At 41.9% G+C, this 72,089-nt stretch overlaps 1 protein-coding gene across 1 annotated transcript; it reads right to left on the bottom strand.

The window, feature by feature from the left end:
• Window positions 1–1,284: 1,284 nt before the first annotated feature.
• LOC124623018 (ganglioside GM2 activator-like) lies at window positions 1,285–53,264 on the bottom strand. The gene is made up of 5 exons (XM_047148809.1): window positions 53,154–53,264; window positions 42,580–42,642; window positions 20,137–20,295; window positions 5,505–5,675; window positions 1,285–1,443 (listed from the first exon to the last, which is right to left on the bottom strand). The coding sequence occupies exons 1-5, from the start codon at window positions 53,214–53,216 to the stop codon at window positions 1,285–1,287; spliced, it is 615 nt and encodes a 204-aa protein (XP_047004765.1). The 5' UTR covers window positions 53,217–53,264.
• Window positions 53,265–72,089: the final 18,825 nt, after the last annotated feature.

Here is a 72,089-nt window from a genome sequence, read left to right on the forward strand (position 1 = left end):
AAATTCAATGACATTGTTTTTACCTCATAAAGATTAAAACTTCGAAAAAGCGAAATTGTTGTGCTGTGTGATTTAATTATGCACTGACTTGATTACATAAATTATAGAACGTTAAGTTTTCTTAGTCGTAGAGGTAAGTAAGGTGCTAAAATTTCAGGGTAGTCTGACGTTAAAAGAAAACACACAGCTAAACAAAGAAAAACATGAAATGTTTTAAAATAATAGTGATAATCATCATAAATAACCGACAGGGAGGAAACAACAAAACACATTTGTCATATAAATGTATTCCATGAAAACTCAAACTTGTCGATTGTAATCAGTGGACTGCTGTATAGAAAAGCTACAATAAAAACGTAGCACTTTTAATTTTGCTTCTGAATGAAACTGGAATATTCCACTCATAAACAGTGTATTTCATTTTACACATGAAATACCGACGTATGTGCTTTTATCTTGGCATTATCAAAATCAAGATAGTTTCTCTGCAACAAATATGAAAATCAAATGTTTGTTAGAAAATTTGATTTTGTACTTCGTCTAAAACGACTTTATGTTACAAATCCTTGTGGGTCTGCGCTTCATGGTATTATATAATGCTAAAACTTATCTTGTTCTTTATTGCAGGGATTGTGGGTAAAATCTGAACCATTTTATTTTTAGTCTTTTTAAACGATCTGTATTTTTGACACTCACGTAAGCCCACCGGAATTATTTCAAAAGTGACGTAAATGTGTCATATGTGTGCAGGTGTATTGTCACCTGCGAGTACCAGTGAGCATTCCCGTTAAATTATATTTATGAAAACAGAAGCTATATTCGAATGAAAGTACACATCCGGTTCTTGTCCGTTAATTAAAGCATAATTTGTCGGTTTCCCACTGTCTCAACACACGATTTCTTGTGATAAGTGTTAAACTGACCAGCAGTTCTTATTTGCGTATTATGGCGAAAGACAAATTGTTTCTCGTGACATTCGCAGACAACTTGTCTCGTTATTTGGAAAACATTGCATTGGTAAACTGAAAACAGGAGAAGAGCTATTCGCTTAGCGAAGATGTATCAGCGTTTAAATAGCACGAAAGCTTACTTACCAAATACGTTTGCGTTCCCCACGATGCGTAGTAGTTTTTGAAACACTCATTTTTTGTCTTCACACAACAGAAATAACTCTAATAATATCGGAAGTCTTTTATGTAAAAAGAGAACTTTAATTCATAGAGAACAGTAGACAAGGCCAATTCGAGATCAGGCGTAAAAAAAAAAAAAAAACGCATCCATGAGTTACTGGCTGAGAGCTTCCACAGTGGCACTGCCATTGTAGCAGGCGATCTGTGTGTTGTGGGTTCTGACGACAACCTGCGCTTTGTAATCACCAACTACTATCTTCGCTTGGGGAATTCGAGGAACTGGGATCTCAACTAGGCTGAATGCGTACGTCCCCTGCAAAAGTAACGAAAGTTGTTACTCTGGTAGTAGTTCTTCGTGACATTTATATATACAGGGGATAATAGGAATAAGGGCAGATATTTATATTGGTGTCTGAGGACGGTGTACTGAACAACATTGCATCAGAATTTACTTCATTTGTAGACTAATAATTACAGCTATTAGGAGCAGTATGTTTTTTGGTTGGTTAGTGTCTCCAAGTACATGTAGCAAGAGAAAGTCAGTAATACTCATTTTCCGCTGGGCAGCAGATCAGGTGTTTAGTATGGACACGTGGACGCAAAATTGTTAGTTTATATTCTACATCTACATCTACATTTATACTCCGCAAGCCACCCAACGGTGTGTGGCGGAGGGCACTTTACGTGCCACTGTCATTACCTCCCTTTCCTGTTCCAGTCGCGTATGGTTCGCGGGAAGAACGACTGTCTGAAAGCCTCCGTGCGCGCTCGAATCTCTCTAATTTTACATTCGTGATCTCCTCGGGAGGTATAAGTAGGGGGAAGCAATATATTCGATACCTCATCCAGAAACGCACCCTCTCGAAACCTGGCGAGCAAGCTACACCGCGATGCAGAGCGCCTCTCTTGCAGAGTCTGCCACTTGAGTTTATTAAACATCTCCGTAACGCTATCACGGTTACCAAATAACCCTGTGACGAAACGCGCCGCTCTTCTTTGGATCTTCTCTATCTCCTCCGTCAGACCGATCTGGTACGGATCCCACACTGATGAGCAATACTCAAGTATAGGTCGAACGAGTGTTTTGTAAGCCACCTCCTTTGTTGATGGACTACATTTTCTAAGCACTCTCCCAATGAATCTCAACCTGGTACCCGCCTTACCAACAATTAATTTTATATGATCATTCCACTTCAAATCGTTCCGTACGCATACTCCCAGATATTTTACAGAAGTAACTGCTACCAGTGTTTGTTCCGCTATCATATAATCATACAATAAAGGATCCTTCTTTCTATGTATTCGCAATACATTACATTTGTCTATGTTAAGGGTCAGTTGTCACTCCCTGCACCAAGTGCCTATCCGCTGCAGATCTTCCTGCATTTCGCTACAATTTTCTAATGCTGCAACTTCTCTGTATACTACAGCATCATCCGCGAAAAGCCGCATGGAACTTCCGACACTATCTACTAGGTCATTTATATATATTGTGAAAAGCAATGGTCCCATAACACTCCCCTGTGGCACGCCAGAGGTTACTTTAACGTCTGTAGACGTCTCTCCATTGATAACAACATGCTGTGTTCTGTTTGCTAAAAACTCTTCAATCCAGACACACAGCTGGTCTGATATTCCGTAGGCTCTTACTTTGTTTATCAGGCGACAGTGCGGAACTGTATCGAACGCCTTCCGGAAGTCAAGAAAAATGGCATCTACCTGGGAGCCTGTGTCTAATATTTTCTGGGTCTCATGAACAAATAAAGCGAGTTGGGTCTTACACGATCGCTGCTTCCGGAATCCATGTTGATTCCTACATAGTAGATTCTGGGTTTCCAAAAACGACATGATACTCGAGCAAAAAACATGTTCTAAAATTCTACAACAGATCGACGTCAGAGATATAGGTCTATAGTTTTGCGCATCTGCTCGACGACCCTTCTTGAAGACTGGGACTATCTGTGCTCTTTTCCAATCATTTGGAACCCTCCGTTCCTCTAGAGACTTGCGGTACACGGCTGTTAGAAGGGGGGCAAGTTCTTTCGCGTACTCTGTGTAGAATCGAATTGGTATCCCGTCAGGTCCAGTGGACTTTCCTCTATTGAGTGATTCCAGTTGCTTTTCTATTCCTTGGACACTTATTTCGATGTCAGCCATTTTTTCGTTTGTGCGAGGATTTAGAGAAGGAACTGCAGTGCGGTCTTCCTCTGTGAAACAGCTTTGGAAAAAGGTGTTTAGTATTTCAGCTTTACGCGTGTCATCCTCTGTTTCAATGCCATCATCATCCCGGAGTGTCTGGATATGCTGTTTCGAGCCACTTACTGATTTAACGTAAGACCAGAACTTCCTAGGATTTTCTGTCAAGTCGGTACATAGAATTTTTTTTCGAATTCACTGAACGCTTCACGCATAGCCCTCCTTACGCTAACTTTGACATCGTTTAGCTTCTGTTTGTCTGAGAGGTTTTGGCTGCGTTTAAACTTGGAGTGGAGCTCTCTTTGCTTTCGCAGTAGTTTCCTAACTTTGTTGTTGTACCACGGTGGGTTTTTCCCGTCCCTCACAGTTTTACTCGGCACGTACCTGTCTAAAACGCATTTTACGATTGCCTTGAACTTTTTCCATAAACACTCAACATTGTCAGTGTCGGAACAGAAATTTTCGTTTTGATCTGTTAGGTAGTCTGAAATCTGCCTTCTATTACTCTTGCTAAACAGATAAACCTTCCTCCCTTTTTTTACATTCCTATTAACTTCCATATTCAGGGATGCTGCAACGGCCTTATGATCACTGATTCCCTGTTCTGCACTTAAAGAGTCGAAAAGTTCGGGTCTGTTTGTTATCAGTAGGTCCAAGATGTTATCTCCACGAGTCGGTTCTCTGTTTAATTGCTCGAGGTAATTTTCGGATAGTGCACTCAGTATAATGTCACTCGATGCTCTGTCCCTACCACCCGTCCTAAACATCTGAGTGTCCCAGTCTATATCTGGTAAATTGAAATCTCCACCTAAGACTATAACATGCTGAGAAAATTTATGTGAAATGTATTCCAAATTTTCTCTCAGTTGTTCTGCCACTAATGCTGCTGCGTCGGGAGGTCGGTAAAAGGAGCCAATTATTAACCTAGTTCGGTTGTTGAGTGTAACCTCCACCCATAATAATTCACAGGAACTATCCACTTCTACTTCACTACAGGATAAACTACTACTAACAGCGACGAACACTCCACCACCGGTTGCATGCAATCTATCCTTTCTAAACACCGTCTGTACCTTTGTAAAAATTTCGGCAGAATTTATCTCTGGCTTAAGCCAGCTTTCTGTACCTATAACGATTTCAGCTTCGGTGCTTTCTATCAGCGCTTGAAGTTCTGGTACTTTACCAACGCAGCTTCGACAGTTGACAATTACAATACCGATTGCTGCTTGGTCTCCGCATGTCCTGACTTTGCCCCGCACCCGTTGAGGCTGTTGCCCTTTCTGTACTTGCCCAAGACCATCTAACCTAAAAAACCGCACAGTGCAGTTACAGTTATGCAGAAAAGTCAGGTCACAAAGTTTTTTCATGTTTGTGGGAAGGCTCTTCCACACAGACAAAAAATAACCAACCCATTGGCGTGTTTAATATTAAGGTACCACATATAAAAATATCTGCGCTTATGCCCTTATTTGAAGAGTGGAAACGGGAAACTTTCTAAATGCCATTTTTTCCACAAAACGTATTTTCAGTTTTCAGTCCATGGCTGTGTACGAAATACAAACTGGTTCTTGCAAAGAAGAAAACAGCAACACCTACTGTTAATAATGCCATTTATTTACAGAAAGCGAGCAGTTGCCGATTTCTTACAGATACTGTAGGTTCGCGTTCGGACAGCTGTTCTTATTTATATTACGTACATTGACATTTCCATAAGTTGCTGAAAAAAAAACAGCTAATGTAAACAGCAACAAACGTAATATAAACGTAAACAGCTGTCTGAAGATGAACATGATGGTTCGAAACCGGTATCAGCACTACTTGTGTAAAGAATTAGTATTATTAACGGTGGTTGTTTGTCGTTTTCTGCTTTGCAAGAATCAACTCGTAAAAATTTTCTTATTTGCACCTAGAATCAGTCAGTTTCCTAGTATGGCATTTAGAACATTCTTAATAAAGCATTTATTTTGTGATTTGTCTCATTATTTTCTGGGGTGATGTGGTGATCATTATAACTCTGTGTTATTGTAATAGCTTCTCAAGTTTTTCGATACAGATTAAATATGTACAAAGAGACATACATTATTTTTTCATTCTCCTGATGAATGTCAGATTTGGTACTTAGAACGTTTTCCATTACCGTTCTTCAGTTGTGTGTGATATCTCGGCGATGTCCCTCACCTTAGCAATTGGGCAGTGACACGGGACGCTATTCTTTCGCAGGCTCTCGAAGGGGCATTCTTCAAAGCCGTGTTGGCAGACGTCGTTGTGCACACAAGATCCTATAACGTTATTGAGGCAAGGAATCCTGACCCATGATCTAAAAAGGCGTTTATACACCTCGACAGTGACCTGTAAAAAGTAATTGTTATCAAACAGCCGCTGAAAGAAACTACAAAACTTCGTGCATCACATTAGCTCTGTGTTAGTCTGATGCAACAAAATTTGATTTTAAATGTGGAAAAGACAATATGAGTTTCAATAAAACGCTGTCTCAAACAGTAATAAGCAGTGTAGACTTTTTTCTATTGGTACACTAGTGGGTTGATGAAATACCGCAACAAAGATATCTATTGTTTTCAGATTTTTATTTTTAATTTACGGCTTTGGAATATTAACCTAGGCAAATGAAAAGATACAGTTACATGAACTAAAAAATACAAATTTTAACTCTTGACTGAAATGATAAGACGTAAATGTAATTTTGCTCATTATTAGACTTTTTGCAGCAACGGAGAAAGCATGAAAGTCGAATATCGTTTCACACAGTCAGATTTGTAAATTGAGAGCATCAGTTCTCTGGCTTCAATGTCACTGTAACCATGAACATTTGGTCAGAATGCTCAAGTCATCAAACAAGCAATGATTCATGGAACAATATAGTCACTAAACAAGGGCGATGGGAGAAGCGCCGTTGAGATGTGTGAGGCAACATTTGGCGAAGATGTGGTTCTGTAGCAAAGGACCAGTGAGAAGCTGTCACCAGCAGCATGCCACAGGACCTACATATATCCTGTCTTAGTAATCTAGAGCATATTCTGTGGTGTCGTCCAAAGATTGGGCAGCCAAAGCAAAGCTGGCACCTCACAACAAAACCACACCGCACTGACGAATGAGAAACGCCGCGCCTGCTAGAGCTTCCCTACGCCACCACAGTGGATGGTCTGCTTACGGCTGGGTAGAGGAACGTTCGCCCAATTTACGGTCAACGATCAAGATGACAGTATCGTCTTAAATAGACCACCAGTGTGTTAAGTGTCTTAGCTAGAAATTAATGTGAACATTCTGCCTGTTATTCTTCAAGTGCAGAGTCTTGTAAATTTGCCTGTATCAAGTGATGCTTCAGTACTGAAAGACAGTTGTAAATGCCAAGAAATTCCATTGGAAATGGATTATATAAAGTTATGTAAATCTTCATGTCTACATTTTAATATAGTGACATAATATTTTATATATTAAAGATACGCTCACTGTCTTCCCAGAGCAAACCGAAGAAACCACCGTTATGTCAGCGAGTGTGTTCTTGTGTGACACAGCTCATTCTTAGCAGAATAGATGGCTGTAAAATCGTAGCTTCATATGATGACATAAGTAGTAGAGCTACCTTCATTTTGGGCCATTTTGTTAGTGCAGGTTGCCTACATCGGGGGCAGGTATGTACTCAGGGGCAACCTATTGTTCTCCTTTGATTGACAGGTACTTAACCTGTTATTCTCCTTTGATTGACAGTCCCTTAGCCTATTGTTCCGTTAAGTGCTTTTCCATGTCGCTGCACTTAACCTATTGTCATCCCCACCCCCTCCCACTCCCCTCCCCCCTCAGGAAGGGGGTGCTGGGCATTTTGCTAGTGTGGGTTGCCTACATCAGGGACAGATATGCACTCAGGGGCGAACCTATTGTTCTCCTTTGATTGACAGGTACTTTACCTATTGTCCTGTTAAGTGCTTTTCCATGTCACCCCCATTTCTTTTTGATTGACAGGCACTTAACCTTTTGCTCCCCCCACCCCCTGCCCCTCCCCCATCACTATTACAGGTACATTTCAGGTCTGAGTTATTGGAATAGCCCCCCTCTCACTCTTATCAATTTGATTCACAACTTAATTCAATTGATCAAACAATTAACCTCTCTCATGGGAAAGTGCCATACCCCCATGCCATGACCCACTGGGGGGAAGTTCAAATTCCATCAGGACAATGCAACCTTTACTAACCTAAGAAAATGGCGGGAAAAAAGGAACTTCCACTAACCTAAGTCATCTGACCACCACCTCTTCCTAGGAATTGGCGGGAAAAAGGCTCAATTGATCGATCATTTGGAGGGTATTCGATTGTACTGTATGGAATATTGTTTAAACAATTTAGACATTCTGTGAAATATTGTTTATTTAAACAACTTAGAGGATTCAAGGCACTGTATGGAATATATGGAAATTGATGGAGAGGAAGGATCTCATAACAGTAAGTTCAAGGGTATATTGTTTATTCATAAAAAAATCTGTTTTTGGGGGTTGGATTCGTCAGGCTCATCATTCCCTGCTGTCTGGAAACATGTAGGTCTTGTAAAAAGTAATTACACGGAGCAAACATGAGGTATAACCTAATGTTTGGCACTGTACTCTGGGTGTCTTAACATAATGTTTGGGCCTTTGTCAGGACTTAACCTATTGTTCTGTTAAGTGGTTTTCCATGTCATTCCAATTTCCTTAAAATATTCTACCGCCATTGATAGCAAATCAAGTACTTAGTTACGTCCTCCCACCATTTTCTGGTAATCTTTTCGAATTTCACATGCTTTTCAACGCCATTTCTGATGCATTCTTCTTTGTCACCCACCCCCTTAAACTATTGTACTGCGTTTTACATAAAAAATATGCAAATTAATATAGTGTTCTGCACATAACCTGCTGTTGTGCTCCATGTCACCCACTCACACACTCCTTCCCATTACCTACTGTGCCACTAACACCGCACTGATATAAGAAATTTATGCAAATTAATTAAATCGGTATTTTTCAGATGTATGGGATAGTTTTTCTTAATTCGCAGCATCCTATTGGTTGGTGAAATCGATGGAATATAGTTTAAACAAGAGACTACTAATAAAAACACATCCCGCGACTCGACATCCGACACTGCCGCTGCCCCTGCCGCAGCCGCAGCTGCGAGCCACCACAGGGCGCAAGCCAGCACGAGCCATCGCTGTCACACTGCTGCAGGTGAAATTTGGGTCTATTTTCGTGTGTACAGTTAGAATTCCTCAGGTGTTATACTGACGTCACATAACGCTGGTTCCATACGCGATGGCACATGGCTGTGGTATGGTCCAGCACCGAAAGAGATGTTCCAATGCTTCTCAGAACAGCAGAGGGTGCATTGTTCCTAGGGATCCTTTTGCCATTGTTTTCTGCAGACGAGACTTTCAGCGATAAAATTATTTTGCACTGATCGTTAAATTGCACTGACAGTTAAACACCACAAACGTTATCTACAGATCATCAAATACGTGGAAGACTCACAAGAATAGTGAAAGCCAGGGACATATTTACCAGTGTAACTACAACTAAATGTTACTATTGCTACTACAGTCTGACACCGATCGATGTACAGGTAATGTCTCCTCTTGACGGCTCTAGTTCTGCAACGAATCTCAGGATCTATAGAGAACACTCACAAATTTCATATTGTTCCAGAAATACTTAACGTGCGCTTTTGTAGGAGTTTTCGTGATGTGTCGGCTTGTATGCAAGAAAATTATTGTCCTAACAGAACCGGTTTACGAAAATAGCGCAGAATAACGTGGCATTCCGTCCACCACGTTTTACCCTTCCAGCTTTCAACATACGCAAACATTCTCACCGATAAAAGCCTGTGCACTCTCACGAAAGCACCGTTAATCATAAAAGCATTCTTGTAGTTTGGAAAGGGAGCACACTCTAAGCACAGACGGGGGAATCAGAACAATTACGCGAACAGAATTCGAAGCACTGTCTTACGGAAGAGAAAAAAATGGCCGGAATTTTCGGTATCCTACAACTACAGGTCTGGAGATGTCCTAATGCCACAGTGGCGGATGAGTGAAGGCATCCCCACCAGAGATGGATGGTCTGCTTCAACTTGTCTTTGAACACTTGCTTTCTCAGAACTTTCCATAGATACCTTGTCTCCATCTTATTTGAATCAGTTTGTAGACACTCCTACGTCCCAGCACAATGGATGTCTTGTGAATAAATAGAGCATTGTTGTTGTTGTTGTGGTCTTCAGTCCTGAGACTGGTTTGATGCAGCTCTCCATGCTACTCCATCCTGTGCAAGCTTCTTCATCTCCCAGTACCTACTGCAGCCTACATCCTTCTGGATCTGTTTAATGTATTCATCTCTTGGTCTCCCTCTACGATTTTTACCCTCCACGCTGCCCTCCAATACTAAATTGGTGATCCCTTGATGCCTCAGAACATGTCCTACCAACCGATACCTTCTTCTAGTCAAGTTGTGCCACAAACTCCTCTTCTCCCCAATTCTATTCAATACCTCCTCATTAGTTATGTGATCTACCCATCTAATCTTCAGCATTCTTCTGTAGCACCACATGTCAAAAGCTTCTATTCTCTTCTTGTCCAAACTAGTTATCGTCCATGTTTCACTTCCATACATGGCTACACTCCATACAAATACTTTCAGAAACCACTACCTGACACTTAAATCTATACTTGATGTTAACAAATTTCTCTTCTTCAGAAACACTTTCCTTGCAATTGCCAGTCTACATTTGATATTCTCTCTACTTCGACCATCGTCAGTTATTTTGCTCCCCAAATAGCAAAACTCCTTTACTACTTTAAGCGTCTCATTTCCTAATCTAATTCCCTCAGCATCACCCGACTTAATTCGACTACATTCCATTATCCTCGATTTGCTTTTGTTGATGTTCATCTTATACCCTCCTTTCATGACACTTTCCATCATCGGCGAACCTTAAAGTTTTTATTTCTTCTCCATGGATTTTAATACCTACTCCGGATTTTTCTTTTGTTTCCTTCACTGCTTGCTCAATATACAGATTGAATAACATTGGGGAGAGGCTACAACCCTGTCTCACTCCCCTCCCAACCACTGCTTCCCTTTCGTGTCCCTCGACTCTTATAACTGCCATCTGGTTTCTGTACATATTGTAAATAGCCTTTCGTTCCCTGTATTTTACCCCTGCCACCTTCAGAATTTGAAAGAGAGTAAATAGGGCATTATGATTGTATTTTGTACAGATTACCATATTGCATCGACAATTAAACCCTCCAACATGCGCTGCTTATCGTAGAATACAGAAAGACTCTTGCTCACTTACACTGCTCTCCCACTGAGGACAGGAGCTTGAATATTAGAGTGCAAAACAGATCTCCAACCTGGCAATATATCACCACGCGCCATGTCGATGTAGTAAACAAACATTTCCTATCCTGCGCCATACAAAATCATCCCTTTTACAACATCCATACATATACCGTGAAGACAGACATCAGCATATATACTCCTCGCAGCACTGGATATTTCCATGCAAGGCTGGCTGTCATCAACCCCCGACGGGTGGCCAGAGTGCTCTCAGTGGACTGAAGTCACTCTCAGAACTGTTCTACAAATTCGGACTCGTTTCCCCTCTGCACAAACACGTTACTGTTTCTGGTCCAGACCTGCTTGCTTGCTCGCTTTTCTACACACGTCTCCAGACTCGGGGATTACAAGAACACACGTATTTTTGCATGGTTCGCCATAATATTATACTATTTTCGCGGTACTTCTCGATATCAAGCACACAGCCGTATCCTACCGATTGCTCGTGCAACATAATCCCAAAGATACAGACTGGAAATTATTTCTCTACAAAAACCTAAACTTTAGCTAGGTGGGGGCGTGCTGTAAACCACTGACTAACTAGAAACTTGCCTCATCTGCGAGAAACTCGAGAAAAATAGAGAAAACTGATATTTCCACTCGGAAATACCGATGCCAGTGATATAGCAGATTCCAAACCATCCCTATAATTTACAAAGTCAACTAAGGAGTTTCACAAGACTAGAGATCCAGTAAACATGTCTTCAAAAAAATGGCTCTGAGCACTATGGGACTTAATATCTGAGGTCATCAGTCCCCTAGAACTTAGAACTACTTAAACCTAACTAACCTAAGGACAACACACACATCTGTGCCCGAGGCAGGATTCGAACCTGTGACCGTAGCGGTCGTGCGGTTCCAGACTGAAGCGCCTAGAGCTCCTTGGCCACAGTGGCTGACAAACGTGTCTTTCACATGTTAGATGCACACACCACAATCGATTTCCCATCAACTAAATAAAGGCATGAAATGTGCAGAAGCAGTCAAACAATTTACATGGGAGGGAATAACAATCCAGTGCAAACGCACGTCCATATTCAATCTCAAATTTCCACACGGTCACGAAAGCTATGCAACACATACTAAGTATTAGTTTGCTATTCGGTAGTCTAGAGGACAACACGTTAATTCGTCTACATTCCTACACTCCAAAAAGCCTCTCCATTCTGACAGCTCCTACCGTTAAAGGGAAACGTGAATCATCCCCGCACAAGTCACCGGCGCTGCAGGCAGAGCACGCACAGGTAGAATCAATCATCCTAAGAAATCGTTCACATATATATTTTATCCCTGTACTTACAACTAAATGTTACGATCACGGTTTCAGTTGAACGACATTCGACAATGACCGAAGTATCAGAAATACACCCTGATGACGGCTATGGCTCTGGAAATATGAATATTAGTACCATTCTTATGTCTTGACATACTCTTCCCTTTGCTATCACAGTACTAGACGTCAAATCCATACCTTCCTTATGAATGGACATAGTCATTTCCTTTGCATATGTCGAAACACAAATACATACTTTATAAGCCTGATGCTCAAGACGAACTTATCACGCACCCCCTACTACTAAGTATAATACTTCATCAATAACTGATTACCTACGCTAGAGAATAATACTGAGAGAAAATCCGCAATGGGTGGACATGTATCAGAAGTTTTTCTTGTGAATAATACCACTGTTTCTTAGAAACAGAGCCGTAATCGTCTCATATGTTTAAATAAAACCGATCACAACAACTACTGTATGTTACCATCACAAGTAGTCATGGTTCTACAGGTGCACACAAGTATCCATGTCAAAGGCTATAGTTGCATTATAAATCCGCGCATGGCGTTACCTACGAATCACGTGGGTTTTCCAGACAAATACCGAGACGGTGATCGTCTTACAAACTGCCAGATGTTAAAAAACCCGACCCCGACAACTACTGTATGTTACTGTTACAAGCGGTCTTGATTCTACAGATGCACACAAGTATTCATGTTAAAAGCTATACCGGCTTTATAAATCCATGTATGGCATTAACTATGAATGACGTGGTTTTTCTGTCTGGACAAAAACCGGGACGGTGATCGCCGGAGTGTATATTACCACAATAGCAGCGCGCTTATAGCTAGCCTACGATGCAACCTCGTTATAAAATCGCTGAATTTTGAAAGTGATTTGGCTAAGGAGAATGGTATGAAACAGATATGTGCAACACCCTCACGCCACCGCCACTAGATATTTCTCCAGTATTTGTAACGCATTCTGTCTCGATGCCATATCATACTTCTGGCAGCCACCTTTCTCGAATCTATCTGTTGCGGTTTTAGGTAGCCCCTATGTATCTTGCAACTACCCCTCAGACTCAGCGCTACCACTCCTACAGCTTTGTGCATGTGAGTGTTCCAATGTAAGTCGGAACTGAGTAGATGTCAGAGAAAGCTACATCTACCACCTTCTGCAACCCTTGTAGAAACAGGCGAAGCTGAGTTACTGTGACGGATCTGTGTCTAGATCATTCGCCAGAAACGAAGCCTGATCCTGCAACACGAGGTAGTATAAAAGACAATACGGGAGCTGGAGGAAGGACGTGGCTTTTGCTACTGCATTGTGGTGCTTCTCCAAACTACAAGCAGGTACTACAGATCCACGTCCCTCAGGGTCCTGTCTCGTCTATCAAACCAACATTCTCTCTTTGTTATTCTATTCCATCAGCCAGAGAAAAATTATGAACCATAACAGCTCAACTAACTTCATCTGCCAGTGAACAAGATAAGATTTTTAACGTATCTCTCCCCTCCCATATATCGAAACCAAATACCGCATGCATGCAGGCTTCGAGCACATGTGACGATCCTATTAAATATACTGGTGTTGATCAACTGCACAGACCAGTTTAAGGTTTCATCACCCATACTGTAGGATGATGACCGTATCCCACACTCTATACTGTAAGTCACAAGAGACGCCCCCTGTGACACTGTGTCGTTGTTTGAAACATTGCTTTCTAACAAGCTTTGTACACTGCCATATATTTTCTTTTTCTGCCACAATTTCGAGCTCTGTGTCAGGTCCTAAACTGACATTAAGACGCTCTGATCCACGGCCTCTCGCAGAAAACTAGACACTGCAAGGTGTAAATCATTTTGTTACTGCGGCTACCATAACATGCGACACACGGTGGATGATTTTAAATAAAAGACAGTTACAACATAAGGAAACTAGAAGTGTTTGGCTGCGTTGTGGAGAGTTTCCAAGCTGAAGTCTGAAAGTGATTGACGACCTCTACATTAAAACTAATCTGCCACAGTGACGGAATAGATGATGGCACTGGGTTCCCTTTCGACTGATTTCTCATACTGCACTCAAGTGCACAATCACTGTTCCGGTGATAGCAACCCCCAGAAGGTGTCGCCCATCCACAAAACGCATTCCCCAATCAAACAAGCGCAGTCAGTCAATCCTTATTCCCAGTTTCTCTACGATAAACTACGTTATCGAACCGTAAAACGAAAAAACTACTTCCTTAAAACATTGGCTCTGTGTGATATGGGTACAATATAGCAGGGCTTCCCAACAAAACTTTCTCGAGGACCCCCTCATCGAGCATGATTGGCACCATGTCACACACAGTATCAAGTATCTAAAAAATCCAAATTAAGGGTCTTTTTATACGTTTTCTTTTTTTGATACTTAAAAAACATTGACATATTCATTATTGAAAAATATTGAGCTTAAAACTTTTTCAATTTAGCCATCATTGTTATTGTTAAATTTTTGATTATTGCTCAAAATCTTTGTCTTCAAATCTGGGCGTTTAGAATACCAAACTCCTTAAAAAAATAATGGCCGATTGTCGTCTGAAATGCGAGTTTCTGTGTAAAGTGATTGTCAGTTGTCAGCTGCAAAGAGGCAGCACGTGCGGTCTAACGGCATACAGCCGAACTATTTGCCTCTATCTAATTCTAGTTTTGCGCTAGAGTGTGCTAGTGTCAGTTGGCTCTAGGAAGACGCTAGACGCAGAAGTTAGCGTCTGCAAAAGCTCTGCTCATGCAGGAAGCGACCAACACAAAAAATCTCTTATCATACGAAATATATTTAATACATTTTTATTCTAATAGCATCTTGCGGACCCCTCTGGCATAGCTCGCGGACCCCTGGGGGTCCGCAGACCGCCTGTTGGGAACCACTGCAATATAGCTCTCCGGAGATGTATAGTGCCCACTGTTCACATCCGATCACGGTTCGGAAATTATACTATGCCTGCATCAGCCCTATATAAAATGATCGTTACTAACAGGGAATACCTCTTACAAGGAAACAGATAGACGCATAGCAGCAGCGTCCGACATGTGAAAATTACCAGTCATTCTGTCACTAACTATGTAAACAGCACACCCGTCAGACAAATGTGTACACGGGGAATGCAGTGCCTCGCAAGCACCTATCGCTGACTTAGTTATGACGCTGAAGTCTAGATTTTACACTAAAGATGCGACAGGGGGGATGGAGTACATCGCGTAAATAAACAAATAAACAATTAATTCGTTTTATTTGCCTGGCCTTCTTACTACGAAACTACTGCTCTTGTAAGGATTAAGTGTAGATTGAATCGTAAACGTAATTAGTTTCTGCATAACATTTACAAGAGTATTTTTTCTTTCATTATTCTCATGGGAAAGTTTAAATTAAGGATATTCACTAACTCCATGACGTAATAGCCGAGTCAATGAAGACCAAAAAGGATGGAATACGGACAATAACTAGTGTAGCTGCACATTTTTGTACAGGGGTAGGTGGGAGGACTATGAACTGCAGACTAGAAATCCTGACTAGTAGGAGATGAGTACAGGGTGTGTGTTTCAAGGTCACTTTTGTACGTTTTTCTTGAAGAACTCGAAAAACATGTCCTCTAGCGAAAACGTATCCCAGCGCAAAATTAAGCTTTGCCCCTTAGTTTAGACAGTTTCTAGCCAATTTGAGGTAGTGTCCTGACTTGATGGACCACAAGTGTACTACATCAGATTATTCACCTTGACTTCCTCTACACTACTATACAGTGAACAGTTATCTTTTACACCCTGTAATTCCATTCGTGATTTGAAAGGAAAATGGCAAATTTCAGATGATGTTCAGATGTGTATGAAATCTTATGGGACTTAACTGCTAAGGTCATCAGTCCCTAAGTTTACGCACTAGTTACCCTAAATTATCCTAAGGACAAACACACACAACCATGCCCGAGGGAGGACTCGAACCTCCGCTGGGATCAGCCGCACAGTCCACGACTGCAGCGCCCTAGACCGCTCGGCTAATCGCGCGCGGCCAAATTTCAGAGGACTAATGATTGTTTATATACCATTGAATGAGTTGTTACTTCTTACCCTTTGATGTAACACTGCAATCAGAATATGTTGTTGGCGATCATGTGCGCCACATGAGCAGCTGCCTTCAGCCACCAATCTCCAGCCAATCCCACGCACTGGGCGATCGCGACCGCCAGCCAATCCCACACTTGGGCCTATCCCGCACTCCAGCTGGTCCTGATCGCTCTCCGGCCTATCCCGCGCTCCAGCCGAATCAGAACGCCAGCCAATCCCGCACTCTGGCCTATCCTGTGCTCCAGCCGACCCCGCACTCTGGCCTATCCTGTGCTCCAACCGATCCCAATTGCCATCTGATGGCATGGAATGGATTACAAAGCATCACTGGAGTCACTCTGCTCTCTGCACTCTTAGCTCAACCGCTGATTTAACTTCCATCTCACTTCTTTAACTCAATGTCACTCCATCTGAGTTCAGCTTTACTGGATATAGTTGTTTATCATAATAACGGTATGTATTTACTTAGTTATTTGTACATACCTGGTCAGCTAGAACACTACGACCACCTACCTAATAGCCAGTATGTCTACCCCCAGATAACAGCTGTGACGTGTTGTTGCTTGGAAGCAGTGAGGCCTTGGTAGGTCGCTGGAGGGAGTTGTCACCACATCTGCTCATGCAAGTCACCTAATTCCCGTAAATTTCAGGGAGGAGGGCAATGAGCTCTGACGCCATGTTCAATCACATCCTAGATGTGTTCGATCGGGTTCATACCAGGCGAATTGGGGGGGGGGGGGGGGGCGGCACATCAATTGTAAATTGCTACTGTCTTCCTAGAACCACTGCATCACACTCCTGGCCTTGTGACATTACCTTGCTGAGACATGCCACTGCCATCAGGAAACACAATTGTCATGAAGGAGTGTATATGTCCTGCAGTCAGTATGAAATACTCCTTGGCCATCAAGGTACCTTGCACGAGCTCCACTAGACCCATGGACACCCATATGAGTGTTCCCCAGAGTATAATGGAGACAGCTTGTCTCTGCCCACAGTACAGGAGTCAAGGAGCTGTTGTCTTGAAAGACGATGGATGTATGGCCTCCCATAGGCATGATGAAGAAGATATCGGGTCTGATCAGATAATGCAACGCCCTGCCACTGCGCCACTGTCTATTGCCAATGGTCCTGTGCCCATTTCAGTCGTGGTTGCCGATGTTGTGGTGTTCACATTGGAACATGCATGGATCCTCATGTGCAGAGTCCCATTGTTAGGAGTGTTCGGTGCACTGTGTGTTCAGACACACTTGTACTCTGTCCAGCATTAAAGTGTGATGTTAGTTCTGCCACAGTTCACCGCCTATCCTGTTTTCCCAGCCTATGACATCTGACATTAATAATGAGGGGTGGCCGCCCAACCCCACAATGTCTGGATGATGTTTTACCTTAGTTACACCACGTGTTGAAGACATTCACCATAGCACTCCTTGAACACCGTGAACCTTGGCCATCACAATCTGCCCCCAGTCAAACTCAGATAGATTGCGCGCCTTTTTTATTTTACAAATGGACAGTGCACTCACTGATACTACATGCAACGTATGTGTGTCTGACTAGCAGTCATTTCTCGCCAGGTGACGCTATTATCGTCTGGACGGGCTTGTATTGACAATAAGCCGGTGGTCATAATGTTCTGGCTGATCAGTGTATATGACAGTGTATATAATTTATTTTACCTGATCAGATTAATGCTTTCAGGACACCTCTTACATCACACCAGGTTTTTAAATGTAATTTCAAAACTCATGGGATCACAGCGACTTAAAAACATCATATTTTTTTAATATGAGACATATCCTTCATTTATCTGCATGAATTGGGTATATTCTTGTTACAGCCTCTTGTTATTGATCTTTCCACCTTTTTCTCTGCCTTACTAAAGACCTCATGCCCACTGGATACTAATTTATCAATAATTCTGGTATTCTGTCATTTTCCATTCTTATGGTACGGTACATTTGGTTTTCCCTGTATTCCTTGATCTCTTCGTTTAAGCTTTACTCTCTCTGTCCTTCTCTGATGTCAGTATTCATCCTCCTGTAAGTGTGTACCCAGCTACTCTTCTTTAGACACACATCTCCAGTGCATGTATTCTTCATTGATTTCTTTTCGTTACACTCCATGATTCACTTCCAAATGTCATAAATGTTTCCAATATAGTTTAGTAGAACTTACAGAGAGTTTTCTTTCTTACTTTATTTCTGAACGTTCTATATATTTTTCTGGGAATGTAATTACATTTTTCTACTTTTTTTGTATATCCATTTCTGTCATGGATGAGATAGTATTTCCTAAGAGATTAAAAGAGTTTACTCTTTCTATTATCTGATCACTTATTATCATATTTCTAGGAATTGGCTTCTGGCCATGAAAGACCTAACTTATGTTTTGTTTGATGATACAAACAGATTATATCCCTTAGCTTTTGTGGATAAAATATTAACAGCTTTCTCGAGTGTATTCTCAGCTCCAAGGAAGTCATGTTCAGCGATGGTCGAACTAGACAAATATTTATCTGAGGCATATTTTCCTAGAAACAGCTATCTCTTGAACTTGTGGGAAACCAAAAAATTCCTGTACTCCATACTATATCAATCGGTTCTGAAAATATTATGCTTCCCAGCTATGACAGTGCCCTGTGAATGTAACTTTTCAAAAGCAGGATATATATGCACCAAGAAAAGAAACTGACTCACTCAACGAAAAACAGATCAAATTTTATTTATAAATTATAATACTGATTAATTTTCCCTTCTACGGTACATACATCATTATACTGATTGCAAGTGAATACTACAGATATTTAAATAAATTACAATTAGCTATATTTCTCATACGGTACTTTGTCTCCAATAAAAGTATGAAAACATAACAAGAATTAATCTTAAGTTTAAATTTTTCCCACTTGATGAAATGCAGATGATTTAAATTTCAAAACTACAGGGGACCTAACATAAACAGGATAAATCAGATAAAAATACAGGTGTAATGGCCTGAATTAAAAAGGCAAGGTGACTTCCTCTTATTTATTTTTGTAAGTGAATGATGACTGGTGAGTCATGAAAAGGAGCTAGTTCATTCCAGTGAGTGAGAAGTTACTATTTAATCTTTGAAATGACCGGATTTGCTCATCTCTGGCCACCATAAGTGATCACATCAAACAGACTAACCCATTCACAGCCCAGAACACCATCGACATGTCTTTACCCTTTGGAGGGGAGGTCGTGTGGTGGCGCTCCATGGATTGCTCATTATACAGTTGAATGATATCTGCGATACTCTGGTTTTCCGCCGAAAGAGACTCAGTGACAGCTCTCTGGAACGCACCTCCCGTTGGGCAGCATTCATCTCACGCTAGGTGAGGAGAACCCTACGTCAAAGTGACGTAACGCAACGTCATCGGACGCCATATTGAAGACTAAGTAAAGCGTTTTCATCTATCGGAACGTCATGAAACCCTATTGGCTGAAGCGGGAATAGTCTACGATGTCCTACAACAAATTCCGCATTTTTAATCGAAACTGGCCGAGAAAAAAAAAATGTTGCATTACTTGTCGAAATCCCCTCGTATGAACTCACACATGTCGAGGTTTAATGTTGGATGGACCATGGATATCAGTGGAACGAACTGTGAGTGACTTAATTCACGTCATAGATGCTAGTACCCTTAGTTCCACAGAAGACTAGTGGTATGTGATAAATGACGAAAATAATGAAAGCAGGGCAGGCCATCATAGATACAATGAAAGTAAAGGCGAAAAATTCATGAACAACTCTAGAAGTGCTACGATAATCAGAAACAGGAAGATCAGGAAACGTAAATCAGAATGACCTAGAGACAAACAGTTAAGTAGATACCCCTACAGTATGACAACATTTAAGACGATTATTTTCTTTTGCTATCCAGATCTTCCCATGCATATGTATGGAACACTTATTTAGTATTCGTCAGATGTTGCTTTTTTTACCAAGTAATCAATAAGAAGAAGTAGAAAACACTGGCAATATGCTTTTCTGCAGATGCAACCTCATTGCGGCCATTTACTCGCCTGTACCGGAGGCTCCAAGTCCACGTCAGTAGAGGCGGACAGCGTCACTAGAACGTCACCTGAGGGCGTCGACGTTATTTCCAGTTCATCCAGTCGACCTGGATCACTTTCTGGACCGCATCGATTGTATTTCAGGTTCACAACGCGTAGTTTTTGGCCCTGTGCAGAGGAAAAATTTGTTTGAGACACTTCACTAAAAATGATAATTCGAGGCAACTATAATTTGAGGCAAGCACCTTCTGATGTTTCCATAGAACTGGAAAACGTTCATCCCTCTGCCAGAAAATGATAGCGAGAGAGACTATGTTGCCACAAGACCAAAAATATTAATTTCAAAGAGTTTATCTGTATCTATGGGATTATAAATTACATAGAAAAAAATGTTATGCACAAGGTACTATTTATAAACGAAATCTACTATTGTTTTATCCCAGAATAATAAAAGAATATCACTTAAAAATTAGTTTGTAAGTGATTGCCCAAACGTGGTGTAACACTTATATTAAAGCACTGGAAGCAAATGAAAAGTATAGTGATCAAAACGCTAGACTTTCATAAGGGAGAACGGGGTTCAAATCACTGTTCAGCTTTCCTTCTTAACGTTTTCCATGGTTTCTATAAATTATATCTATCGAATCAAGCGAACTTTCCAAAACCGAGAACATATCATATGTTTTGCCTACTCTTTTCCAGTCGAGCCATTGCGCTACTCGTACATAACACTACGAAAGCATAAATAACCCATAACACGTTTATCACGAAATACTTTTTTGTTCGCAGTGACAAACTAATGTCTGAACAACGTCCGTGATGTCTGTATAGAACTGTGTTCAATGAAGTTTGAAAATACTAACTGAAACTGCTACCATAGCACACACTATGGTTTTAAAACTTCCTAGCAGATTCAGACTGTGTTCTGGACTGGAACTGGAACGTGGGACCTTTGCTTTTCGCGGGTAACTGCCCTGCGGTTGATCTACCGAAGCACGATTCAAAACACCCTTCCCCACACATCTCTACTTCCGCCAGTACTTTTATCCACATTTCAAACTTCATAGAAGTTCTCCTGCATATCTTGCAGCACTAGTACTTCTGGAATGAATGATATTGTGGAGAATGTGCTCTGAGTCGAGCTTGGATGCTCAACCGGCAAAGCATTTGCCTGCGAAATGCAAAGAGCTCAGGTGAGCGACTGGCACGGCACACAGTTTTAATCTGCCAGGCAGCTTCAGATCAGAACACACTCCGCAGCAGAGTGACAATTCGTTTTAGGAACATGGTTTTAGTTGTATCCATACTATATGGCAGTCAAAATTTAGCATTTGTATCTGAGAACAAAGAAATGAATAACATTCAACAGTATTGTTTGATGTGCTTAAGACTTACCTGTGGTGATCATGGTTGTGAGGTATGTAAAGACCTGTCATGGTTGAATAGCTAGCAAAAAATTGCTAGAAAGTAAAGAAACTTTCAACACAGATTTTAGGGAACTCAAAGATTTGTTGACAAACAAATGCTAAACGAAGCCACTATTAGCATAAGGAGTACAATACAAGAATCTTCTTATATTGTCCAGCATGCTCCTCATCTCAGGCATTGATCATCAACAACCGATGTCATCTGTTTTATTAAATGGCGGCTTCGGATGCAAAAAACATTTTTTCTTCACTACCGGTTTTGGGCCCTAGGCCATTAACAAGTAGTCGTTTATTAATGAGAACTTTTGTTGGCCACTTGATAATGGATGGCTTGGTAGGATCAGCCACGGCGTGCCAAACTGCACGCGTGCAGCGTGTGCTAGTCGCATGCGGACCAAGCCTGGCCCACTCAAACACTTTTGCTCGGTCCTTCTCGGAAATACCCGAAACGCCGCCACATTTCTTTTGGCTTTGAGGAGCGGCATTTTCCGGTCGGCACAACCCTGTAAATTCGGCAGAATCGTGGTGTCATCACTGTTTATTCTTCGCTATTTGTTCGTGGTGTGAAACACTCACAGGTCCAGCGATGTTTGCACAAGAAGAGACAGTCTATCTATCTATCATTACGATCGACAGATGAGGTTCATTTTTCGGTACATGGCTCTTTGTGCTAAATTTGCAGGCATGGAGCACGTGGAGAAAAGGCTATTTACAATATGTACAGAAACCAGATGGCAGTAAACAAACATTTCCTATCCTGCGCCATACAAAATCATCCCTTTTACAACATCCATACATATACCGTGAAGACAGACATCAGCATATATACTCCTCGCAGCACTGGATATTTCCATGCAAGGCTGGCTGTCATCAACCCCCGACGGGTGGCCAGAGTGCTCTCAGTGGACTGAAGTCACTCTCAGAACTGTTCTACAAATTCGGACTCGTTTCCCCTCTGCACAAACACGTTACTGTTTCTGGTCCAGACCTGCTTGCTTGCTCGCTTTTCTACACACGTCTCCAGACTCGGGGATTACAAGAACACACGTATTTTTGCATGGTTCGCCATAATATTATACTATTTTCGCGGTACTTCTCGATATCAAGCACACAGCCGTATCCTACCGATTGCTCGTGCAACATAATCCCAAAGATACAGACTGGAAATTATTTCTCTACAAAAACCTAAACTTTAGCTAGGTGGGGGCGTGCTGTAAACCACTGACTAACTAGAAACTTGCCTCATCTGCGAGAAACTCGAGAAAAATAGAGAAAACTGATATTTCCACTCGGAAATACCGATGCCAGTGATATAGCAGATTCCAAACCATCCCTATAATTTACAAAGTCAACTAAGGAGTTTCACAAGACTAGAGATCCAGTAAACATGTCTTCAAAAAAATGGCTCTGAGCACTATGGGACTTAATATCTGAGGTCATCAGTCCCCTAGAACTTAGAACTACTTAAACCTAACTAACCTAAGGACATCACACACATCCATGCCCGAGGCAGGATTCGAACATGCGACAGTAGCAGCCACGCGGTTCCGGACTGAAGTGCCTAGAACCGCACGGCCACCGCGGCCGGCGTGTGTTTCTGTCATGCTGTTCCGACATAAGCGTTAAGGACGAGGAGAGATATGAGGGTCAAGTCAAAGGAATTGCTGGAACTGTTTTTCGATTTAGAACTCACTCTTGTTGAATATATGAAGGAAAAAGAGTGGAGGAAAGGAAATTACAACATCCAGAATGGAATGCAGTCTTCGAGCTTTAGGTGGACGACTGCACACTGTCGATAGTAAGACACTGAAAGGTAACTTCTTTCTGATTTGATGGGAATGCATATAATAAGAAAATCACGTTGTAGAAGGGACATATTCTGACAAAGACAGTCCAGTTCCCAAAGCTCACTTGTGTTAAAGAAAACACAAGGTTTGAAGAATTCATTGTGGCCTTGAAAGAATAGTACGGTTAGTTCCTAAATGTTTCGATGACACAGCCAATGTTACACCTTTTTTCAAGCTGTTTTCGAGACTGTTTGCCGTTTCAGTTCAAAGCGCCCCTGTGCATGTGCAGATGTAACTGTTTCATCCGCAAAGTAATTTCTCTTTTAAAGACAAACACATTTAACGTTAAAACTGTCTAGGATGTCTACATTTCTTTTCTCAGGTATTGTTTCTACCTTTTCATAATGATGTTGCAAACGTACCAGAACTAAAATATTTCGATTCTGCTATGTCTTCAACGCGCCAAAAATAAAACCTGGTTTAAAAAAGGAAGGCAGGATTCGGTTACGATTGTGAACGGTTCTGTAATCAGTTACTATTGATTGCCGCTTTCAGTTACACACATTTATTTTTTTAAAACAGTAATTCCAGACTAAACAATAAATAAAAAATATCGCACCTTATTAACGAAGAAATAAACAACTGTATAAATAATAATGTTTTAAGTACGTTAAAATTTAGCAAAACACCATAAAATACAGATACAGATAATGTTTAAAAAAACAAGCCATTGTGATCTCGGCTGAAGGCCCTACACGCCAAGGATGACAAAAAATTAAGAAAGTTTAAGAACTCGCTGCGATTATAACTTACAGGTATTGAAGTATTAAAAGGTAAGTGTCCGCAAACACAGTAGAAGATATCAGACGCCAGGAATCGCAGTAAATAAGGTTTTAAGGCTTACTGATAAAACACAAATACTAATTAGAATTTTAAGACAAATGACCACAATCACGGCTGAAGGCCTTACACAACCAAGAATGGCAATAAATTAAGAATATTTAAGAACTCGCTACAATTACAACTTACAGGTATTGAAATATTAAAAGGTAATTTTCGCTATTATTTTATCTGCATTGTCTAGAAGTGTGAAATACAGAACCAAGTCCTATGCAGCATCACTACACTGCCATTCAAATGCATGCATTATAATATCCCTTCTCCAAGTTAATTGCAATAATTTACTAATTCTCTCTTGAATGAATATGTACTGTTCTGGTTGACTCTGCAGATAAAAAAAAACAAGAATATTATAAATGTTTGTTAAGTTAATTAGAGGACTTTTCCTAACAAAAATCTTGAAGATTCTCTGAAAATAATAATAATAATTATTATTATTATTGTATGTCAGGCAATAGAGTTTCGCTGGAACTCCACAGCTGCGGCGATCGACGATTTAGTGTTGATGGTTCTGCACAATCTCAAAGAAAAACGGGAGGGGAAAATGGCAGCAGATCCTCAATCGTTGTAGCGAGAATAAATCCACGTCTGGGCTATTGAATGTTACTATTGAGAAATGACGACAATGTCGCTCGTTGCTCGTTTTGATCTGTGTTATTATAAATTCGTTGCAGGCTCTTGAAATTATTTTCACCACAGGATGTAAATCTTGCTGGTAAAACTTAAACACATATAACGTGAAGTGTCGGTCTTTAAAAGAATGAATTACCTTTTCCTGTTTTTGTTGTCTTTGAAGATGATTATATTCGCCGTTTATTCCTCAAGATGAGTTCTTTCGAATTACAGTGGTTTTTAATCCTACCAACTTTTCTATATAGACACCAAACATTAAAGTCACAATTCTGATGATTCCAATGACGGACTATCCCTTTCATACAACAATCTATACCTCTCTCTACTCCCGCTCGGAATACAACACAAAAACAATTAGAAATTACATCCAAGTCGGCTAACAAAGCCAGAGATACAATGTACAATAGTCTTTTTCTAGCATCGCTGCTGCCACTCGCAGCAGCTATATCTCTGAGTGTCAATATTACCGTCATAGTTTTTTCTTGCAGCTTGTTTGGTCTGTCCAGATCGGACGAAAAACAAAAGGAACAATTATGCATTACATTTCAAAACATGTGCGAAGTAAACATTTGACGACTACTAGTTTTTCACAAAATTCACAAAATTAAAAAACATTTCCAATGTGTTGACACTTTCACCAGTTTCGAACATACGTCGTAAGACAGAGAACACAATGAAATATCAAATTCTATCGACGTAATACTACGGCGTTCGCAGTTTCCTCCTCTCTCTCTCCTCATGGTCAGACAGCATTGTGTTGTGGTGGGGGAAGCGTGCAAGCCAGGTTGAGTGCCATGCCACTTGGGTCACAGCACGGCTCTTGAGCCGAATTCTTGGCGACCCCTGGCTTAAGAGACAGAAATCGTCATAAAAATTAATATTTGTGTATGCAGCTGCGTACCCATTGAAAACAGTTGTGGGCGCACCATTCCTGAGACGAAAATGTTGGCCAAATCAACAAATTTGCTTACCCAGGTAAACTACAACAGAATGTGTTCTTAACACTTAACGAGTATAGCATGATTGCAGTCACTTGATAATGGCCTAGGTGTGGAACATGTCGCCATAATAAATATTTATTTCAAGCAGCTGCAGTTGCCATTTAAGAAAACTGATACAAGAACCATTCAATCAATTCGAAGATGAAATTTTGGCGACAAATCCGAGGAGAAATTCTATGAACTTGAGGATGTGTGTGAAGTGAGTGACTAGGTTCAAATGGTTCAAATGGCTCTGAGCACTATGGGACTCAACTGCTGAGGTCATTAGTCCCCTAGAACTTAGAACTAGTTAGACCTAACTAACCTAAGCACATCACACACATCCATGCCCAAGGCAGGATTCGAACCTGCGACCGCAGCGGTCTCGCGGTTCCAGACTGCAGCGCCAGAACCGCGCGGCCACTTCGGCCGGCCTGAATGACTAGGTAAAAGTCATTTATACAGTAGCTCAGTGATCATACAAGCACCAAAATGGAAGATGACGAAGGCAGAAATACTAAATTCGGTCTTCTAAATTGTTTCACTGCGAAAATCGTAATACGGTTTCTCTTTTTACTCATCAGACAGACACGGAAATGACAGATATTGAGATAAATCATCGCAGTGTAGATAATCAACCAAAATCGCTTAAGAGAGGGAAAAAACATTGTCTAATGACATTTCTGTCCGTTTCTACGCAGTTCAAGCGAAGGAATTTGCTCCTCTTCTATGAGAATTTCATTGTAGGCTAGTGGAGCAACGAACCATAGCAAGCGATTGAAGGTAGTACACTAGATGCACTTTATTATATATCTGTACTATTGGCCCCATCATGTCGGAAGCTCGGTGTGTGTGTGCTCAGATGATGCTGTTGTATATAAGACACCCACAACAGTGACAGCTGTAAGGAAATGTAAGAAGACCTGCAGAGATCGGTGGCTGGTGCAGGTACCGACATCTTAACTCCAGCATGTACAAGTGTTAACGTAATACATATAAATTGGTGGAAGGTGCAGGCTGAGATTCAATGGTTGTCAATTTGTGGCCCATACTAGGTAGAACTAATGGTAGAGATAGAGGAGGTCGAATGAAGAGCAGTGCATTTCGTCACTGCTTCGTTTGGTAAGTGCAAGGAGAGGTCATCCAACTCAAATGGCACTTGCCACGAAAACGGTGTCTTTACTGTTAAAAATTCGAGAGTGCCCATCCCAAGAAACGACAGATGACATGTTGATTCTTCCTACATGGAAAGCACCATCCTTCTGGCCACAGACGGACCAAGTGGGCCCGACCGACTGCGTTGTCAGTTATCAGCCAATAGCGTCATGCTACTGAGGTATGGTGGGGCGTGGGATCAGTAGACTGCACTGGTCGTTGGCAGTTTAGCACTCCTGGTGCCACTACTTCTTATTTCAGTATCTCCTCAGTTGGCATCACGAGGCTGAATGCGTCCCATTCCATTCCTCCCCTGGCAGTACAGGGAATCGTACCTGGGTCATCTGTATAGCAGCCACTCAAGTAGGACATTCGGAATATCAGAAAAATTCCCTCACTTTTATCGAGGGTCATCCTTCCCACACACCATTCGCGAACTCAGCAGGAAATATGTGAAACGATGGTGGTACACATCAACACACACAGAATGGTGGCATGCAAAATGTAGATATAAATGTTACTTTGTGTAGACGTTAGCCGCTACATTGCTCCGCCCTTTTGCCTTAATCTTGATGGGACACTAAACTCTAACACCCCTTGCTTTGAACCGTTGACTGGATTACAAGTCTGAAGCTCTTTCAGTTCTTCGAAGTATTACGTTTGTCTAGACATGAAGACCCCATAACAACAAAAAAACTGCTCTACCTTCTCATCCATCTGGAAAATGAAGTTCCTAGTCAACCAAGCATTAGACCCCTACTTAGTTGGTACGACCTGCCTGTTTCTTTTTTTGTATTATTTTTTGTAGCCAATTCTGCAGAACCTGTGGGCTGGAATGTAATTAAGTGTAGTGTCAACCTTATTTAGTCATAAAAATTTAGTTTTAGGGTAAATTTCTGATAACTGATACTATGTTATCATTTGTATTGAAGTGGTATGTCTGCAATTCCTGAATTTTCCTATACCCTTTATTTACATATTTCATTTGCTGACTTTCGTTTATTACCACACAGATAATTCCTCAAAAACCAATGTTATAGCAATATACCTTTTCACATTCAATATTACAACAATAATTGTTCTGTACATGATTCTTGGGTATTGCAGTGAACATAAAAAAAAGACAAACTGCAGGGATGGATTCCTGACTGGAAACGGAGGAAAAAAGGTCCTGTGAACATCTGCCCAGAAATGCATGGTTATCACAGTAGATGGCGCTGAAGATTGAAAGTTCCTCTGACCATGTGTTGTGTGTTCCTTGTGTGTTGCAGCCTGTGCCATTGATGCAGTGTACAGTAAACAGCAGGATGGTCCGGTATTCATGTCAAGAACAAGCCGAGATAGTGTTTGTGCATGGCCAAGTAGATAGAAACTGTCGAGAGGCTGTACCAAAACAAGTAACCTCACAGACACCAACTACATTCCACAACATCTCAAGCCCTTTTTGGGCGTTGCTGTAATCGCGGGTCCTTTCATACAGACGAACGTGCAGGGAGGTGGACTACGTGTACACCAGAGCTGGAGGATCGGATTCTGCCTCTCAACCATTTCCATATCCTTGGCCATACACAAACGCCATCTTGGCTTGTTCCCAGCACGAATACCTGACCATTCTGCTGCTTACAGTACTCTGCGTCAATCACACAGCCTGAAACACCCAAGGAACCCACGCCACATGGTCAGAGGAGCTTTGACTTGTCAGCGCCATCTACTGCGGCAACGCTGTATTTCCGGACACACATTCATAGGATGTTTTTTCTTCCATTTCCAGTCAGGAATCCATCCCTGTAGTTTGTCGGTTTTATTAGTATTCACCCTAGAGAAAGAGAAACAGAGAGGGAGAGAGAGAGAGAGATCCCCATCTAACTTTGCCACCCCATGTATTTACGAAATGAAACAAAATGTTAAAAATGCAATTGATCATGGGTGCACTCATGTCAGGGTCCACACAATGGGCAGGAACATATAATCCCTACGAGTAAACAAAAAAGCCATCTTTGTGTCCCTTGACCTTCAATGTGCTTACGACCGTGTATGGCATCCCAGCCTCCTCTTCAAACTCCATCAACTATGTTCGCCTGCTAGCCTCCTTCCTCTCTGACTGCTCCTCCTATGTTACTATCCACAACTCCAACTCTTACACCTTCTACCCCTCTGCAGGCGTGCCCCATGGCTCCATCCTTTCCCCTCTCCTCTACCTCTTATACACGGTGGACATTCTGCAGCCACCACCACCCGTCCATCTCCTGCAATATGCCACTGACACCGCTTTCCTTGCTCTTGCCCCCTCCCTCCAACGTTCCCAGCGCCTCCTCCAGTCCCATCTTGACCTGTTCACTGCATGGTGCAACCAATAGCTCCTTAAGATCAATCCCTCCAAGACCCATGCAATCATTGTGGGCCGCAGCACCCCCTCCTTCCACCTCCTAAAGTTCTACCTTACCATCTCTGGCCGCCCCATTGCCCTTACTCCCATCCTCAAGTACCTTGGCATCACCCTCGACCGCCACATTTCTTGGACATCTCCTCACAGTCCAAGCCAAGGTGCGTAACCATCTCCATCTCCTCAAACTCCTCTCTGGTCGAACATGGGGATTAGACCCTTCCACTATCCTACATATCTATAAGTCCCTCATCTGCCCCATCCTACGTTATTGTTATGCCCACCCCACTTGGATCTCCGCCCTCACCCCCACCTACTACAAATCTCTCCAAATCTTGAGTGCCATGCACTCAGCCTTGCTTATCGCATCCATCTCCCATCCCCCATGTGGATCTTTTATGGTCTGATTCCCTTCCCCATCTCCTCCTGTTCCTAGAATTAACACAGATGTTACATGTCTCCCACAAACTGGATTCCCTACATCCTTTGTTTTCCCCCATCCTCTCCCACCCTAGCCCACTGCTGCCCCTGTACCACAGTGTCCCACCTGATCTCCACACACTCCATACCCTCACCCAAGGTGGCTTCCGGCAACTCCCTCTCCCAGATGATGTCCTCATGCCTTCCATCAACCCCTCCTACCAGATGTAATCCCTCCTTCTCGCCCCCTCCTCAGGGCTCCCTCTCTCCCTCCCTCTCCACCTTCCATTCTTCCTCCTCTTCCCCTGTTCCTTTTTCCTTTTAACCCCCCTAGGCTTCAGCTCCTTTCCTTCTCCCCTTCACTGTCCCCTCCTACCCCCTCCTGGTTTCCCCCTACCGTCTCCCCCCCTTTTATTCCCTCCCCCCCTCCTCCCTTCACCTGGTGGTATGTCCCCTTCAGTGCAGTGATTTCTAACGTTTTCTTTGTGGTGTCAGTGATACTCCAGTGCCGTGTGCAGTGCTACATTCCACCAGCACTAGCAGTGTCACCAGCATCATTCATTTTTGTTCCTACTGTGGTGTTTCTTCGTTTTTGCGTCGATTCACAGTGTTCATTCTCCGTACATGTGTGAGGTTCTTGTCTATGTTGTATTTAAATTTACTGTTTATACTCATCTGTTTTTGTTGTTGTTTATTCATCACTTTATACCACTCTATGTTATGTGTTATTTTCTCATTTGACTGTGTTTTTTCTGTAACTCTCTTGGCTGAAGAGTGGCGTATTGAAATAACAATGAGGAAAAAAAGTAAACAAACACCACTCTCAACACCAAGTTACGTTTTTTATATGGTACGTGCATGTTTTTTCTGCCGTAATGAAAACTGGAGGTGCAATTAGTAATGTCATACTTTGTTCCATTGCTCTGAATCTTCTGTAATAGTTAAACTTTAAACAATGGAAACGGTGCCACAGTTTCTGCCACTGTGCTGTAATGCCGTAATGAGAGTTGCCTGCAACTCATGAAGCCTGCTGTAGGCAACCCTTGCCCTGCACATTAAGGCTGATTTCCATTAAGCATGGCGTAGCGACGAGCGTTTTCCGTGGTAATGCGCTGGCTCGAGGTTAGTGGCAGGACCCACTGAAAAGCGTAGTGCAATTGATTAACTATACTGTGAACCTACATGAAAGAAAGACGGAGTTTGGTGAAGATGTATCAGTTTTTTATTTTCTTTAGCATGTTCTCTTTCACATATTTCATTACTCACGTTTTCTGATTTCAGCATGAACAGATTTGATTGTTCACTATCTCATTTAAAAAACTGGTAGCCCCAGAACAGAAACTTATTGTTACTTTCATAACAGCTTTTAGTATTGCAAATTGCAGTGTCTAAACGCAGTTTACTATACTGATAGTATATTAGTTGTTATGTGGTAGTCATTTATTTATATGTAAAAATGTCTGACAGTTGACCCTCAGTAATTGCTACGTTAAGATCTTGTATTTTAACCTCTCTGTGAGTGTGTATCGAAAATATCAGTGAAGTAGTATCACAAAAATCATCTCCACTCCTAAACTGCCATTACCTTTATTATTTCCAAGATAATCAAAAGGCTAAAATTCACACCACAGTGATACAATTTTACGCGCCTACCTACACCACATTTGATGAACATACTGAAACCATGTACGATAAACGAGATTATTCAGATAGTTACGCGAGACAAAAATTAAAAATGTGATGAGAGTGGAATTCGGTGGCAAGTATAGGAGAAGCAAATAGTAGGAAAACATAGGCATGGGAGAAGTGATGAAAGGGGAAGTCACATGATAAAATTTTGCGCAAGCTTAATGTAATCATCCAACACTTTGCTTAAGAATCATGAAAGAAGGATGTTGATTTGGTACAGAGTTTTCGAAACCAGGTTTTAAACTGCAAGACATTTCTCAGTGCAGACGCAGACCAACGATAATTTATTGGTTATGAACTGCAGTTTACAACTAAAGAGATAGTAAATGGTAGCAAATTAAGGAGATGGAAACTGAATACGTTAAGACCCAGTGTTTTTAAATAATCTTAAAGAGACCATTAGGCAACGACTGACTGAAACAGAGGAAGGAATTCAATACAATACGAATGAATATCTTTGAGAGAAGAATAAATGCAGGAAACAGAGGATGTAAATTTGAAAGGGTACAGTAGAAGTCTTTGGATAAAACACGATGTATTGAATGTTATTGACAATAGGAGAAAACATAAAAATGCAGCAAATAAAGTACGCCATAGGGCATAGAGATTTGTAAAAATGGCGTTGACAGAGTGTCCAAAATCGTAACTGCAATTTTGCATTTGGAGAACACAGATGCCGAAATTCAATAAGAAAAAGAAGGAAGAAAACCTTACTCGAAAGAGAAGGAACTGTCAAGGGCTCACTTGGCAAGCGAGAACTAAGCAAAGAAGAGAAGGCTTGAAGTTGAAAGGAATATGTAGAGAGGCGAAGGGGAGTGGCTGTAAAAACTAATATGAGCACAAAATTGGTTTCCTGTGAAATGTCCTTACGTGCAAGGCAATACTAATCCAGCTACTTACCTTAGCAGACAGACTGAAGAAAGGAAAACCTGTGTTTATAACATTTGTATATTTAGAGAAAGATTTTGATAATCTGTACTGAAAGAGTCTCTGTGAAGCTCTGGAGATACCAGCTATAAAACAAGACACAGGATTAACTACAACTTATGCAGAAACCAAACTGCAGTTGTAAGAGTTCAAGGACTTGAAAGGGAGGCAGTAATATATAAGGCTGAAGTAGAGAAGATATAAAATGCAGACTGTCAATAGCAAGAAAAGCGTTTCTGAAAAGAAAATTTGTTGACATCGAATACGGAAGTAAATGGTTGGGTAGTATTTTATGATGATATCCGTGTGGAGTGTAGCCTTGGATGTACCTGAAACGTGAATTATGAACAGATCTGTCAAGAAGACAATGGGCGCTTTCAGAATGTGGTGCTAAAGTAGAATGCTGAAGATTAAATAAGTAGATCGTATATCTTAAGAAGAGATGCTGAATTAAACAGAGGAGGAAAAGGAAATTATGGTACAACTTGTGTAAAATAGGGGCAGGATATGTTTTGAGGCATCAAGGAATCGTCAGTTTGGTCATGAAGGCTAAATGATAGGGAGAGACCAATGCTTGCCAAAGGTAAGCAGATTCTAATGGATGCAGGATGCAGTAGTTACGTAGAGATGAAAGAGGCCTAAACAGGACACTACTGAGGAGCACTTCATCAACACAGTCTTCAGGCTGAAGACCACAGTAAACAACCAGTGAGACGAATTGTATTTCTTGTTACTGCAATCCAGCAGCAAATATCATCACCTTTGATTAGGCACGTCAGTTGCGTATTTAATGTTAGAATATTTGTTTAATATAGCCTCCAACACATATCACTTGTGATGTATTTGTGTATGCATCTCCATTACTGCAAATAGCCTTCTGTTATGGAAATGTTACAACTTGAACGCAGTTTTCTTATGGCGACTATCAGCAAATGATAAAGTTCTGCATATACTGCCAAACGTTTTTTGTGCAGTGGAGGCTTTTCCACTGACTCCAAATGTCCTGTGAGCATTTTTAGGCATATTAAAGGATGCTCTTAAGTCGTATGAAACTATTTTTAATTACCGTTTATGTCGGGAAAGCTGATTAATCATTTTTGTTACCAAATATCGAATCGGCAGTTGGATCATAACATTTCAAGTGTTAACTGTAAAACCAATTGTTATGACTGGTACTTCATAACTACTTGCAAGACTGGGATCAGTGAGATTTTATGGATATTGAAGACGATGCACAGAATACTGTATCTGGTACTTTATTCCGAGGTGTTTGACACAAAGATTCCATCAGGGACGGTAAGTCTTTCGGTAAAAGAAATCTACTTATCAGAGGCTGTATATCCTGTCTATAAATACTATTTTAGCGATGCTGGAAAGAGTAAATGGCAATCTGGTGTTATTACATGTAATTATAAAGTATTCTAAACGCTGCAAATAAACAAAATGTCTTAAGACAAAACGAAATAATTAACGACAAGTTCGTTGGCAAGCACAGAATATTCGTTTTGTAAATAAAAGACGCCTTTTTCTTGGTGCGATGTATTTTATTTGTTCCATGCGCGTTTTACCTTTTACTTTGGGTCATTTCCAGCGGTATGTTTGCGATATTTGTAGATTATAGAATAGTTCACATCTTATTTTTTTACGTGAATAAGTGATTACTTACTGTAAATCAAGTTTTTGGCTGGCATCGGCGTTTCCTCTAGTCGCAGGCTGGAGGTCGCACTACAACTTCACTCACGAGACATACTGACGTTTTCAGGTTACAAACATTTTTCTTCACAATTTTCATGTTCTTTCCGCTAATTGGTATGGAGCACTGTCATTCTTCTATCACTAGCTGCGGATAGTTTAGCAAAAACTGATTTAAAGTCGTAACTACTGTGTCTTCAATTTATGTCTCTTCTTATTTGGTTTGTTTAAGTACAAGTTGCCAATCTTACGGAGTATATACTGAAAACTAAAGCCTGTTCATTTCTGTGCTCTTTATATCTGGTTATTTGTGTATGTCTGTGTGTGTGTAGTTAATCATGGCGAGTTCTAGACAGCTGAATGTGAATGTAATAGCTGTCAGAGAGTGGTTGAAAGTTTTTGTGTTCAGCTTATTCGAATTTTGGTTTAAATTTTTTGTGGAGGGGTTCATGGTAGAGTGAGGAGAAGGGGGTTGGGTACTTATATACTGATAAAAATCAATAATGGTTCAAATGGCTCTGATTACTATGGGACTTAACATATGAGGTCATCAGTCCCCTAGAACGTAGAACTACTTAAACCTAACCAACCTAAGGACATCAAACACATCCATGCCCGAGGCAGGATTCGAACCTGCAACCGTAGCAGTCACGCGATTCTGGATTGAAGCGCCTAGACCGCTCGGCTACACTGGCTGGCGATAATAATCGTCTGTTGAAGTAGTATTCTGCTATTTCATCTGAACAGAAGCAGTGAGTTGTCTTACATGAACCTCTACACAAATCATTTAGACCAAATTTCAAACAAGCTGAACACCAGAACTTTCAACCCCTCTCTGACAGCTACTTCGTTCACATTCGCCCCTGTATAACTCACACCGACTAGTCACAGACACATACAGATATAAGGAGAACAGAAATCAACAGACTTTAGTTTTCAGCAGATTATCCCTTAGGTTGGTAACATGTACAGAAACAAACTAAATAGGAAGTGACATAAAGTGAATACACTGTAGTTACGACTTCAAATCACAGTTTTCGGTAAAATGTCTACAGCTAGTGACAGGAGAATAATTCTGCCCCACACTAATCAGCGCAAATAACATGAAAATTGTGAAGAAAAACCTTCGAATGTGAAAGTGTGCTTATGTTTCGAAAGTTAAATTTTAGTGTAACCTCCACTATGTAACCAGATAAGAGGAAACGCAAATGTCAGCCAAGAACTCGATTAACTGTAAGCGATCACTTATTCATGCAAAAAAAGACATGAACTGTTTTATAATCTACAAATATCACATATCAAAACAAAATTGAATCACTCTGTATTCCACTGAAGATGCCATAAAGTAAAAGACGAAGCGCGTCTGGAACAAATAAAATACTTTGCAGCAAGAAAGAAGCGTTTGATACTTACAAAACTAAATAATCAATAGTTGTGGATAATTTGCAGATTACATCTTATGACATACCAGCAAATTAATTTCGGTTTAACCTCTGTAGGTCTATATAGAATATTGTAAACATTAATGTGTTCCATGTCGCTGTAATTCTCATTTCACATGCTATTAAATGCTATTTAAAAAAGTCCATTGATCCATAGTGAAAAACTATAGTTACTTTCACATCTCGATACATAAATAGATTTCACATACTTAACATGCGACAAAATACGTGACTCGTTAAGAGCTGTCGTTTGCAAAAAACCGCGATTCGATACCTTGAACCGTTTAAGAAATTTGGGGTTGATACAACGACATGATTTAAGACGAACAGGGCGAAGTATTGGTCACATAGCGAGCGATTCGCGCGCGACCACCCACGGCCCGTCCACCGACATATCATCCCATGTCTCAAGAACGGTGATAACTATCGTTCTGCTCTCAACTTTAAAAACAATTTCAATATGTTGGCTAAATTTCATACGCAATAATGTACTGCCTGAAATGAACTACATCTCTGCACACTCAATAAAATTTCGTGTAGTGATTTACTTAAAAGTGATACAGCAAGTAAACATGATCAAACACCGAAAAGAAATTCAGTCCTATATAGAGCGAAGGTATCAGGCTGTAAGATGCAGAAGAAACAAACTTTCTCACTAAACAGTTTCCTAGAAACCGAATGAATTTCATAGCTGTCGCCGCGCCAGCAGTCCAACGAAAGTTCTTATAGCCAGGGGTTCTGCAGGGCCAACGAGACATACGGGTTCTGTACACAAATGTAATAGGATAAAAGCTGGTAAATATGGTAAGAAGTTCCCCTCAGCATTCATCAGTAGTTGGTTATGTATGTTCAGTCCGCTTGGCTAAACTGTGCCAACACTGCATCGTAAGTGTGCTGGAACCACATAAGGTTTTGTTCTATCAACTGCACGTTCCAGAAAACATGGGTGGTTATGTACAAGACATGCTGGTATGCAAAACTTTATTCAAAGACAGTAATTACACTGAAGTCATAAGGGATTTTCGATGGTCCCCTGGACACTACAAAAGACAGGACATGGTTCTTAATAGGGTGTGTGATCACCACATATGACAATGCACACCCTGGAACGTGCTCCCATGCTGGCTGGCTACAATGTTGGTAAAGAGCTCTTGTGGTAGGACGTTCTATTCTTCCACCAGCATGGTTGGCAACTGCTGCATGGCCACTGATGGACATAGACGTGCTGTAATGTGTCTCCTCAATGCATTGCGCTGATGTCTGATGGAATTTAAATTGGGGAAAAGGGTAGGCTAATCCATTTGCCAAATATTCTCTAGTTCCAAAAGTTCCTCCACCTGTGCTGCACGACGCACTTGTAGACGATCATCCATAAAAATGAAGTCTGGGTGAATGCACCACTGAAAAGATGCACATGGTATAACTTTGACCGGTGAGAGTACCTTGTTCAAAGATTTGGAGGTCAAGACGTGCATGCAACATTATGCCTCCCCACACCGTAACAACTGGACCACCAAAACAATAATGATCTATGATGTTTCTGGGAGCATTATGTGTTTCCACCTTTCGCCATGTGAGGGTACATCCAGAATCTGTGCTCAGACTGAATCTGCATGCGACGCCACTCTTTGTTGGTCATATGCTCTTGACACTATAGCAAAAGGCACCGACCATGCGAGGGTGTGAACAGACCACGACGTACTGGTTGTCAGGGAAAAAGACCACCCCGATGCAGTTGCTGTGCCACTGTGGAGTGTGAGATTGCGTGCATTACAGTTGCGTTAAGTGTGGCTGCAATAGCACTCGCTGTTTGACGTTGTTCTTTTCTTGCCTGCTGCACAATGTAGCTCTCGTCTGCTGCTGTAGTTGACCATGATCGACTACCTCAGGCAGCAGTGCCTGTGGTTCAGAACACTCCCGATGCATGTGAAACAATGCTGCTGCCAATACTGATCTCCTGGCTACACTCGTCACACTTTGTCCTTATTCCAGTTTCCTGATGTTATTTCCCCATGTGAAGTCATCCAAATGTTGTCTCCAGGTCAGGTCGTAATGAAGAAGACCATCACAGTGCACGGTGACTGCTCGTTGATTGACACATAGTGTCTTTTCCCGTTCCTTTGTTACGGGACCTGCCCCATTTTGGCGCTACAGCTAAGCTGACTGCGCGCTGTGAGACGCCCACCCTTCTGTGCACGAATGGGCAACACGCTCCACCTATTTCATTCGATTGCACCTAGTTGTTAATGTGTCATCTTACTGTATCTTGTCCTTAAGCTTCACAGAGCAGCGTATTTTGTAGTATTTCCTTTCTGCGTCTCGAGAAATGTAATTACCTGCTAACGACTCGCAACACGCCTGTGAGCTCGCTGTAAAAGTTTCACAATACATATTATACTCAAAGTGTACAGAATTCAGATAATTTCACGCTGGAGGTACGCAGTAGTTCCATACGAAAGGTCGTCTTTTTAATTGCAAGGACATTCTCTGGCAGGAACTTTTTAAAGAAAATATCTAATGTAAACAGAATAGGTTTGTGATTATTTCACTGAACAAGATAGCCTGAATGTGAGATGCGGTACTCGAATTCAGCACGACGGCAGTCCAAATCCGTGTCTCGCCATCCTATTTAGATTCTCTGTTACCTGAACATCACTCAAGGAAAATTCCAAGATGGTTTCCCTGGAAACGGCATGGCCGAGTTCCTTCCTCGTCCATATCTCATTCTGATCAAAGTGCCCAAATACACACTGCAGGATGAAGCCCATATACTCACTAGCCAGATATACAGCAAATAGCCTAACAGCATATTTTTCAAAAATCTTTTATTACCTAAGTTCCGAAAAAAATAAATACTTCATGTTCCTTAACAATCAGACAGTAAATGAAACGTCACGTACAAAATTGCTAGACAACGAGATGGACAATCATTTTAGATGGACTGAACAAATTGATCAGCTACTCAAGCAACATGACTCAGCATACTTTGCACTGAGATCCATTTCACACTTTGTTGATCCATCTTGGATAAGGGACAACGGCCGATCAGACACATTGAAGGGCCAAAGAAACTGGTACACCTGCCTAATATAGTGTAGGACCCTAGTGAGCAAGCAGAAGTGCCGCAACACGACGTGGCATGGACTCGACTAATGTCTGAAGTAGTGGTGAGGGGAACTGACACCATGAATCCTGCAGGGCTATCCGTAAATCCGTGAGAGTACGAGGGGTGGAGATCTCTTCTGAATAGCACGTTGTGAGGCACCCCAGATATGCTCAATAATGTTCATGTCTGGGGAGTCTGGGGAGTCTGGTGGCCAGCGGAAGCGTTTAAACTCAGAAGAGTGTTCTTGGAGTCACTCCGTAGCAATTCTGAACGTGTGGGGTGTCGCATTGTCCCGCTGGAATTTCCTAAGTCCGTCGGAATGCACAATGGACATGAATGGATGCAAGTGATCAGACAGCATACTTATGTACGTGTCACCTGTCAGAGTCGTATCTAGACGTATCAGGGGTCTCATATTACTCCAGCTGCACATGCCTCACACCATTACAGAGCCTCCACCAGCTTGAACAGTCCCCTGCTGATATGCAGGGTCCATGCATTCATGAGGTCGTCTCCATACCCGTAGACGTCATCCGCTCGATACAATTTAAAAGGAGACTCGTCCGACCAGGCAACATGTTTCCACACATCAACAGTCCAATGTCGGTGTTGACGGGCCCAGGCGAGACGTAAGGCTTTGTGTCGTGCAGTCATCAAAGGTATGCGAGTGGGCCTTCGGCTCCGAAAGCCCTTATCGATAATGTTCCGTTGAATGATTCGCACGCTGACACTTGTTGATGGCCTAGCATTCATATCCGAAGCAATTTCAGGAAGGGTTGCACTTCTGTCATGTTGAACGATTCTCTTCTGTTGTCGTTGGACCCGTTATTGACACAGCGGAGTCGGAGATTTGATGTTTTACCGGATTCCTGACATTCACGGTACACTAGTAAACAGTAGTCAGTAGTGTGTGTGTGTGTTGTGATATAATAATAGCAATGTCATAGTGTTAGGCTTCGTTTTGGTGGAACTAAGAGTATTTAAATTGAAACAGAACAATGGTACTTAACTTGGTGGTAGAGATAGCTAGTGTTGTGATATGATGTCTGAATTTGACGATAGATTAACATAAGTTATATATGTGATGAAATTATGAATTTCTTTGAACTTCTTTTACCGAAAGAAACATATTGGCCAAGAAGATTAGCAAAAAATACATTTTATAATAAAAATAAACTTCTATAAAAATAATTTCATTTCACATACAAATAAATTGTTCATGTTCAAAGTTAACATAAATTAACGAAAAAGAACTGAATAACATTAATTTAACCTCACATCTTAAAAGACTAGCCTACTTATTCCTGTCCAAAAAATGTTATCTCACTCACTGGTGAAACTGAAGAGATCACACGTGTAAATACATCCAACTGCAGGTTCACTCTGGCACAATACATGGTAGGCAGGCTGAGCATTGCACTCATTTCTTTCAATTTTTTCCTCTTTCGTCCGTTGAATATTGGATTTCACATGTGCCACAAATCCAGTCATCAACACTGGTTTTTTTTGCATTTGTTTTTTTCTGGTTTCAGAAGTCAAGCTGCATCCTAAATAGTGTTTCCTTTTCGTTTGCTAGTTCGAGGCTTACTCAGCGCTAAAGCTGTGGGTTCATATCCACTTATGAGTCTAACCCTTGGGTAAACAGCTCTTGCTCTTTTGATTTTCCTTCGTACATTAACTGATGGTGTTCGTAAGAAACTATTAACTGGAGATAATGGCGTTGCCGGAGTTGGTGGTATTTCAATAGCATCTGTCTTCGAATTCTCATTTGATAATATGCTTGCATCAGAAACCGCTTGCGGATCAGGATTCTCAATGAGCTCGGAAGGAACCAGCTTTTCTAGGGGAATCGCATTTCGATTCAAGGGTTTTATTACACAAGACTTGAAGGAATTTTTATGTTTTTCTAGGACAATGCTTTTACAAAAGGCACCTTGAAGATGGTGTGGAAGTTTCTTTTATATGTTCTTTCTTTCGGGTTTTTTGTCATATAATCATGTAGCTCTTCTCTCCAAGCACTGTTAAGCATCTTGTAAATGCCAACGTCCAGAGGATGGAGCACGTGGGTAGTGTGAGAAGTAAATGTGAGTAAATAGATATCTTTTTGACTAGTAACATTAAATACTTGTGCAGAAATATGAGATCCTTGTGAATCCATCAGCAATAGCACAGGTCTTGTTCTATGATATTCAAGAAAAAATTGAAACCATTCTGAAAATAGTTCTTTAGTAATCCATCCCTATTTCAGATAAGCGAACCTGGGTGTTCGGTAAACAGTCCCTCTCGTAATTTTTACGCCGAGAACCTTTGAAAATTATAAATGGGGTTGTCCAATTGCCTTTAGCACTGACACAGCCTACCAAAGTCACAGTTCTTCCCCGTTTTGTGTAGCTATGTCTATATAAGGACCTCTTTCTGATCTCAGTTCCACCCTTATTGGGCTTGACGACAAACATCAAGCAGGTTTCGTCGACATTCCACAAATGATCTTCCAAGTTGCTTAGAGGAGACAAGCTTAGTTTCTTTATACCATCTGAAAGTTTGTCAACATTATCGTCTATCATAATAAGATTAGCCATGGAAGCCCGGTAGCAGAAAAATTTTCTGGGACTCTCAAAGTCAGCCCCCATCGGTATATATAACTGAACCACCATTTCTTGCTTCTTTCGATTATTAAAAAAAATTCATAAAGAGTTGCATCTACCATTTCATTTACAACCACTCTCATTTGTTTACCAGTGCGTCCACCTTCCTTGTTTTACATTGTAATTACGTACTTCAATAATTTCTGTTCTAATTCTGTCTCTAAGACAAATGGGCGACGTGATTTCTTCAAACCGACAGTCCCACCAGTATCTCGATTTTCTGCCAGGCACCCCATTCTCTTTTGGTCTTATAAACGCTAATATAATTTCACCGAACCACTCTTGCCGCTTCTAGCACTGCCCAAGAGCTGTAGATACGATAGATTCTATTTCCTTCCAGTGATACCGAATTTTTATGTTTACTGCCCATGCGATCCATCTTAAAGTAGAAATTAAAACAAATCAGTTACAGCTAAGTTGGTGATATACTAAAAAACTTAGTGCTTTGCGTGCACTAACATACAAAACCATTGAAACTATAGATAAAAATTTAAACATAAATTATAATTTTTTGAATTTATGCCTATACCATCACCTCGTAAACATGCTTGAGAAACGTTATTTTTTCACGAAAATGCTAAGCCGATACAAAGAGCTAACTACAAACTAAGCTAAAAGTTATATTTCACGTAAGCCTCCGTAAGATTTCGAGAGTGGAATACATTTGACGGTTTCTTTTTAGATCCTCATATACTTAAGAAATAAAATAAAGTGTAAAAGTACTGACAAAAAAGTAAAATTATTGCTGTGATACCGAGAAGTGTCCTTTCCCGTCTGCTACAGTACACTAACAAAGGTTGGACGGTGGTTCTGTGAGATCAGTACAAAGAAGACATTCTGTGCCATCTGTGATCGATCTCTCGATTTATTTGAGTCACTCCTACGTTCACAAGAGAAGAAATGAAATATATCATCAAATCAGTTGTACAACTAAATAATGTTTTCCAAACCGAAGTATGAACATTTCTATCACTTAATAACTTAATTTACAGTATTATTACGGTTTTATTTACACGTGCAGTATTTTTTGATATAAATTTATTTTCTACTGCTTAATGCAGTGTTATTCAAACATATTTTTCCAGAAGTAGATAGATCAAGAAGCGGAAGCAGCTCGCGAATGAAGACATTTTGCTTAAATTTTAGTAATATATGCAAACATACATTATTGATTTCGTGATACCCATTCGTAAAATTCACCGGCTCGTGAGGACCAAAGCACTGACGATCAGATGGTAATCAAGCATACATTACACGTTCACTCACCACTTGCTTTGTGTTATAGCTCAAGAACCGTTTGATTATCACCCCATCGTTAGCGCCTTCCACCTGAAAAATAATGCAAAGCTATTAGTGTTATTACATAAGTAGTATGAAATGCCTTAAAACATAAGGAAGGGTAATTTGTACATCAGTTGAGCTTACAGAGTCATATGCCCATAAGTTGTAGTGGTCTCAAGTCTAAGACTAGTTTGAGGTAGCTCTCCTTGCGAAAGTATTCTGCGCAAGCCGCTTCATCTCTACAGTACTGAAGTATCTGCGCTAGCAGAATAGAAATGCGAAAAAATCAAGTCAGAAAGCAGTTTATTGGACTCAACAGAACCAAACAATAATACAATATCCAAAAGGCAACCGACTCGATCTCAACTGCGGACCGATACAAATACAAAAAACAGAATAATAATAATAATAATAATAATGACTGATTCTTCACGGGGAGAGAACACAAACAGTTCTACAACGGCAAGGGGTTCGTTGACTATATCAAGAGATCAGCCAGCTAGGAGAAGCGTCTGGCCGTGGCTGCCGGGGATGCAACTCTGCATCCTTCAGAGCGGTGCGTCGAACTGCCTTTTGCCGGCAGTGCGCAGCCTTATAAAGCCCGTTGGCAGAAGTATCTGCCGGAACTATTAGCGATCACGTGCCTGATGCAGCAAAGTAGTTCCTAGGTTATCTGCGACCTCTGGTGAAGCTGTTCTGCACGCTGGCGGCCGTTGGTGGAGATCTGGTGGTGTGGTGTGTTGTCACCGCCGGTAAGTCTTTGTTTTGACAACACAGACGATATACGAGGGTTATTCGGAAAGTAAGGAACGATCGGTCACGAAATAGAACCACAGTGAAGATCCGATGAAGTTTTGCGGAGGTGTGTTGGGCAGTGTCTCTAGTATGCCCATCGACCGCGTTGCGTCGTTCTTTTTACTTCTGAGCATATAAAGATGTTGTTGTTGTTGTGGTCTTCAGTCCTGAGACTGGTTTGATGCAGCTCTCCATGCTACTCTATCCTGTGCAAGCTTCTTCATCTCCCAGTACTTACTGCAACCTACGTCCTTCAGAATCTGCTTAGTGTATTCATCTCTTGGTCTCCCTCTACGATTTTTACCCTCCACACTGCCCTCCAATGCTAAATTTGTAATCCCTCGATGCCTCAGAACATATCCTACCAACCAGTCCCTTCTTCTTGTCAAGTTGTGCCACAAACTCCTCTTATCCCCAATTCTATTCAACACCTCCTCATTAGTTATGTGATCTACCCATCTAATCTTCAGCATTCTTCTGTAGCACCACATTTCGAAAGCTTCTATTCTCTTCTTCTCCAAACTATTTATCGTCCATGTTTCACTTCCATACATGGCTACACTCTATACAAATACTTTCAGAAACGACTTCCTGACACTTAAATCTATATTCGATGTTAACAAATTTCTCTTCTTCAGAAAAGCTTTTCTTGCCATTGACAGTCTACATTTTATATCCTCTCTACTTCGACCATCATCAGTTATTTTGCTCCCCAAATAGAAAAACTCCTTTACTACTTTAAGTGTCTCATTTCCTAATCTAATTCCCTCAGCATCACCCGACTTAATTCGACTACATTTCATTATCGTCGTATTGCTTTTGTTGATGTTCATCTTATATCCTCCTTTCAAGACACTGTCCATTCCATTCAACTACTCTTCCAAGTCCTTTGGTGTCTCTGACAGAATTACAATGTCATCGGCGAACCTCAAAGTTATTATTTCTTCTCCATGGATTTTAATACCTACTCCAAATTTTTCTTTTGTTTCCTTTACTGCTTGCTCAATATACAGATTGAATAACATCGGGGAGAGGCTACAACCCTGTCTCACTCCTTTCCCAACCGCTGCTCCCCTTTCATGTCCCTCGACTCTTATAACTGCCATCTGGTTTCTGTACAAATTGTAAATAGCCTTTCGCTCGCTGTATTTTACCCTGCCACCTTTAGAATTTGAAAGAGAGTATTCCAGTCAACATTGTCAAAAGCTTTCTCCAAGTCTACAAATGCTAGAAAAGTAGGTTTGCCTTTCCTTAATCTTTCTTCTAAGATAAGTTGTAAGGTCAGTATTGCCTCACGTGTCCAATTTTTCTACGGAATCCAAACTGATCTTCCCCAAGGTTGGCTTCTACTAGTTTTTCCATTCGTCTGTAAGGAATTCGCGTTAGCATTTTGCAGCTGTGGCTTATTAAACTGATTGTTCGGTAATTTTCACATCTGTCAACACCTGCTTTTTTTGGGATTGGAATTATTATATTCTTCTTGATTTCTGAGGGTATTTCGCCTGTCTCATACATCTTGCTCACCAGATGGTAGAGTTTTGTCAGGACTAGCTCTCCCAAGGCCGTCAGTAGTTCTAATGGAATGTTGTCTACTCCCGGGGCCTTGTTTCGACTTGAGTCTTTCAGTGCTCTGTCAAACTCTTCACGCAGTATTGTATCTCCCATTTCATCTTCATCTACATTCTCTTCCATTTCCAGAATGTTGTCCTCAAGTACGTCGCCCTTGTATAGACCCTCTATATACTCCTTCCACCTTTCTGCTTTCCCTTCTTTGCTTAAAATTGGGTTTCCATTTGAGCTCTTGATATTCATACAAGTGGATCTCTTTACTCCAAAGGTCTCTTTAATTTTCCTGTAGGCAGTATCTATCTTACCCCTAGTGAGATAAGCCTCTACATCCTTTCATTTGTCCTCTAGCCATCCCTGCTTAGCCATTTTGCACTTCCTGTCGATCTCATTTTTGAGACGTTTGTATTCCTTTTTGCCTGCTTCATTTACTGCATTTTTATATTTTCTCCGTTAATCAATTAAATTCAGTATTTCTTCTGTTACCCAAGGATTTCTACTAGCCCTCGTCTTGTTACCCACTTGATCCTCTGCTGCCTTCACTACTTCATCCCCATTCTTCTTCTACTGTATTTCTTTCCCTTTTTGTGACAATTGTTCCCTTATGCTCTTACTGAAACTCTGTACAACCTCTGGTTTAATCAGTTTGTCCAAATCTCATCTCCTTAAATTCCCACCTATTTGCAGTTTCTTCAGTTTTAATCTACAGCTCATAACCAATAGATTGTGGTCAGAGTCCACATCTGCCCCTGGAAATGTCTTACAATTTAATACCTGGTTCCTAAATCTCTGTCTTACCATTATATAATCTATTTGATATCTTCTAGTATTGCCAGTATTCTTCCATGTGTTCAACCTTCTTTTATGATTCTTGAACCAAATGTTAGCTATGATTAAGTTATGCTCTGTGCAAAATTCTACCATACGGCTTCCTCTTTCATTTCTTTCCCCCAATCCATATTAACCTACTATGTTTCCTTCTCTCCCTTTTCCTACTGTCGAATTCCAGTCACCCGTGACTATTAAATTTTCGTCTCCCTTCACTACCTGCATAATTTCTTTTCTCTCATCATACATTTCATCAATTTCTTCATCATCTGCAGAGCTAGTTGGCGTAGAAACTTGTACTATTGTAGTAGGTGTGGGCTTCGTGTCTATCTTGGCCACAATAATGCGTTCACTATGCTGTTTGTAGTAGCTTACCCGCACTTCTATTTTTTTTATTAATTATTAAACCTACTCCTGCATTACCCCTACTTGATTTTGTATTTATAACCATGTATTCACCTGACCAGAAGTCTTGTTCCTCCTGCCACCGAATTTCACTAATTCCCACTATATCTAACTTTAACCTATCCATTTCCCTTTTTAGATTTTATAACCTACCTGCCCGATTAAGGGATCTGACATTCCACGCTCCGATCCGTAGAACGCCAGTTTTCTTTCTCCTGATAACAACATCCTCCTAAGTAGTCCCCATCCGGAGATCCGAATGGGGGACTATTTTACCTCCGGAATATTTTACCCAAGAGGACGTCATCATCACTTAACCATCAGTAAAGCTGCATGCCCTCGGGAAAAATTACGGCTGTAGTTTCCCCCTGCTTTCAGCCGTTCGCAGTACCAGCACAGCAAGGCCGTTTTGGTTAGTGTTACAAGTCCAGATCAGTCAATCATCCAGACTGTTGCCCCTGCAACTACTGAAAAGGCTGCTGCCCCTCTTCAGGAACCATACGTTTGTCTGGCCTCTCAACAGATACCCCTCCGTTGTGGTTGCACATATGGTACGGCCATCTGTATCGCTGAGGCACGCAAGCCTCCCCACCAACGGCAAGGTCCATGGTTCATGGGGGGGCACATAAAGATACCTAAAACAATAGTGCCTTGACGTCTCTCCAAAGTGTTGCGAACAGAAATCGTGCTGTCGCTGGGTGTGAATTTTATATCTCTTGCGGACAGAAACCAGACTGCCGCCGTGTTTTTTAATTGTCTGTGTATTATTTTACCTGTCTGCTTCCTGTGTATTGTATTAGCATCATCAACCCTTTGTTTCATGTTTTAAGTTCCACAATTTTCCGCCATTTAATCATTTAAGTCACTGGATTTATTATTTATTATCTTCATCTTTTTAAAACAAATTCTGTACTCTGAAGAGCGGCGTACTAAGCTGCTGTCAGCCCGCCCTCTTCGGTGGAATCGAAACTCAATAAAGTAAAAAAAAAAAAAAAAATAGTGCCTCACGCCAAGTATGAGGGCCTGGTGAGAAATTTCGCTTGAAGCTATGCAGCCAACTTTTCATAACAGTCGTGTGTTTTCTTCTTCAACACAATTCTCAGCCGCATTCTGCAGAGGCAATGAAGATGCTCCTGCATCGTTTTCAATTGGAAATGTTTGATTACTTACAATACAGCCCATAATTGTCTCCCTCTGAGTTTCATCTCTGCTCACATGAACCGCTGGCTATGAACACAACATTTTGACGCAGACAACGAGCTGTAGGCTAGGGTAGAGAATTGGCGTAAAGCACTGGGAGCTGCCTTCTATAACGAGGGTATTGGAAAGTTGGTACAACGCTACAACAACCGTATAAGTCTGATCGACGACTACGGAGATACGTAGCTTGAAGTTGTAGCTAACAGTTTTGATTTTCACTGTGGTTTCCATTTCGTGACCTATCGTTCCTTACTTTCCGAATAGCCCTCGTAGGTTTTCCTGGTGAATATACACCCTGTGATGCAGGCATCCCGTGATGGTTGCCGATGCAGTAGGCGCTACGATGTCCGAAGTGGGCGGCCACAGCAATTACTATGGCAAGACATCCATTTGAACCTGTTGACTGTAAATAAACCTTGATCTCCCCCACACTTCCTTCGACTACCAAACCGATGATTCCTTGATCTCCATCCAAGTATACATAAATACTCCTCAAGCTACCTTATGGGGCATGGCGGAGGGTACCTTGTTCCACTGATAGTCGTTACTTTCCTGTTGCACTCACAAATGACGCGAGAGAAAAATTGTCGATATGCTTCCGCACAAGCCCAAATATCTCGTATCATGTCTTCGCGGTTATTATGCAAGGTGTGTGTTGGTATCGCAGTCTATCGCGAACGCCAGTTCCCAAAACTTTTTCAATAGTGTTTCGCAAAAGAACGTCGTCATGCCTTCCGGGAATAAAACCTGAGTTCACGGTAACAAACTTATCAGCACACCTCTTAACTGCTTGGCCGCTTAAAAAAAATAAAAAATAAAAAAAAATAAAAAATCAGAAAAACGGGATCATTCGTTCAAGAGAAAGAGCATCACAAATTGAGAAATTCCACAACGCATTGCTCCGCCTCTGGCCCTTATGCAAGGAGTTATTTGCCTTGGCATCGACTGGCAGTGTTGTTGAATGTCCTCTTGACGCATATCGTGCCAAATCCTGACGAACTGGTACGTTATATCCTCAAAACTCCGAGCTGGCTGGAGAGCCCATAATTCTCCAAACGCTCTCAATTAGGAAGAGATTCAGAGACCTTGATAGCCAAAGGACGGATTGGTAAGCACGAAGAGAAGCGATAGAAAATCTCGCCGTGTGCGAGCGCTAATTATCTTGCTGAAATGTAAGGCCAGGATAGTGTGCCATGACAGGCAATGAACTGAGGCATAGAATATTGTAGACGTACTGCTGTGCTGCAAGGGTGCCACGGATGACAACCAAAGGGGTCCTGCTATAAAAAGAAATGACTCCCCAGACACCATCACTCCTGCTTGTCAAGCCGTATTGAGGCATAGCGCCGTATAACTATCCTGCCTTGGAGGCGGTTAAGTGGCAGATGTGTCTCAGAGCTGGATAGTGACAGATGGTGACGCGAGACTGGACGCGCACGTAGTTTATGTATCAGCCGATAGAGGACAATATTGGATAGGGGGACTGTGTTTTTAGTTTCGATTGTGCTACTAGAGTGCACTAAAGTAATAGAATGTTTTTCATAAACTGTTCTAGTATTTTCATAAAGTGTTATTATGTCTTTTTGTGTATGTAAAATGTTATAAATAGTAGTATGAATGATGCGTGAGTGTGGTTTATGGTTAATATGAAGATAATTGTTTAACGAGTTATATAGTAGGATTTAGTGTGGGAACATTTCGAAGAAGTATGGATATGGACAAAGAGGATTTTTGTAGAATAGATTTGTAAAGTAAGTTTATGGTAAAGGGAAAGTTAATTCAGGTATAAATAACAATAGTAAATAACTGTATGCATAAGTAAAACTTCAGCATATTAGATAATTACGTCGGTAAAAAGTGCAGTCATGAGGTTTACTATGTTGCGATTGGTTATGGATGAAAAGCGCGGACTGGCGCGGGAGAATGTTGTTTAGCTATTGGCTGTTGAGTAAATTGACCAATAGTAAAGCAATATTCTTCGCGCGCCTGTCTCTGCTGGTAGAGAAGACTTAGAGTATTCTAGAGTAGAGTCGAAGCCTAGCCATGAAACAGATCGGACGTGTGTAATAGTAGTTCCGGTGGAAACGATAAGTTGCCGGATCTAGCAGTGTTTCATACATCAAAAGTGTTGGAAAGTGACGGCATAATTATTCCGATGTGTGTGTAGAAATTTCGGAATTTTTAAATAAATTTTGTGACGACAAAAGGCATATATTCCACGTGGCGTGTTGAGCAGGTCGGTGGCTAAAAACTATGACTGCATTTGGTTCCGACAGACTTAATATTTGGCGAGCATTCTAAATCAAAAACGATCAGTATTTTTGTAGCTATTACGTTTTTGGGAAATGCAACATCATAAACTTGCTAACGTGAGTGAAAGGGATTGTGAGTGACTGTGTTAAGACTAGCACGAGCTTGGCAGTGATACTTGTTCACCTAAGTTTCAGAATATATTAAATGAGGACAAAATTTCCAACCTTTCATTTCGTGTTTCTCCCGAAACATAGATTAGTGACTTAAATTGCAGCCTGGTTCACGTCGAAGTACAGTAGGTTTCACTCGGCTTTCCTACTGATGATCTGCTGAGACAATGTTCACAGGTAGGTGCATGTCCGTCGTAAAGGGACGGAAAGAACCGCGCCGCCGCAGTATGGCGGGCGACGGTCAGATAGGTAACCCCCAGGGCGTCTCCACATACGTCTTGGCTGGTCATTGGAGGTAAACCCTAAGCGATACTTAACACTGAACACAATTCTACACTAGTCAGTGAGATTCCAGGCTAACGATATTCTATACCCTGTTTTGTTGACCTTCATGGCAAGCCATCATGGACATACATTTTAGCAAGATAATCCCCACCTGCACTCAGCTTGCCAAACCCTACTTTGGAGAGCAAGGTCGCCAGATCTCTCCCCACCTGAGAGCGGTTGGAGCATTGAGAGCAGGGCCTTCCAACCAGCTCGGGATTTTGATGATCTAAGGCGCCAGCTGGTTACGACTTGGCACATCCCTCAGGGGGACATCCAACAGCTCTATCAATCAATGCGAAGCCGGAAAACTGCTTGCGTAAGTGACAGAGGTGGACCAACGCAACTTTGCTCCATTTGTGAAGCTCTTTCATGTGAATAAATGATCCAATTTTTCTGATATTGTAATGATTTATTCATCTTTACATTTACATACATCTACCGATTTCCGTCCCATTCGGATAATTCCTTCATGGTCCATCGTTTTTTGTTTTAGAGTGTATTTCTTTTCTCCCACAGAGCTTTTCTTGCAGTTATCAGTCTTTAGTTAATATTCTGTTTATTTCTACCGTTATCATTATGCTACCCAAATTGTATACCACTTTTACTTCTTTTAATGTTTCTTGTCCGAATGAAGTTCCCTCAACAGCACCTGACATAATTCGGCAATGTTCCCTTACCCTTACTTTTCTTTTATCTATTTCCGTCCTAGAACGCATTTTCGCTACACTTTAGAGCCCTTTCAATTGATTTTTTCTTCGCAGCCAATGACAGAAATTCACTGTCATCGGCACACCTGAAAATTTTTACTTCTTCTTTCTGAAGCTCATTTCCCGAAATAATTTTTGGTTTTCTTTATTGCTTATAGAGAGATTGAATAACTTGGTGTAGCGTAATAAGTCCTGTCTTTCTTGTCCTTCGATTGGTTTCACGTCTGTAAGAGTAGAGAAATTCGAGTATATGGTAAGGTGTAGCGCACCCGTCATCCACAAATGAAACAGGCTAATGATAAAACATTATTGACAAACTCTGTATGCTTCCCCAATTACCGTATTGAGGCTATCGGGGAACAGATGTAGATGCAGTTGTCAACAAAGTTAAATACACAGTTTATTTATGCACATCCACAGGAAAGCTTCATACAGTAATGTGACACAATAGTCTCCAAAATTTCATGTCATTTGTATTTCTAATAGGAATCTGTTGTGATTTTTCTTCTGTAGTGAACAGTCACGACTACTTCAAACAAAAGAAACCTTCTTTCACTAGAACAGCTAATTTCTGTTATCAGAGACAGTGAAAAAGGCAAATCTCATCATCAGTTAGCGAGTGAGTTTAATTGTGGAAAAAGTCAAATACAGAATACAACTACAAGTCACGGCAAGTATGTTAAGGGATGGAAAACAAACGCCAACAAGAATTCAAAGAAAAGACAGTAGAACCATTTTAAGGTGTTAATAATGCTGTTTTAGAATGGTTTAATAGAGCATCTGCGAAAGGATTGCCTAATAGTGGACCGATGCTACAAGAAAAAGCCCAAAAGCTCTTAAATTTGCTTCTGATCTTGGAATTTCAATGTAAGCAACGGCTAGTTGGGCCGATTTCGTGTTCGACACACTATTGTTTTCCGAGCAGTCTGTGGAGAAAATGCAGAAGTTGATCAAAATGTTATATCCTACTGGAAGTCCAGATGCTGTGTAATTAGAGGTGGCTATTGTGATAGTGACATTTACAACATGGATGAAACAGGTATATTTTTTAAAGCTATTCCAGACAAAGCACTCATTGTGAAGAGTGATCAGTGCAAAGGCGGCAAAATCGAGAAACAAAGATTAACGATCGGTCTTTGTGCTAGCCTCTGAGGTGAGAAACAAGCACCGCTAATGATGCACACAGCAAATCATCCATTGTGCTTCAAAAATAATGATATTTCCTTGTTTGGTGCCTCTTCGAACGAAAATAAAAATGCATGGATGACGTGCAACATTTTTAGTTCTTGGCTGAATAACTTAAATTCAAAATTGAGCATTCAGAAACGTAAAATCCTACTTTTCGCAGATAATGCACAATGTCATAGCACTGAAAAGTTATCAAATGAGAAAGTAGTATTTCTTCCTGCCAACGCAACATCGTGTGTTCTTCTTGGCCAAGGAGTGATCTGATCTCTTAAATTAAAGTACCGAAAGAAGCTTCTGCGTTTTCTAGTCGTGAAAATGAACAACGCCGCATCCATGTATGATTTACTTAAGTCTGTGACCGTAGGTGATGCTGTCAGATGGATTATCAGCGCGTGCTATGAAGTGAAAAACGAAACAATTAGGAAATGCGTCATTAATTCTGGTTTTCAGTCTTCACAAAATGACGCTGGAGAAGAAGATGGCGATGAAACAATAAACACCTGTGCGATGCTGCCAATACTGAATTGGACGTTTCTACAGCGAATCAAGAAAATGAAAACTTCAATAGGAGTGTTAATTGGGAAGATGTCGTTGCGGAAATGAAACTAGAGCCTCATACCAGCTTCCTTGAGCCCTACTACACGTCCTTCCCAAATGCTGACATCTGTGTTTATCACACAGTGATAGTGAAGATGATGCAATTCCTGTAGAGCCAATCACAGTAGATGATGCCTTACGTAATACTGCTAGAAACAAGTCCCTTGCTTCTGAGTTTTCCAACCAGAAACCGATGTACTTATTACACGAAGTGGGAAAGGAATAAGAGAGTGTGATTGTAAACAAACGTAAGAAAAAGTGGGTGAGGCACAAACTTCCAATTTCCGCGTATTTTACTGCGTAAACGATTAGGTACGTATTCATTATTATTATGGCTATTAGTGCGTTATAAGAGCTTGTTTTCATTGTAGGGGTTGTTGTCGTTAATTGTCTTTAAATGGTTACGTTCTTCATCACATTTTATCTTGACCACCCTTCAAGAAGACCACCCCTCCAAACGATCATTTTCTCATAAAAATTCAAACGGTCGACTTAAAGAGGTTTCACTGCAACTGGTACTGACCTGCAAGACGCAGAACAGAAGTATCGCTGAGCCGAATCGTGAAAGTACACGCCGCTGTGTCATGGTTCGAAGACTGCCGCCAAGGAGTTTCTTGTTGCTTATATGAGAAGGGCCTGCGATATCGCTCCACCTGCGGCCAATAACAGTGTTTAAAAACATTCCTGCGTACCGTCGACAATATGCTCCGTGGGAAAAGTGTGTCGACGCTATATAGTCGTTGTTTGGGCGCAAAGAGTATTTAGCACCCTTTTATGCCTCATTGTTCCCTTCGAGTTCGACTGGCACGACTCCTTTTTACTGTCAAATTGGTGATAAGCAAGAACCTTTCTTCGCGATCATTTGATTTTTGAAAGTCCTGGGGCTTACTGTGCAGAGGTAAGTGCCAGAAGTAACAGCCCGAATCCGCCATCGCCCGTGCTTGCAAAGTCTTTTCCAATCCAGCCTTACTCTTTCCAGGATGCTTTCCTTCAAACTGTACGACGCCCTACAAGTTTTCGAATGTTAAGCTTTCCGTCTCGCAATCCGTAACCACCTGCGTTTCCCTACTCGCATCCTTTACCTGCTGAATAAGTTTCCATCTCTCCTCAGATTTATTAAACACATCCGGAAATACTACACATTGTAGACATTTGATCAGAAAAGTCTTGCTGTGAATTAATTCCACTGAATTCTCTGGTCTTTCAGTGAACCAGGAATCGTTACAAGTAATGTGTCCCTAGAGTTGATTTCTCTACTTTCTCTAGCTTTATCTCATTAATCCCGCGTGTGGTACATCTCGTTAAATGTAACAACTATTTCTTTCTTCACCGTTCAGTGGAAAACTGGAGCTGATATAAGGCCCATTACATCTATACTGTCCTAGAAAAACGAGTTGTAGCTCCGAACCGCTTTGGACAACAATTAGAAAACAAAATTTGTGAACCCAAGACCGGTTTCTAGGACACGATCTATACAGAATCGAATGCTTCAGAAGAAAGATCCTTTTGTCATCATAACCACAATTCTTGCGCGATAAAAGTCATAGACTTTGTGTGGGATACTTACCATAAACTAACTTCGCAATGTCGAATTATGAGAACGCTACTCAACCTACTTTTGGGCACTTTCTTTGAAAAGCATTCCGAACCGAGTGAGGTATCATGGTCTGTGTACAAGGCCGAAATACGCTCTGAGAGAAAAGAAAGAAAAAAACGGGCGCACCAGGGAGGAATTATCTGAATGGGGCGGAAATCGGTAGATTTGACGCGATTTATAAGTACGGACAAAGTCCGCCCCCCGGCAGCTGAGTGGTCAGCGCGACAGACTGTCAACCCTAAGGGCCCGGGTTCGATTCCCGCCTGGGTCGGAGATTTTCTCCGCTCAAGGACTTGGTGTTATGTTGTCCTAATCATCATCGTTTCATTCCCATCGACACGCAAGTCGCCGAAGTGTCGTCAAATCGAAAGACTTGCACCTGGCGAACGGTCTATCCGACGGGAGGCCCTAGTCCCACGACATTATTATTATAGTACGGACAAACAAATATTGCAAGTTCAGAAAAACTGGAGCATTCAGTCAAGAGAACGACCTTAAAAAATTGAGCTAGTCAACAACGCAAGCAGTTATTCGGCTTTGCATTGATTGACTGAGTTGCGGAAGTCCTCCTGAGGGATATCGTGCCAATCTTTATCAAATTGGCGAGTCAGATCGTCAAAATCCCGAGCTTGTTTTAGGGCTCTGCCCACAATGCTCCAAAAGTTCCCAAATGGCGAGAGAGCAGGCGTCCTAGTTGGCCAATGCAGGGTTTGCCAAGCACGAACACAAGCAGTGAAACTCGCCGTGTGCAGGTGATCATTATCTTACTGAAATGGAAGCCCAGCATGGCTTTCCATGACGGCTACTAAAGAAGGCGTATAACATCGTCGACGTAACGCTGTGCTGTAAGGATACCGTGGATGACAACCAAAGGGGTCCTGCTATGAAATGAAGTGGTACTCCAGGCCATCACTCCTGCTTGTCAGGCAGTATGGTGGGCGACAGTGAGGTTGGATTCCCACCACTCTCTGGGGCGTCTTCAGACACATCCTTGCTGGACATCAGGCCTCAGTTCTGAGTGGGACTCATCACTGAAGACAGTTCTACTCCAATCAATGAGATTCCAAACCGACTGTGCACGACACCTCTGCAAAAGGCCTTGTTAGTGTAGAGATATCAATGGTAGCCGGCACAAGGTGTGTCTTGAGCTCAGCCCCCTTTCTGTGATCCACCTATTAATGCTCCTTGTGGTCACTGAAGCACTAGTTGCAGTCGAATCGGTAATAATGACGATTTCGGGGTTCTGACTGCCTCTCTGACGATTGCTCGGTCCTCACATTCTATTGTTTCTCTACGTTCCTTCTTCCTTCTTCACACTGCGTTCAATGAAGATTCACCCATTACTGTCAACATCGTCTTTAGCGGCAAAGCTCCTTTTCACGTGTGGAACGATTTGTCGATTACTCATACCAGCTTCCTTGAGCTCTACCACACGTCCTCTCCCAAATGCTGACATCTGTGTTTATTGTGTATAGTGACTGTACAACTGAGAACACTAGGGCCGGTCGGAGTGGCCGAGCGGTTAAATGCGCTACAGTCCGGAACCGCACGACCGCTACGGTCGCAGGTTCGAATCCTGCCTCGGGCATGGATGTGTGTGATGTCCTTAGGTTAGTTAGGTTTAAGTAGTTCTAAGTTCTAGGGGACTTATGACCACAGCAGTTGAGTCCCATAGTGCTCAGAACCATTGAGAACACTACACGAAATTTGAAAAGACTTTATCCTCTGGTATCCACATGTTCTCTGTTTACTATACTTGTCAGCAGCGCAGTAAAATCGCGTTGCAGCGTCTACATTCATCTACCAGATGCGAAAGTATACAATTTTGCATTTTCTGTCAATATCTGCATAAATACCAGTTGGTGACCAATTTGCATGGCACCCTTCTTGGACTGTACTAGTAGTGGGATAAAGTGCAATTCAGCACAGTCTGAAATCTTGCCAAATTTATTCAAGGTGGCAGCTCTCCTTGGATGGTCCCCACACCTTGTCTACATGGGGATAGATATGGTAACATCAAACTATTGATGTCACCATCCCCCTTCCTCTAGCTCCCATACTTCCTGTCCCCCATTTCCCCCTTCCCCCACTCCCACTTCCCTCCCCCACTTACGACAGTCTGTGCTGAGCTGCTGGAGGGGAAGTATGTAAGGTACTGTCTTGCCAATTCTTTTCTTTTAGTTATATTTCTATTATACTGCTGGAAGAATTTCCTAAATTTTGGTGGGGAAACCGAACTCACAATTACCCTACAGACTTGCTGCTTGAAATTCAAATAAACACTACTGCTTAAAATAGACGGGATGATATGAAAATGCTCTCATGAAAAAAAAACCACCCACATGTAGAACAACGGTCAAAAATCGATCATTGAAAGGAAATATCTTAATTTCGCCTACACAGCGACAAGCACTTTGTAAGTCACTGCATATCATGAGAAACTTTTAACTACACTTAGACAAACATCCGAAAAATTTCGACAGAGAAAACACCTCTCCTAATAACACATTGCTTGCTACAGATGGAAGAACTTCGTCTGAACAGCTATTAAAACACAGACACATCGGAAAACAGCAATGAAATGTTCACACAACAAAACTGGATATCGCGAGAAAAACCATCGATGAAAATTGTCCTAATTACACAGAGCTAAAAAAACGATATTGAAACAGAACCATAAACTGCTCTACATGTACAAAACAGCATGGCATGAAAAAACAGCGCTTAAGTAACGCTGGTAAGGTCCCTCTAATGAAATACACGAAACAGCTGACACCTGAAAATCTAGTGACTCCTACCTGGACTAGTACACAGCTGGCACATGGCTGGAGACAGGTATTGTATTGGCTTGCAGCGGTCCATGATACAGTACCTGCTCAAGCCCTTTGTCTCACTACCTGCTGGTGGCCTGTATGATCTGTATTCCAGTAGTAGGGTCAAGAGAGTTCTGAACCGTTCTTTGTTTGTGCAAGTTGCATACATTCAGGAGCAAGCATACATTCAGGGCCACATATATTGTTCTGTCAGCTGACCTATAACTTCCTGCAGATAATCTATGATTCTGAGAAACTCCCTGCCTCTCCCCCTCCCCCTCTCTTTAACCTATCGTTTTGCTAATTGATTTATGAGCCCCTGGAAAACACCCAGCCTTCCCCCTCCCTCTCCCTTTAACCTATTGTTATACTAATTGATTTATGATCCTTAGGAGTAACATGTCTTTATGAGAAACCCCTACATCTTTCCTCCTCCTCCTCCTCCCCCACTCTTCTGGGAAATTCCAAACCCTGTCTCCTTCCCCCCTGTTGATACATGCATACTTTTGATATCAAATTATTTGAGCAATGAATTAAATCTATGAATTCATTAACCTAACTCTGGGAAATCCCTTAGTCCTCCCCTACCCCACTTTCCCCCATTCCCTCATCCATCTGGAAATTGGCGAAAAAAAGACTCAATCTGTGCTCAGCTGCTGGAGAGGAACGACACATGGCGATTTATTTTCTTTAGTTTGGATGGTACCCTGCCAGAAATTGGCAAGAAAAGCTCAGCCCGTCCACTCCCTCTCCCCACCAGTCTGTGCTGAGCTGTTGGACTGGAAATGCAAGTAGGACTTTGTCCACCAACTAAATGTCCTAATTATGTGATTGCACCACTGCAGGTTGGAGAAGTCTTGTTGAAAATTTGTGTGGGTGTGCTAGCGTAGGCATGCAGGGATCAACTGAGCTAGTGCACAATACCACCACCAGAGGGTGTCCCACACCCTACCCCGCACCACCTCCCACCCCAACCCTCACAGAAAAAATTTCGAGAAAATCGTCCAATCTGTGCTAAGGTGGTGGACTGGAAGGATCCCATGGCAAGAAATTCAGCTAAATTGCAAAGATCAAAATAATATATTGTTTATTTATAAAATTTAAGTTGTATACAAGTTTTCAGGGGCTGGATCTCTTTTTTGGCAGGAAAAGTTCATCATTCTCTGCTGTTTATTCAATTTCGGAAAATGCCAGTCTCATCAAATACATTGAAAAGAAGCAATTAAATATGTGAATAGTTTCCTTTTTACTGATCACACAAGCAATGCCATCTTGAAACCAATGTCAATGCAAAACACTCACCACACATAATTACACTGTTACAGATCACAGTAAATATATCTGGCAAAAAAACTTCAATTGCATCTTCCTATGTACTGCACTGCACCACATGTGCCAAACTGCCAGCATACCTTTGAGCCCAGAGCACTGCCCTGGTAGGTGCTGGTCACCTGTGGAGGAATGTGTGATACTGGATGTCATCTTCCTTTGAAATTTGATGTCAGACTCACTTTCTGTTTTGCTCCCAAACACACACAATCTGCACCAGGTTAGTGGAAGCAGCTGCTCGTCCTACTGTGCAGATACTGACAGAGTTGTTGAAGATGCAACCAACTTACCCCTCCTCCCTCAAAACCCCTCCTACCCTACCCCCTGCTCCTCCAGTTACTTCCTGTTGGACAAAGCACCAGATCACAGCAACTCCTTGATACTGATGCTTGGGAAATTCCTGTCAAAACATATGCTCTCTTTCTCTCTCTCTCAAGAGGCTACTTCCTGACCAAAGAGCATCTGATGCCTGTCACCAGAAACTGCACTAGCCCCTCTTTTGTCCTGGACAAAGTAGTGGATACCTGGTAAGTTCCCAGCCCTCCTCAAAATTCTGCACTATGGGTGCCTTTGTGCAACAGTTTGGAGATTGACCACTGTCTGTGGAGGGCGCTCTGGTAGCGCATTGGGCTCATGTGTGTGTGGGGCAGTTGACTTGTGGCCACCATGGTGGATGACTGACCAAGCTCATGAGAAATATCTGGTGTTGCGAGAACTATATAGGGGGCATACACTTACGTTTTCTGGGATCTGTCTGTCCTCACAGTATATGTACAAGTGTCTGGTAGTGGTGCTGTGAACTAGGTCAGTTGGTTCCCCTCAGCACAAACGCATTATTGCTTCTGAGCCTGACCTGCTTGCTTGCATGCTTACTGCCATGCTTTCTACAGCCATCTCCATACTCTGGGACTACAAGAACACTTGTATTTTCACATGGTTTGCCAGAACATCATGCTACCAAGCGCTTGCACAGTATAATTCTGAAAATAAAGCGTGCAAAGTCTCTCAGGAATGGTTTCACAAGTGTGTCACGTTCTGTTTAGAGACTGTGTTCCGTGTGACAGTGGTAGTATTCCTTGGAATAAAACGTGTAATTGTTTAATTATTCTCACGTCATTTGTAAGGCTGTCTCTCTCTCTCTCTCTTTGTGCAATGGTACATTTAGTTCCTGTGATATCTTCAAGTTATGTATATGACAGTATTCTGTAATATCAGATGTAATAACTCCTGAGGCAGCTCATGTTCAATGACAAAGAGTATCTATGCACCGGGGATGGGAAGGAGGAAGGCCGTAGGTATTTCCAACGTGACAGGAAGTGCCAAGCATGTGGCCCTTCTGCTACTGTGTGGTGATGCCAAAAGCCAGACCAGAGACGCTTGGGGCAGGGAGCCCGGTGCATTGCCTCTCTTCCAGCGGGGCATGGAGACTCTGGTGTGAACGTCTTGCCTCTTGCACTTTGGGAGACTGACTGGACTTTTATCAAATCATCTACAGTTACAGTAGATGCATTTATCAGTATAAGTTAAGAAAGCATAACTTAGCCCATTTTCATTATTTCATGAAGCGTATTCATCTTCACCTAACATCATTGCTATCCACACAGTCCTCAGAGGCTTGATTGCAGTAATATACACCTCCTTCTCCAGTGCAGACATGTCATCCGTTGAACACAGCAAAAATTACATCTGTCCTCCCAGTCCAGCAGCTAGACACAGACTGAGTCCTTTTCCCGCCATTTTTTCTCGGAGCGCCATCTTGGATTATGTCACGGGGGGGAGAAGGAGAGGGCTGACAGCACCTTCTTGTGACGGTGTTGCGAACTCAGTCTGCTGGATTCCGGACCTCTTTGTGAACACACCAGATAGAGCTACTGCCTATAACAACTCAAACTGTTTAAATAAGCAATGCATTCTTACATCCACCCTATCCGGCAGCCCAGCACAGACTGAGACCCCTTCCTGACAATTTCCAGATTTGGGAGGAGAGGGTAGAGCAGGGGGAATGGAGAGATAGATGGTAGGAGTTTAGGTTAGCAGAGGTAGCCCAATTAAACTATTTTCCCATCAAAATTTGAGCTTCCTGTCATGATATCCAAGCGACATTGCCACATCTAAGGCCGCCATCTTGGATCCGCCGTCTTGAATAAATTTTGCAACAGTGTAGAGTATCAGAAGTACCTCCTCCTGACGACAATGGCTCTGGAAATATCCCTTACGGCTATCAATGCACTGAAATCTCAATTTTCCGCCACCCCCCTTACAATCAGATATAGTCCCACCCACATCATTTTCTTTGCAACTGTCAGAAAAGTAACAACAGGAATGTTACATCCCAACAGCTTAACAGTCCTAACAAGTACCATGATAATTCTTTATAGGTGTATAGTGTAGAAAAAAATGATAGCATGTCCATACACACACCAGTTGATGTCGTTTTGCATGGCCTACCATAGCTTACCAGTAGCAAAACCATCCCGCCACATCGTCAGTATCATATATTTATCAATGAGTAAACAGTGTAATCTCAATTAAAAGCATTCATGACTATTATTTATGTTATGTATGTTCTTGCACGATAATCAGTGTTTGCCAGAGCAGGAAGAACAGATACCCCCAGCTAAGTCACAGACCGTACTAATTCTCTAGATATCTCATCACATTCCATAGTTAGAAAGCTGTCTAGCCCTCTATCCATCACTGTCTAGGTAGAGAGCTATCACAACGAGAAAAATAGCACACTAACTTGTCCAAGGAAACTCACAACCATGCAAAGTATATGCAGGTTGCACAAGGAAAGTCAGAAGCATAGCACCTACAATTAATTGGTACCGAATGACAGTCTATAAATATCCCCCTGTGCATGTCCTAATCTCCTTTATCGTATTCCTCTGATTACCATGCTAGAACAAGAGAGTGTAATGGTGTCAGAGTCTTTGTTGGGAGCACAATGCTAGAACAAGACAGTGTAATGGTGTCAGAGTCTTTGTTGGGAGCACAGTCTCTCTCTCTCTCTCTCTCTCTCTCTCTCTCTCTCTCTCTCTCTCCCTCCCCTCGCTATTTTTGTAACATCCAAGGGAGTAAAACTACTAACTATGAAAACTTTGCTATGGTAGTGAACTCAATAAGATTTTACCATATCTCTATTCTCCGATGTATCAGCAACAAATACTCTCTGTGTGATGACATAGACATTATGTGGTGATCCCATTAAATACATATATGTATTGGTTCACTGGAGCAGATGGCCAGTGATCGAAGTCTCCCATGGACCTGTGGAAAGTTTTGATGCCTGTATTGCAGGAAGCCGATATCCCACAGACTATCAGTCACAATAGAGGGTACTTATGTTGTTGTTTCATAAGTAGTTTGATACACTGTTTTTCTGCTGTATGAGTATAGTACTATAGCTGCGTACACAGCCATTATCTTTCTACCATGGCTTTAAGACCTACATTAGGTACTAAACCGACATTAACACGTTTCGATCCATTGAATTGTACAGAAACCTGAACACTGCATGGTGTAAACTAAGCTCCTCCTACAACACATATAATGGTTGAGATAAAAGACAGGCGAGATTTTTATTATTGACAAAAATGTAGAAGACGTCTCATCATATTGAAACTGGAAGAGTTCGCCACATTGTTGTGGAGCATTTCCAAACATCTGTCCCAAGCTGATGACCTCTACGTTTAATCTCATGTTCCACACTCATGGGGTAGCAGATGTCTCAGTGTTCCGTTTTCGAAGAGACCCAGAGCATAGATTCTTCATATTGGTGGTGCATATTGCACCCAAGTATGTGATCGTTGTTTCAGTGTCCTAGTTGTAGCCATTCTGATCTCCAAGTCTTCGGACACTGCATCTTTCATTTTTTTATGACTTACAGAGCATGATCATGTATGCGTCAGGGGATATTCTGCAGGGAGTCACAGGACCTAAGCCCATAGAGTATGGATAGTATGCACCATCATTTGTCAATCCCACCGCTGAAGGAATGGAATGATTCTCATACACCCAGGCGAACATCTAAGTACCCTCATCCTTACACATTTTTATCCTGTTTTCATCAGTTTTACGTATTTTCCATCAATTTTCGTAATTTTACCATGTTTTCCGTAATTTCAACGGTTTTTACTCAATTACTCGAAGTCCAAACCACCACTCTCGAAGAGTTGTCACGTCAACAAAACGTCTCGTCGCGCTGGTCTCGTGATTCTTTCGGCCAATGACATTGCAGCATGGTTCTGAATTTCTGTATCATCGCTAAACCATCATCTCTACTACTTTGCGACGGTCATACACGTGTGGACGTATCATGAACCTTGTGACTGCCTACATCACGTGATAGAAGTACTGTTTCTTAGTGTAGGAAACATCCACCGGCATAGAGGAGGTGCAAAACTACGTTCCTTAGTCAGAACACTTTATAAATTGGATAATATTTTGTTACGATTTGCCATCTCCCCCTACGTGGAAGGGAGTCACAAAGTGTTGTTGCGTTCGTAGGGTAAAGTTGGAGTTTCAAAGATCTAGCACTCTCCCTCATATTTCGAAACGAGGTACTCTTTCGTTGAGCCAATTGGCTAAGGACCCTGAGCCAAACTCTAGATTGCCTTCTCTATGCATCTCTTAAGTCTGCCTCTGTTCAAAAATGTTGAAATGTGTGTGAAATATTATGGGACTTAACTGCTAAGGTCATCAGTCCCTAAGCTTATACACTACTTAACCTAAACTATCCTAAGGACAAACACACATACCCATGCCCGAGTGAGGACTCGAACCTCCACCAGGACCAGCCGCACAGTCCATGACTGCAGCGCGTTAGACCGCTCAGCTAATCCTGTGCGGCTTCTGCCTCTGTGTTTAACCAATCCCCACTTCAACATTATCTTCGATTTCATTTGAAACTGATCAGAAGTAGGAGGGTACTATACCCACTACATTTGACACCTCATGAAGGAACAGATCAAACTGAGTTCCATGTAATCAATATGTTTCAATATTTTGCTTTCACAAAGAGTATAACACCTATTCCACACTTGTACTGACCAACGTTAGTGATATAGACCGATATTCTCATTCCAGTAGTGTAACTGCCATTCTGCAAAGAGCGTTCTGTTCCAGTCTGACTCACGTTATCCATCTGATTACACACAAACTCTCTAGATGCTTGCGTGCTGAGGAGTTTAGCATTTCTTGTTGGTGTTATGCAGATATGAGCCTGATACATTTGAAAGTGTTGTGGCAGTATAACAGACGATTAATAAGAAGAAGAAACATATGATTTATGCATGATGGAGCCCCAGACAGAAGGAGTTTGAAACATTTTATGTAAATTACTTGTGCTATCAATTCTGTAGAATAGTTGTACTGTTTAGATTCCACACCAAGAAAGTAGTGCGAAGAGAGTGATGATCATAGAAAATAAAGATACACTTAGGCATGCTTCAGTATTAAAGCAGTATGGCTTCTGATATATCAGTCAAGTGGAATGAAACTTTGTTAACACTCCAATGCAGGAAATATATTTCCAGCACATGACATACATTCACCCTGCAAGTTTTCTATCCCAATCACTATGGTGAGTAAATTTAAGATGACAGACCTACTACCTTCTACACCAAAGGAAAGAAAACATAGATCCTTTGTCATCCATGCATTATATAGCTTCCCAGAGATGTATAGCACCCACTGTTCACATCTGATTACAGTTCGGAAATTATACTATGCTTACATCAGCCCCATAAAATGATCTCCAGCAACGGGAAATGCATGGAAAAACTGACATCTTGTGGGCAAATCGGCACACAAAGGAGCGGTGTTTGACATGTGAAATTGCATGCTGTGCTACGCAACTCTGTGAACAGAACACAGTCTCTTCCACACATAACATCACCAAGCATATGTATACATAGGGTTTACAGTACCTCACAAACCTCTGTCACTAACTTGAAATAACTGCAGTTATGAAACTGAAGGTTCGTTTTATGTCCAAGATGTGGCAGGGAAATGGAGTACCTCATATACATCTCCTTTGTGTAGGGGAGGGCGCCGAAATAGGTTTTCCACCGGTTTGGTGGACATGATTCATCACAGATGCATTGGACTTCCTCTGCTGACTGTGTAGGGACAGGTTTGCTGTGAACGACTGCAGGTAGATAGCACTCTAAGTCACACACAAAACACGTAGTTGTATACGAATCGATCATAATTTATACCACAAAACTGATGCGCCCTGCGACAACAATGGAAAAAATGGTCAAGTGCGTATTAAATGACCTGCTGCATCATCTCCCTCCCTCTAGAATGCATCAGTCTAGAATTAAATCGTACCTCGTTACAACCACTCTCAACCTATTACTCCATCTGCTTTCTATCAACCTTTAATACAGACCGATGTCAATTTAGAGGCAGATGGTTCTCTTTTTCACGAAAGTATCAATTACAGTAGTCAACTTGCATTCATCCCTGTTACCTCAATAGACACAGCAGAACGTTGTTAAGAACCATGCAGCAACTGTTCTGCATGGTATTTGCTAGCTGACTCCACATGGTTGAGATTGGTAGAGTACAGAGGAATACATCGTAATACTGTTTATTATAGTTTAAAACACATAAGCAGTCTTGCACAGGATCAAACATGCTATCCATTATGTTGCTATATATTGGATCCCCCAAGGTCGTAATACAGCGCTTTTTAGATAAGGACACTTTTTTTATCTGTGTGGTGGTTGCCAATAACTTTGGGGTCACACCTGTGCTTGTGATCCGACATACACAAATTTATTACTCCACATTTGGTAGCTGTGCACTTTATACAGTCCTAGCCGTCTTATTGCTGCCCACGAAAAATTACTGTTTCCCTGGTTCACGTTGTGTCCATGGCAACTTTTTCTCGTACTGTTCAAATGTTCAAATGTGTGTGAAATCTTATGGAACTTAACTGCTAAGGTCAGCAGTCCCTAAGCTTACACACTACTTAACCTAAATTATCCTAAGGACAAACACACACACCCATGCCCGAGGGAGGACTCGAACCCCCGCCGGGACCAGCCGCACAGTGCATGGCTGCAGCGCCCCAGACAGCTCGGCTAATACCGCGCGGCTTTCCTCGTATTCCTCTTCCTGTCACACACTCGTTTCGTCCACCAGGCAGACATGTTAACTACCCCCTCTCCCCTTATTCACCCTCAATTTCCCTGCAATTTCTCGTATTTTCCATCAATTTATACATATTTTCTGTCAAATTTATTAATTTTACCAATTTTATGTCACTTCTGTTCATGTGTTTCTGTATGTGTATGTGCCTGTATTGGTTTCACGTGGGGGGGGGGGGGGGGGGGGGGGCATAGCACCGGGTAGGTTAGAGATAGGATTGTGATAGGGTTTGAAGGTGGATTCACCACGTGGATAGGGTTCAAAGATGGATTCAGCATGCGTTACAGTCGGGATAGCGTTTGAAGCGAAGAATAGAGCGCTATCTACCCTCAATACTACAGTCAGTAGAGGACTTCTAACGCATGTGTGATGAATCATGTCTACCAAATCGACTGAAAACATATTTCGGCACCCTCCTCTAGACAAACGAAGATGTATGTGAAGTACTCCATTTCTCAGTCACATCTTGGACATAAATCGAGTCTTCTGTTTCATAACTGCATTAATTCTAAGCTAGTGTCAGGGATTTGCGAGGTACTGCAATCCCTGAAAAATGCTGTGCTGTGTGTGTGTGGAAGAGTGTATGTTCTGTTCAGATAGTTAATGCACCATGGCATGTGATTTCACATATCAAACACCGCTGCTATGCGTTTGTGCCTATGTTCTACAATCATTTCTGTCTTCCCAGCACCTTCTTTGTACGGAATCCAAACAGTACAAAAATTCTACAGAACTGATAGCACAACTGATTTACATAAAATATATCAAACTCCTTCCGTCTGTAGCTCCATCACACATAACTCAAACGTTTCTTCTTCTTAATCGTCTGTTCTATCACCACAACGCTGTCAAATGTATCAGGCTTGTGCCTATTATACTCCAACAATGAGTACTATACTCCTCAGTATGCAAGCACCTCGAGAGATCATGTGTAATTGGATGGGTGACGTAAATAAGACTGGTACGGAACTGTCTTTGCACAATGGCAGTTGCAGTATTGGAATGAGAATACTGGTCTATGTCACTAGCATCAGTCAGTAAAAGTTTGGAACAGGTGTTATACTCTTTGCAAAAGCAAAATATGGAAGTGTGGAACTCAGCTCGATCTGTTCCTCCACAAGAAGTCGAATTTAACGGGTGTAGTACCCTCCTACTTCTGGTCAGTTTCAAATTAAACTGAAGAGAGTGTTGCAGTGAGGGTTGGTTAAAGACAGGGGAAGACTTACGATCTGCATAGAGAGAAGCCGTCTAGAGTTTTGCTCATGTTGCTTAGCCAATAGGTTCAACTTTACCCTACGAATGCGAGGATACTTTAGACTCCCACTCACATAAGGGGAGATGGCAAATCTTATCGAATTTATAAAGTGTTTCGGCTAAGGAATGTAGTTTTTACATCTCCTCTACATTGGAGGATATTTCCTACACTAAGAAACAGTATTTGCGTCATGAGATGTATGCATGGTAACAGGGCTCATAACATGTCCACATGTATACGACCATCGCAGTATAATGGAGGTGGTGGTTTAGCAATGATACAGAAATTCAGAACCATGCTGCAATGTCATTGGCTGAGAGCATCACAAGGCCAGCGCGATGAGACGTTTTTTTGACGTGACAACAAGTCGAGAGTGGTGGTTTGGACCTCTATTAATTGAGTAAAATGCGTTGAAATTATGGAAAACACGGTAGATCTACGAAAATCGATGGAAAATACGTAAATATGATGAAAATATGATAAAAATGTGGAAGGATGAGGGTACTCACAGGCCTGACTGGGTGTACGAAAATCATTCCATTCCTCCAGCGGCGGGACTGAAAATTGATGGTGCATACAATTCATACTCTATGGGTTTAAGTCATGCAGAATACCTCCTTGTTTCACTCATGGTTATGCACTGTAAGTCATAAAAAAGTCTTGGAGATCAGGATGACTACCACCAAGGACACAGAAACAACAATCACATACTTGGGTGTAGCTGTTTGTAAACGCTCCATAATGCCACAAACACTTCCAGTTTCCATATACTGAGATGTACTCTACATTTTTGTCAAGAAGAAACATCTCTGCTGTCTTTTATTTCAACTATTCTATGTGTTGTGGGAGCAGCTTATTTTACACCACGCGATGTTCAGCTTTCTGTGAGTCAATGGATCGAAATGAGTTAATCTCGCTTTAGTATCTGATACAGACCTGGAAGTCGTGGTAGAAAAACAAAATGTAGGCAGTATAGAAAGTTGTAGTCATACACTGCTTGGATGTGTTACAGCAGAAAAACTACACTCCTGGAAATGGAAAAAAGAACACATTGACACCGGCGTGTCAGACCCACCATACTTGCTCCGGACACTGCGAGAGGGCTGTACAAGCCATGATCACACGCACGGCACAGCGGACACACCAGGAACCGCGGTGTTGGCCGTCGAATGGCGCTAGCTGCGCAGCATTTGTGCACCGCCGCCGTCAGTGTCAGCCAGTTTGCCGTGGCATACGGAGCTCCATCGCAGTCTTTAACACTGGTAGCATGCCGCGACAGCGTGGACGTGAACCGTATGTGCAGTTGACGGACTTTGAGCGAGGGCGTATAGTGGGCATGCGGGAGGCCGGGTGGACGTACCGCCGAATTGCTCAACACGTGGGGCGTGAGGTCTCCACAGTACATCGATGTTGTCGCCAGTGGTCGGCGGAAGGTGCACGTGCCCGTCGACCTGGGACCGGACCGCAGCGACGCACGGATGCACGCCAAGACCGTAGGATCCTACGCAGTGCCGTAGGGGACCGCACCGCCACTTCCCAGCAAATTAGGGACACTGTTGCTCCTGGGGTATCGGCGAGGACCATTCGCAACCGTCTCCGTGAAGCTGGGCTACGGTCCCGCACACCGTTAGGCCGTCTTCCGCTCACGCCCCAACATCGTGCAGCCCGCCTCCAGTGGTGTCGCGACAGGCGTGAATGGAGGGACGAATGGAGACGTGCCATCTTCAGCGATGAGAGTCGCTTCTGCCTTGGTGCCAATGATGGTCGTATGCGTGTTTGGCGCCGTGCAGGTGAGCGCCACAATCAGGACTGCATACGACCGAGGCACACAGGGCCAACACCCGGCATCATGGTGTGGGGAGCGATCTCCTACACTGGCCGTACACGACTGGTGATCGTCGAGGGGACACTGAATAGTGCACGGTACATCCAAACCGTCATCGAACCCATCGTTCTACCATTCCTAGACCGGCAAGGGAACTTGCTGTTCCAACAGGACAATGCACGTCCGCATGTATCCCGTGCCACCCAACGTGCTCTAGAAGGTGTAAGTCAACTACCCTGGCCAGCAAGATCTCCGGATCTGTCCCCCATTGAGCATGTTTGGGACTGGATGAAGCGTCGTCTCACGCGGTCTGCACGTCCAGCACGAACGCTGGTCCAACTGAGGCGCCAGGTGGAAATGGCATGGCAAGCCGTTCCACAGGACTATATCCAGCATCTCTACGATCGTCTCCATGGGAGAATAGCAGCCTGCATTGCTGCGAAAGGTGGATATACACTGTACTAGTGCCGACATTGTGCATGCTCTGTTGCCTGTGTCTATGTGCCTGTGGTTCTGTCAGTGTGATCATGTGATGTATCTGACCCCAGGAATGTGTCAGTAAAGTTTCCCCTTCCTGGGACAATGAATTCACGGTGTTCTTATTTCAATTTCCAGGAGTGTATGTATCAAACTACTTATGAAAGAACAACACAGGAACCCTCTCTCATAATTGATAGACTGTAGGTTATGGTCCTCCTAGAGTACAGGCAACCAAACTTTACACTGGTCTGTGCAAGCAACTTTGATCACTGCCCACCTACTCCAGTGGGCAGATACCTGTATATTTAATAAGATTGTCACATACGCTCGATGTCAGCAAGCAGAGGGTATCTGTTTTCAATATATTGAAAGAGAGGGACGCAGTAATATCTTATAAAGTTCTCTGCCAGCTCACGTTAACCTAGTTGGATGGTACGAAACAATGAGGAGGAATAGAATGTTTGGGTGACAGATATTAATGCACACTTGCAGATGCAGATGTCCTTTGGATTGCAGTACCTGACTGTGGTTTGGAAATGCATCAGAATGCAGAAGCAAAATCTTTGTCCTTCTTGTATCATGTGAAGTCTTCCTAATTTCTTCGATAAGAAACACCACCATAACTTCTTGTACTGTCTTTTCTACAACCTTATGTTGCAGGAGAAAGCTTCATTTGGCTCTTGCCTTACACATTGTACACGGCGGTCGTAGCTACGACATGTTCCCAGTTCCACTGAGCGGTCTAAATAGTGTCCTGTCACACTGACTCAGCTCACCCTCTTTCTGCCCCTGGATGTAGAGTTCTAAATCAAAATGGAAACGATCACGAGGACAAAGTTGCAGGCCAGGTGGGACAGAGACTGAGAAACAGTTACAAGATGCAGAGAGACTGTCCAAAACCATGCTGGAGTTTTGCTGTATGGGTTCCTTAGCAAATTGGTTCGAAAAAGGTGATTCGTTTCGAGATATGAGAACGTCGCGAATATGATTCATCAGTGACTGTAATCATTAAAAGACAATTATATAGGATCCAACACAAGTGTGGGATTGAATGGAGAGACTTGATTCCAAATTTCAGACAATTTCTACAAGAAATCGTAACACTGTAGATCTCAAAAGCTAGTGTATTGGTCACAGGATTTTGTACATTTCTTACGACATCAATGTAGCGTTGCATTTTGTGATTCCTCACGTAGCGCGCCATCTACTGTATGTGATCATTCTCAATCAACCATCATCCTCCCTTGCCCATAACCCTGTGGATATATCACAGAACCTCTGTTACAGTACCTACATGGCATCAAGATAGAATGCATTGCAAATGCTGTTAGTTAGTGTTGGAAATATCTAGCAGCGGCATGACATAGTTGCAAATATCGGCTTCACGTCGCGTTCCTTAGCCCAGTCACTTTCTAAATTCGGTGAGAAGGTTGATTTTATTACGGGCTTACACCGCTAGCGACGTGCACCCGCACTTTTGGTCCGTTAATACAGACTCCCGCTATCATCGTCTATATCCAATGTCGTGGTATTTATGTGGAAGCAGCTTCATTCGGAAACAATACCATACCTCGATTTATAAAGAATTTATAGGTTTTAACATGGATATCTTTGGCGATAAACTGACAGAACCGGAAGTTGGTGGAGCGTTTCAAGGAGAGCATTAGGGAACGATTGAGAAGAATGGGGGAAACAAATACGGTAGAAGAAGAATCGGTAGCTTTGAGAGATGAAATAGTGAAGGCAGCAGAGGATCAAGTAGGTAAAAAGACGAGAGCTAGTAGAAATCCTTGGGTAACAGACGAGATATTGAATTTAATTGATGAAAGGAGAAAATACAAAAATGCAGTAAATGAAGCAGGCAAAAAGGAGTACAAACATCTCAAAAATGAGATCGACAGGAAATGCAAAATGACTAAGCAGGGATGGCTAGAACACAAATGTAAGGAAGTAGAGGCGTATATCACTAAGAGTAAGATACATACTGCCTCCAGAAAAATTAAGCAAAGGAGGGAAAGCAGAAAGGTGGAAGGAGTATATAGAGGGTCTATACAAGGGCGATGTACATGAGGACAATATTATGGAAATGGAAGAGGATATAGATGAAGATGAAATGGGAGATATGATACTGCGTGAAGAGTTTGACAGAGCACTGAAAGACCTAATTCGAAACAAGACCCCGGGAGTAGACAACATTCCATTGGAACTACTGATAGCCTTGGGAGAGCCAGCACTGACAAAACTCTACCATCTGGTGAGAAAGATTTATGAGACAGGCGAAATACCCTCATACTTCAAGAAGAATATAATAATTCCAATCCCAAAGAAAGCAGGTGTTGACAGATGTGAAAATTACCGAACTATCAGTTTAATAAGCCACTGCTGCAAAATACTAACACGAATTCTTTACAGACGAATGGAAAAACTGGTAGAAGCCGACCTCGGGGAAGATCGGTTTGGATTCCATAGAAATGTTGGAACGCATGAGACAATACTGACCCTATGACTTATCTTAGAAAATAGATTAAGGGGAGGCAAACCTACGTTTCTAGCATTTGTAGACTTGGAGAAAGCTTTTGACAATGTTGACTGGAATACTCTCTTTCAAATTCTGAAGGTGGCAGGGGTCAAATACAGGGAGCGAAAGGCTATTTACAATTTGTACAGAAACCAGATGGCAGTTATGAGAAGCGAGGAGCATGAAAGGGCAGCAGTGGTTGGGAAGGGAGTGAGACAGGGTTGCAGCCTCTCCCTGATGTTATTCAATCTGTATATTGAGCAAGCAGCAAAGGAAACAAAAGAAAACTTCGGAGTAGGAATTAAAATCCATGGACAAGAAACTTTAAGGTTCACCGATGACATTGTAATTCTGTTAGAGACAGCAAAGGACCTGTAAGAGCAGCTGAACGGAATGGACAGTGTTTCGAAAGGAGGATATAAGATGAACATCAACAAAAGCAAAACGAGGACAATGGAATGTAGTCGAATTAAATCGGGTG

The sequence above is a fragment of the Schistocerca americana genome, chromosome 7 (assembly GCF_021461395.2).
Source record: "Schistocerca americana isolate TAMUIC-IGC-003095 chromosome 7, iqSchAmer2.1, whole genome shotgun sequence".
NCBI lineage: Eukaryota > Metazoa > Arthropoda > Insecta > Orthoptera > Acrididae > Schistocerca > Schistocerca americana.

Excerpts from the sequence above, each read along its gene's own strand:
- LOC124623018 (XM_047148809.1), bottom strand. The coding sequence starts at position 53,216 with ATGACACAGCGGCGTGTACTTTCACGATTCGGCTCAGCGATACTTCTG. Across the intron at positions 5,676-20,136 it reads ACTTGGAGCCTCCGGTACAG|GTCACTGTCGAGGTGTATAA; the intron begins GCGAGTAAATGG and ends TACTTTTTACAG. Across the intron at positions 1,444-5,504 it reads GTCACTGCCCAATTGCTAAG|GGGACGTACGCATTCAGCCT; the intron begins GTGAGGGACATC and ends TTACTTTTGCAG.